The following is a 55,324-nucleotide window of genomic DNA, read 5'->3' as shown; positions in this document are numbered from 1 at the left end:
TGTGGAGTTGTGCAGAAATCAAACATAGCTAGGCCTCTTTAAAAGCCAGAGACAGGTATGGAATTGTATATCTTAATTCAACTACAAAAGGCAACAATGTAAGTAAAGTATTTTGGGTTTGGGTCCTACAGGTGAAGAAATGCCAACCAAACTTAAATAATAATGTATCTAAATGCTGAAGGCTTCTGTTGAAAGTGTTGGCCTATTACTCATTTATGTATCTAGATCTCAGAACAACACCTTCACAGCCTGTCAGTTGACAGAGGGTACAACAATGATTGGTACCTGACTGGACTCCTGATTGTGGGTAAAGACTGATAATTGTGTTGGCAACTAGAACATGTTATTTTTATGTAATCTTTCATTTTTAAGGTTTACCTATTGAGAGAAAAAAAAGGCCATATAGCTGCTATATATTAGATGAAAGTGTTGTATTGCTTTCCAACTACTACATTTTGTGTGAAAAGTGTGCTAGTTGATGCGTGTCTTTCTTCCCCAGAAGAATTGATTTGTGTGTAATCCTTTCCCAGAATAACATGGAGCCGACGACATTGTTTAATGAGAATGAATCAAAGCCGTTTATTTGATATTAATTGCAGAATATACAGCACTACCATTTGATGATAGTGGGAATAAAAATGAAATAAGAAAATAACAGAAAAACTTCAGCATGATGCAGACAAAACACTAATGCGTGCGCAATGTAGAGCATTATGTTTAACAGCAAATATAAAACAGTACACAAACACACAACTGAATATTTTGAAAAAGGACTGGGATGTTCTGCAAAGGTTTTAAAGTGCCCAATACATCAACAACTTTAACAATATTAAAAGCTCCAATGTATGCAGTAGTTGAAACATGTAACACTGATACAGCAAGTTGTAACTCCATTATTTTATTTCACGTTTTTTCTTTTTTTTTTCCTTTTTCCTTTTTTTTTTTTAACACAGCTAATAATATTGCACGGGTTAGAGGCGCAAATACTAATTGGAAATCCTACCTGGTTGTAGGGTTCATACACAGAGCTTTTGAAATAATGCAAACCCAATGTGCACTCTATATGCTCAAATTGAAAGGAAAGTGTTCTACTAAAACACATGCAAGCATATGTGTGTATATATATATATATATATATATATATATATATATATGCCGTTGTAAAGAATCATCAATCAGTTGTGTAAATATTTCAGTAGTAATTTAATTTTGTTTCACAGCTTAAGAGCTACACATTCATCCAAGTTATGCTAGTACACATGGCTGCACTGCTAATCTCCCCAGTTTCACTCCTTCAGGGAAAGCCCAGTGCTTACACATTTAACAAGCTAGCTTTGTTTTATGGCATGTGAAGTAAATTAACTGTTTTTGCCTCTGTTAACCTTTGTTTTTGTATAGGATGTGCTGTATACAGTGAAATTATTTTGGTAATTCATTAGGCATATTTAACTGAAGCTTTTGCCAATGAAGAGGCTATTTTTTCTGGCCTTTTGAAAAACTTGTAAAAAAACAAAAAACATAAATCTCTTACAACAGATCAGTGTTTCTGTTCACTCCTTAATAATTTAATCTTTTATCTGTTTTGTTTACACCTGAAAACATGTTTTTTATTTTTGTATTTTACATTTAACTTCTGAACCAGTTGTAGCAAGATGTGCATTTTAGAAAACAAAACGCCTGTCCATCATTAATTGAAAACGGGAAACAAATGTGGCTGGCCACGTACAGATAATATACACCGTAGGCAACAAAAAGCTTGCAGGCACAGTGCATTATATAGGTTACAAAGTAAATGTTTCCCCTGTGGAGTACTGAATGCTGTGTTAAAGGGTACTCCAAAACCACATTGCTTTTTACAGGTTTGAAACAGACATATCCATTTGATGAAACAGCCTTTTTGACGTTCACAAAATCTGCCTTGCCGCTTAGACAAGGTTTCAGGCTATGCTGGGAAAATACTTTTATGCTGCTAAGCCTTGTTAAACAATTGAATTTGTTGAGACAGGTTACTTAATTTTTCCACTTTGGATACACTATTTTCGGTGAACTTCATAGACTTACTGTAGCCCGGATTTCAATTAGGGGCACTTTTTAAAGACCCACAGGAATCAGCAAGACTTCATTAGGTTGGAATATGTCTGCAATACATTATGCATGTGGAGGCCTCAAATTTGCTTAGTCATGGTCTGATCTTTACAGTAACTCATCTCAACAATGTCCAATGCTTTGTTTTTCGTGGTTCCACATTTTCCCTGGACAACTGAATTTTGCTTTGGCTATGGAAACATGATATCAAAATATACCACTGCCATATGCATATCTGTAAATATAACCTTACACACCATGTCAAACTATCTCTGTTCAGATATATAAAAATAATCACTGGGGACATTCTAGGTGATTTTGCAACGGGCAAGTAAAGAAAAGAAAGGTTTATTATCTTTGGTTTGTTCTCTGCCAGAATACAGTTTATAATTTTAGCCTATTATTATGGTCAAGTAAATCCATATTTTTTCTTTCTTTTTTGGCTTCCTTTTTTCTGCACAACATAGACACAAAATAATTCAATGCACACCAGACAGCCAGTATTTTACATCTCCAGTCAGATTTGTTGTTCGCTTTTTGAACACAAAACAAATAGACTGTATAGACGGTATAGAACGCTTTGTTTTGTATCAGTTTAAATACCTATATGGTGGAAGAGCAAATAAGTGGAAGATTTTCCCGCTTGTATTAAGTGGCCAACAGTGTCCAACTTTTTTTAAATTAATATTTGGTATTTCTCCCCAGTTTCAAATATCCTGTCTTTGTCTTTGGCACATAATTAGAACACCAAAAAAACAAATAAACAAACGAAAAACAAAATGAACAAAACAGAAGCAAAACTTCGGGGCCACAATGTTGTCTTTAGGTATAGCTAGTTTGTTGGTCTTTTGCGTGTCAGAAACTGGACTGAAATGACTTGGGTTTCATAGGCTAAATCATGTAAGGGCAAATGGCTCAGGTCATGATGATTGGGATAAGAAAAGATGGGCATGTAAATACCATTCCTATGTGCTTAATAATAAAAGTAATCTTGCAGGCATGTAGAGTCAGTTAAGATGCTAGAATTGTTTATAAATACCCTGTGATTGACAGCTAAACGATGCCTGTTTCATACAGGAACTCAACCATTGTAAGCACGATTCTTTGGCTAAGAGGTATCTCAAAGTATTAATAGGAAAGAATAAAGCTTCTATATAACTGATATTTAAATGTTAATTAACAATTTTCAACTTGCATATTATGTAAAAAGTCTTCATAATTGTTATTAATAATAATAATAATAATAAACAAATATTTCAGATGGTTTTGTTGGATACAAGATCATGTTACTTTGGAGTAGATCTACAAAAATATGTTTTCCTGATCCTTAACTGTGCATTAGATTGGATTGGAGCTCGACATTGAATTGAAAAATAAGAGTCGCCAACCCTGGTCCTCAGGAGCTATATGTTTTTATTTGTTTGTTTGTTATGTTTTTCTTTTCATTCAGTCTTTGCTCCCAGTTACTTCACTGAACCAATGATTGGCTTAATTAGTCAAGGTTGCTGTAAATATTTGCCACTGATTGAAGATGGCTATAAAACCTGATTTACAAGCACTTTTTAGGGCCAGGTCTAAAGACTAATTTTCTAAAGGATCCAGACACATATCCATTTAACTACAGTAAAAGACAAATAATTGTATATTGATAGATATTTAAATATACAGTTGAGGCATTGTATATATATTTGTGAATCAATATATATATATATATATATATATATATATATATATATATAGTTATGATTGTATTTGAATTAATCATTTATGATTTAAGTTACATACTAATAATTAAATGGTGGTTGCTTTTTTACTTTAAGGATATTTGTTTTGCTTCAGGAAAGCTTATATGCTTTACACAAACTTTTCATATTGTATTTTTCAGGATTCTTGATGTTATAAGTATTAAACTGTAGAGATGTATGTGTAAATATTTACGTCGACAGAGTGTAATAATACATCTTTAAAGCCCTTGTCGCATAAATGGTCTGTATTGACTGTATATTGACTATCAGAAGATAATCTTAACACAAATGTGCATTTTGGAATTTTTATAGATTTTAAAAACACCTTTAAACTTTTTTTTGATTGTATTTCAAAGTACATATTAAATCCACGAAAATAGATACAAAAATAAGAATATGAACTCATGTAACACTAAATGTTCCTAAACTCATATTAAATGGGGTCAGTTTAATTAGTTTCCCTGTGACTGTACCTATTAGAAGATACATTAATAAAATAGCCATGTTTGAAATGAGTATGAGTTTAGTCCAAGAAACCCAAATGTTTCAGTCTAGTGAATTCCAGATCAACATAGAAACAATAAAGTACGGTATTTTGTATGGATTTGTGTTCCCAAATTCACGAAATCCAGTTAATTACTGTGAAGGGCTGGTAATGGTGCCCGATGTTTCCCAACACTGTTAATCAATGTGAAATGTTTATTTTTGCAACAGATTTTCCTGTGCAATGAATTCAACTGTGTTTGATCTTACGGTCCAATATATACACAACCGAGCCATGCTCCTTTAACAAATAACAGGCTCCCATGCATAAATTAAGTCCATAAAAAAGGAACATAATCTATTCTTAAATTAAATAATCTTAATAATCACAATGCATTACACTGCTAATTGTTAATAGCCTCATGCATAAAATTAGGCCTATAGCACTGTTTGGCAGTTGCTAATTATAATGCTACACCTTAACACAGAACAAGTAAGACCAAGTAGGACACGTGGAAATTAACATTGTCTAAAACACAACATAGGAACAGATCTTCATCAAAATATGAAAACTGTAAACTTTGGGCTCGTTCTGCAACCGCTCCCAATCCAAAACAAAACAACCAAAACCAAACGAAAAGGGAGAAAACAAAAACAGACAAATGAAAAAACATACGACACACACCACCACCCCCCCTTCCCAAAAAAGAAAGAAAAAAGAAAAAACATACAAACAATTGTTTCTGTAAGCGCACCTCTTCAACTATTACAAAAATCACAACTTAAAATGTATAAAGCTTTTTTTTTGTTTGTTTCATAAAGTCACAGTTACCAAAAAAACAAGTGAATAATTTATTACATACGCTATAATAACATTACCCTAAACACTAGAATCTATGAGGTATATCTGAGAAAATTCGGTAAGGAATGCACGGTCTGCACTGGTTACATGCCACAATTCTTTTATTTAAAGCTTTGCAACCATTAGGAGAAGGAGATAGAAGGAAAATTAAGTTTTAAAAAGCCTTTGGTATCGTAAGTTTCTCTTTGTTCTTTGCGTGATTGCATTGCAAAGCACCACAGTACTGGATCCACCACAGTCACACAACATGGTGGCCCATTTGACGCTGAGGTATTCACAGGAATAAAAAGCACAGAGAGGTCTAGACTTGAAAAAACGTCGCTTTGGTTCAAGCAAGGCACTCGTCCCGTGGTTATCTCATACTTTGCAACTAAAGCGTTTTCTAGTTCATGTGAAGCAGTAATTATTATTATTCGTAGGAGAATAATAATAATATGAATAATAATAATTCGTATTATTATTATTATCATTGTTGTTGTTATGCTTTTTTTCCAATGTCACCACTGAAAATATCCCTATGTGCTTCAGATGTTTGACTTCACCAGAATATTCTTTGGTTTTATTTTCCAACTATGCACTGAAACAAAATGCTTTTATTTTTTTTGGAGGGAGGTGAAGGGGTTCTTGGTTTTGTTTGCATTTTTATTTGAATCTACAAGAGAAAAGGGTTTATGTATGGTTCAGGTATCCATGGCCAGTTTTTGTTTTATTTCTACCTCAGTGACTATGGAAATTTGTGAAGTGTGATGATTGTTTTGGTTTTTGGACTTAAACTGACATAACTTTTTTGTATTTTGATCTTTATCAGGCACAAAAGTCCCAACAATTTATTATTTATGAATATACAAGTGATAACTCAAGAATTAACCAAGAGATTATATTGTTAAATTGGAAGAAAACATTTTTCAAACATTGCATTTATATGTAAGAAATTACAAATTAATTGTGGTTTTGGCATTGTTCCCTGCAAGACACTGAACACAAAGTAAAAAAAAATCCATTATGATGATAATGCACCTCCGAGCTTTGGTTAATCTAATTTAACTTCCTTTGGTGTACCGAACGGTTCCTGAGTAAATAATGTAAGCATTTGATCACAAACTATAGAAATGCAAATACTCACATACATAAGTAAATATAAAAGTAGTGTAGTGTTTGGAATAAATAATAATCATATATTAGCAGGGAATACACTATGCAGAAAAAAATGTTTGGAACCATTGCTAATTATTGATATATGTTTCAGTCTAAAAATAAAATGTGTATGCTTTTCACATTCACTTTGAGCTTAAAAATCTACACTTTAATTATCATGTAAAATATAATTGAGTTTTCTTTGAATAGTACAATATCAGGAATATTTTGAGAACTGAAAACGTATTGTCCTTGAGTGCTAAACATTAGATGACTGACATTTTCAGTAAGGGGTTGTTTCAGTGTCACAGTATTGGTTTTGCTGTTGCATGTTCTTAGGGATGGTTGGTATTAAAATACATCTGCTATTATTTTCCTGGTGATCAGTGATCTCGAGCACATAGGGTTGAGCATAGAAATAGAGCCCCCCCTCCCCTTTACACTTATTCTTTTCAGGGGAGGGAGCACTAATTTAGAGAAAGAATAGCGATAAATAGACAGAGAAACACAGACAGAGAAAGAGACAGAGAGAGATAGAGAAACAGAAAGAGAGATACAGGTACAGTATAAAAACAAAAGCATGGGCCAAGCGCAGACCGTACAGAGAAAAAAATCTTTGGTATCTTTGGTATCATCAACACGATTAAAATTACAAATGGAAAAAGTCAGTGAGGTAGCCTCTTTGGTTCTCACTAGAAATAGAAAGATTTTTTTACACACACAAGTCAGTCTTGGAAGCAGCTAGTTAAGGGAATTCTCTGTTTTCCTCCTACAAGTGAAGCCTTGGAGAGCCACTCAGTACTCCGGGTTATCTTTGGTGAATTGGCAACATTTCCAATAAACGTGTGTCTCCATTCAAATGAGTTGCAATATGAATCACAGATTCATTCCTTGTCCATTTGCTGAGCGGGATGCTGGGAGGGGTCTCTCAATACAATTTTAATCAATCATAGAAAACAGATGTAGTGCTCAATTCTTTTGTGATTTTTTTAAATAGATTGTTTTCATCAGAAAGAAACTTAGGATTTAAAGAATGAAAAAGAACTAGATTTCTTAAATTATATTTTTGGCAACATTTTAAATACTACAAACTACTAATCAATAAATTAAAAAAGATTACATCTTGATTTTCATTAAATACAATACTAAATAATTAAATACGTATTCTGTTGCTTTTTAAAGCAAAGTTACTAGTCATAAATTAAAGGAGAAAATGAGCACTGCATCTTTGATGCACTAACTAACATCCTTAAATACTCATAAATAATGATCAAAGCAATTACATCTAATTAAATAAGATTAAATAATTACGTATAAAAAAAACTATAATTCACGTGTTCTGACACCTTTGTCATAAATAATTAAGCTCAACAGTGTCATACAAATTAAGTTCAAAACAAAATTGTAAACCTTGGCAAACTGATTAGGGTACAGGGTTTTCAAAGGATTTTTGTTTGATTCAATTAAAGTTCAATTAGAAAAATAAAAATTACATAAATAAAATTATATATTGCAAACCCTAATAAACATAAAATAAATTTACGGAAGCATTAACACACATAAGTACTGAGAGAAGCAATGAAAACCTCGATTTCGATGTCACATCCTTGGTTGGCAGATTTTCCCAATGACCAGAGCGCTGTGAAACAGTTCATAGACAGAGGGCTCCAACCATTTCACACTAAGGCCAAATGGGAGACCCGCTGGTTTGGTCAATGAAGGATCTTTGGGTTATAAGCTTTTAAGAGAGAAAACTAAAAGATAAAGCTATTCGACCGAGTTATTTGAACAGTTTGCTCTCAACAGATGAAAAACAGGTTTTTTTTTGGTTGTTGTTATTATTGTTGTTGTGGTTGTTGTTGTAGTCATAGTTGTTGTTTTCTTGAAAGTTGAACTCATCTTGGGCGTGCCTAAAGAATCCCCCCACCCCCACCCTAATCTTTTCCCTTCGCAAGCATGAGAGTTTGGAATTGTGTACACACCTGCCATCCCTTAAAATACAGCAGGTGAGACAATCTTATCAGGTAATGTATGATCAGTCACACTGTACTACTGAAATATGACTCAGAATGAGCTCTCGTTTGATTGGGTAGGGGCCCACTTCTGAACTCCAAATGTATTAAAAAGGGGGAGAACAAGAAACACACACGCTTACACACACACACACACACACACACACACACACACACACACACACACACACACACACACACAAACCAGTATTGTCATGAATCAAGTGTCTACAGCTCTGTTAAAACACATGGGCAATATTCAGGCAATTGTCTATGCAGTGATCACACTTCAAACCCATTAAACATATATGTACACACAGATATACATACATATTTACAGATATGTAAGTGGCGGTATACTATATCACATGCATAGACAACAGCCTGTATGCTGAATATGGTAGACTGATAGAGAGGAATGTACAAAGTCTATTGTGAATAATGTTTTACAATAATCTTTCCCAGGTTATACTGAAACCCATCCTAGGACCCAGAAAATCATAATCTCAGCATTACTGCTGTATGGTTTGAGTTGTGTTTGACCCCCAGTTTTCATTCTTTCCTAGAAAAAACAAAAACAGCATAGAAAATATCAAGGGGTGAGAACTGATCTAATCCAACTGGACAAAATATCTGAAATAAACTTGTATACAAAATATTAAAGTACTTGAGATTTCTAAGCAAGGCATCTGTAGGTATTTTTCTCTCATTACACTCCAGCGCATGGCATCAAAGTATTGCAAAGTAGCTTATGTATCTTTGGTTTTAAAAGCTTGATTTTTTTTTTGGTTTGGGCTTTTATTTTTGGTTTAATGAAAAGTAGCAGAATACTTAAATAGCATTCATTTTCTAACCTACGGACCAGGTTAGACGTTACCTAACACTTTGGTTTTATTACACAATTTTAAATACAAACTTGGACTACATTTTAACCTTTTGAATGTAGACAACAGGATGGAGTTCGGACTCAGATTCTGGGGAGACACGCGTAGACTAGCTGATTGAAGATTGGTTAATATACTAATACTGACAGAATGATGCTATCAGAAATTCCTAACTAGTTATTTTATTAGATAAATATATTCATATTCCAATAATATGGGAACCTTTACATAAATGTGTAATTATTTTGATGTTACTACACATATAACTAAGAGTAAGTAAAATAAGGGAGTGCAGCACTGTAAATACACAGCATGCACAGTTATATTATTGTTAGATGACAATTTACAATTATTAATAATATTATTATTATCCAGTAATCCATTCATCAATCCATTTTTGTTAAGCGTGTCATTCAAATTCATGGTGAGCTGGTGCCACACCATTATTATTATTATTATTATTATTATTATTATTATTATTATTTATTGTTTTTCTTTTATTTAATTAGTAATCTTAATTCTGAGCTTTTCATCTGTGTGTAACTGCCTGGCATGTTCCCGTTTCTCTTTTGCCTAGGTATGGTCTCTGGAACTGTTAGTTGTGCTCAGGTTAAAACAGTAAATTGATTATTATAGATGATAAATTGTGAATATATACTTAAAAAACTATTAAGAAACTGGCCTCCCTTCAGTCTTCTAGGGTTTACTATTTGGTTACACTCGGTAGAATACATTCTTGTAACCAGTAATGTAACCCTATATTTTCTATCATGAATGTTCCATAGGAATTGACTCACAATTAAATGATCAAGGGCAAGATTCCTTCATCTCCAATATTGTTTGGGGGAATTGCCATTTGTATTTGGAGCATATATGGTAGGTAGGCCTTAAACCCTTTTATAAGCAAAAATGCTCAACTAAGGTTAAATTAGCTTTGAAGCGTCTCTGCCTCCCTGAACAAAAGGCTTGGAAAATTAGGTGTTTGATAGAATGCCTATAAAATCATTATGCAAATACACATGTAGTCACATGTAATTGAGGTGGTTTTCAAGAACATGTGTCAAGATACAACCTGTGCAACTCACTTCTGTTTCTTCACTTGTGGTATTTATGTGAGCCATGTTTTGCAGGTAGAATTTTGGATCTAGCTAATATTGCATTTTAGTAGCTACACACTATCTCTTTTGTATGCAATAACAATATAACTACAATTTGAATACTAATTGTAACATGACTAACAGAATATAATCGATTTATTATTGTCATGGATTCGAATTTGGCAAACAAAATATAATTAGAAAAAAGTAAGTTTTCAGCTTTGGGATGCTAAACATTTACTTTGTAGTTCACCTAAGAGTATTGCATTTAGTTTCTGTCTTTGGTATTGAGGGCGTTGCTACTCTCCTGCTGCATTCTGTTTAATCACGAAACAGTTAAACAAATTCAACATTCAAGCACATTCTTCTAGCGAGTCTGGGGAGAAGAGGGAAAATAAGGACAGTGTGAACAATACAGAGGTAGGAATTGCTTGGTGATGAGTGCAAAAAGGGAATGAACTAAGAATCAGCTTTCAGGAAAATCACATTTCCTGGCTTCTGATCAGGGCCTATGTGCACCAGTCATATGTCCACAGGTGTTCAACACTTGGAGGAAGCTTAAACCAAACTCTATGATGTCAGTCAGATGAGTGATCGACTTTCTAAATTCCAAAATCCCATGCTTGGAACACGAAAAGTAACCCTTTAAAAAATATATCTATAACTTAATTTGAATTGTATCCTTTTCACTGGAAAGGATAGTCAAAACAATGTACCTGTAAAAAGATCGGACCATGCATTAACAGAAACAGAAAACAAAAAATAAAACTGCTTTAGGAATATCCATGAATCTTTGGTTTTGTAGCTGATGAGGTTTTTGTTGTTCTTTTCCATATTCTTGAAAAACTGCATAGGCACACGTTAAAGACAATCTTCAACTTTAAGAGACGCATAATGCTCTGTCTTAGGAAGCAGCTGCCGCCGTGGCATAGCTTCCGTACGTGTTTTACCCTTTGTTGTAATCTGCTTCCTTTGAAAATGTCTGAGGCGTCCAGCGAAACAAAGCTCGTTTTCCGATCTCCTGACATCCGTCTTCATCTTTCATTTTCATCATCGTCGTCATTATTATTTTTTTCTTCTTCTTTATAACAGTTTGTTGCAGAACAATTAGGTGCAGAAAAAAGTTTCTTTGGTTTCGATTTGTCAATAAATAGAAAAAGTCTAAGTGTCCGTAAAGAGTCCTTAAAGCCTTTAGCTTGCTTCTGAACACGACAGACGCGTTCCTGGGATGGGCTGTTTACTGGCAATAATCGGTACCTCCTGTTTCCTTTGTCAACGCGTGACATTGTGTGGTCAGTTGTGAAAAGACTGTGTATGTTAAGAGGGGCATATTGAGCTGGTGGAGAGACTCCCATTCTGAGCTTTTAATTGTAGGGTTTTCATTTTCATTGGTGTTAAAATCAAGTCAATCAAGGCAATTATAGCTTCTTATAAGATAGAGTGGATGTTCAGTATTTCAGGAGAATGCAGTGTCTAGAGTGCATTCTATTCACTTGTCTCAGTCAGATGAAGCAGGACTGGCATGCAGGAAAATACTGAATATCCACTTGTATTATTATTACTATTATCATCCTACTAGGCTTTTAGAAAGATTAAACTGAAAGCAATCATCTTTTTCCTTTTTTTTTTTCCTTTTTTCATTATGAACAACCTAAAAGGCTCTGCCAACTCAAGAGTAACGTAATTTCATTTGTACAGGAGGCCAGCAACATCAACTTGGTTCATACATGCATGGCCGATTGTTCCTCTCTGGATGAGAAGTCAATAGTTCTATTCAGGCTTTTGTTTAATTTGAAAAATAAATAAATACATAAATAAATAAATAAATACAAGCAGGAGAAATCTTATTCTTGTCATTAAAAATTACATTAAATTAAATAAATAATTTCTGTGTCGTATAAATAACTAGGGCTCCTGGCCTTTGCTAGTTCTAAAAATGGCTTGCCAGTTACTCTTTGTGGAAGTGAATAGATAGAAATGTGTTTTGCGCTGCTCAGTGCTGGGAGCTCCAGATTACAGCTGGGGTGTTCTTCAACCGCTTCATAGAAATGACATCCTGAGTTTTCTAATATGTGAAGAACGTTATGCACTAAACAGTCCTAGTTCTATTGCAAAAGAAATGTGCTTCAAGATTGTGCTCACATACTTTGCCAACCACTAAAAATGTTTCGAAAGCGCACTTATAGTAGTCGCCGCATGCTATTAAAGTCAATGTACGTGTTCAGGTGTGTTCCTGAATACAGGCAATACTTAAATCTGTACGATTTGTGCTTGCATACCTGCCAGTACCTGACACTGGAAATATCAACCTCTTGGGGACCTTTGGTAGGCATGGTACTTGTTTAAGCCACTTGCTCCAATCATATTGCTACATTTGTACAACTCTTGCTGCAATTTACAGCTTCTGCTTTTTTGTGTTCCAGTTCTGCGTTTCTGGGAATTTACAAGAGAATACTAATGTTTAATAAGATATATGAAGCCAATCTAGATTATGTTTGGGAGTTATGAAGGTCAAGTTTTAGCTAAACGTATGTAGAACTGACTTGCACTAGTTACTAGTAGTTTAATTCAGGAAAAGTTTGCTTGATTCAAATGAGGCGTTTGAGATTGGAGTTGAAAGTAGAGTTTATGTGCAAACCAAACCCAATAGCTACCGAATAAAAAAATGCAGGCGGTCTGGAAACAAAACCAGAATTTGGAATAAATTATATGATTTTGCACTTTCGCAGCCAAAAAGCAATATGTAGGGATTTTAAGTTAATTTGAAAGGAACACAAAGAATGTAAGAAGCTAGTTTTCAAATGCTTTAGCATTCACCATAAAAAAATAGCAACAGAACTGTATATGATCTGTATTTTTCCCCCTGATTAATACTACAGCAGTTGAGTCTGTTTTTATCATGGGGGCAGAATCCATCTAAATGCTACCAACAGGCCCATTATGAATGCTGATCATAATCACAATGGGAGTTCTTTGGTAATTAACGAGTCAGTGGAATTTAAAGCATTCCACCCCACTGAAACAGACCCTGCTCTCTGAAACATTCAAGAAAAAGGACGATCATCAGTTCAATTGGGTTAGCAGGTCTTTGCATATATTTTTAATGGTGAATGCAGGAGAGAATTCTGGTCAGCTCAGTTGTTTGCAAGTGGCTTAAATCTAGTACTCAGTGATTGTGTGTGTGTGTGTATGTGTGTGTGAGTGCGTGCGTGAGTGCGTGCGTGCAGGTATGTGTTTGTTTTGTGTGTGTAGTGGAAGATTGGATATCTCTACCTCGTTGCCAGTAAACAGCTGCCCCCCCCCCATCAAAAAAGCAAAGTTAAAAAGGTTGTTGTCGAGCGATGTGCCCCTCCCTGGCGCACTGACCCCCACTCCCTCCCACACCCACCCCCCACCCCAGATCACGCTTTGGTACAAGTGCTGGAGGCGGACGAAGCTGCCCCCGGGCTCCCTTCATCCATCCATTTGTCCAGGCTGCGCCTCCGGGCGTTCATGAAGAAATTGCTGACCGTGGTCAGCTCCAAGCCCAGCTGCTGAGAGATGGTGATCTGCATCTCTTTGGAAGGGCGCTTGTTTTCCTTGAAGATGGCGAGAAGTGTGCGGCGCTGGAGGTCAGTAAAAACCAGACGGGATTTCTTTGGTGTATTGCTCCTGTCTTTGCCTGGATCTTGCTCTTTGCGTTTGCATGCTTTTTTTCAGGGAGACAGAGAAGGGAGTAGGGGAGAGAGACAAAGAGAGAGAAGTTGATTAGAAACTTGAAGCAGTTTTGATTCACATTTCTTTTAATGATGGCGGGGTTCTAAAGTGTGATTCAATGTTGGGAAAATAAGGAGGTTGGTTTCTAAAAGGGCATGAAGAACCATGAGTTTTTCTGTCCAAATAGTATCTGATTTTACATGCAGCTCCGAACCTTGTTTGTGTCAACTAATCATGCTTGTTCCAATGTCAGTACACCACTATGACACTTACAAGGAAAATGAACACGTGCAAATGTGGCCAAGCAAACAAACTCAACAGCTCTTCACATCACAAAAGCTTTTTGACTCAGCGTTGTCAACAGTCAGCCAATGCTGTCTGACACTCAAGAGCCCGCTCCTGTTTAATTGACTGCTGTATATGAGAGTAGACATCTTGGCAGTGAAATAGACCTTCAACTGTTCAACAAGATTGTTGGGATCTAAAGTATAGGAAAGAAAATACAGACAAGAAACTGAAGCAATAGAAAAGGCTGCAATTAGGTTATTAAGATGGAGACATTAAAATTATTTTGCTTACTGTAATGTTTGATCAAATAGATATTTTCTTTTCTTTGGTGGCCCAGAAATTATCCCTTAATATTACCTCACAGACATCGCCTGTAGTGTGTCTACATTTACCACTCCTTAGCTGAAATCACCTGAGATCACCTGGGCTTAGGTAAATAATGCCACTGGAAACTTTCTTAAGTAGACTTGCATGATGGATCTGAGAAGATTTGAAATATCCTTGAATAACCTAAACCTAGTGGAGAACAAATTAAATTCAAGGTTCTACTTACTGGAAGAGAGTGCAGTACTTCAATGGGAAATATTGCAGTCTTTTAATTACCTTTCATAATCAGGTATTTTATTAAAAGTTTAAAGAATTTCTGGTGACAGAACACTTTGTGTCACATGCGTTTTCCAATAATTCTCATACAAGTGTAATGTTATATGTTGATCTCTTATTGAGGCCCCTGCTATTCTATTATCTAATCTAACTGCCTGAGCTAGAGGTTCTAGAGATAAGTCACACAGGACTGGAGATAATTGCTGTCCTTGTCTAATTCCCCTTGATAAACAAAAAGTGAATGAGAACCTGCCATTAGAGATTACTTTACCTTTCCTGCTATACAAAGAGGAGAATGTTAATACTCAATAAAATAAAATATTATTTAGCTTGTTTAAATTCATCCTTCTGTACCAAATGTGTATGACTATGGAATTATTCATTTTATAAGAATGTATTATGACATCCTTGCCTGTAGTGTGTCTACATTTACCACTCCTTAGCTGAGATCACCTGAGATCAGCGGGGCTTAGGTAAGTATGCATTAGGTCCTGGAGATCAACCCTTTAGATGTTCTCTTTTCATTATTTCATTGCTGAATGACATTATACAACAAATTTTAAAAAATGTATAGATCTTTTTGTGCAATGGTTTGTTTAGGCAGTGTAAATTATTAGATATGGTGGAACATTATATGCAAGCAACAGTGATGCCTTAACAAAGAACACATCTAACCCCGGAAAGAAAAATATTTGTTCAAGCCTTATCGGTAAGTTCATGATTAACAGGAGTGTGTCTCTTAACAATCGCTTTGGAATTTAACCATCTGAGAGCAAGCTAACACATGACTGCAGCGCAAAGCCTCACACCACACTGTCTCTCCTGCACAAGGTAGTTATCTTTCCTACTGCTTGATCTCTTTTGCTTATGAAGCTTTCATCTATTCTCAGCTGGAACTATTTTGTTCCTGTCTAATACCATTTTAAAATGTGATGGCAAGGGGGTCATTTACAGTGGAATCAGGAGTTTGTGCATTCTATAATATTCCACTATGATCATAACCTCTGCCAGAGAGTCATGTATATTCTTATACTGCACATCTACAAACAGAGAGGAAATATGGGAGCCACTTGTCTCAGTCCATGTGTTATTCCCCTACATACAAAGCAATTATGTCTTTTAAGGTTTTGTTAACAATCCTAGCCTTAGTTTGGGACATAAAACTGGTTGCTATTTTCTGGTTGCCTCTTTGCTATGGAAACACTTGACTTCCCTGTAAACATAGACATCTATTACAAACAAGAATGAGAGTAACATACATCAATTCATAATTAACTCTAGTGTGATAATGTTTGCATTTCAGTTAGGAGTGTTTTTCCAATAATTAATACTGCGTAACAATTTAAGAAACAACCAACCAACCAAACACAAAAGACCATTGCAGTAAATGCAGTAAAGGCTAATTTTAATTAAATTGTAGAATATGGAGAAGTGTCTTTAAACTAACAAATTGACCAATTAATGTGATGTCACAATAGCCAAGATAGGCCCAAAATAATGTAAAACAACTACTTCATAGATGTAGCTGGAAATATCCTTCAGCAAAACAGAAGAATATCAGACACACACACACACATATATATTCAATATATATTTAATATATGCAATTGAATGGTTGATATTTTATTTTCTAATACACTATTGCAGATAATTAGAATTTACATTTTAGATTATTTTAGATTTTTAGATGGTTTTGAAATATAAAATGTGGTTAAATTGCTGATATAAAACAAAACAAAATTCTAGTATTTAAACAGAACTTGTTATATCCAAGATAATATGACAAAGACTAGATTAAATGTTCAAACAGCTTCTCATGCAAGACATAGCATGAGATAATCACCATTGAATCAGGCAGGAACTAGGGTTTGGGTTAATAAAATATCACAATGTGAGATCTATAGTGCTTTGAATATAGCCTCCATATTTGACCGACAAGCACTCCATCACATAAGCAGGGAGCCGTCACCAGCCTGGATACAGATGGATAACCCTTTCAATACCTAAGTGATGCTGTGCCAGAATAGATCTCAAACCTTAGCTGCTAGCCTCAGTGTTGACCCTGACAGGCCTACTGAAATGTGCGTGTGTCAATAATTGCAATGACAGTAGGCACCAAGTAAGCTGCAAAAAAAAAAGACTCTTGGATTCCCTCCAACCAATCCCAGGTGACACCCATCTACTACAGTCAATTAAGACAAGCCAAGATTTCAGCAGTTCTCCATGTATCACAGGTACTGTCCAGCCATTAGTAAGTGCATTCCCTATATGCCCAACCATTTGCTAGCTGCAAATTAGAATCCAGTTTTTCACAGAATCTTTTTTAAATGAAAAGAAGGTAGAAATCTCTCCCAAAAAATAAACAGTTTTAATTTAATTCCAGACCAAGATCTTGGAAATACTGTTCGGGGGATCTGGAGAAAACAATGATAGGATCAAAGAATATTTTGTTTAGAATTAAGATTTTCATTTATAATTCTCCCCCCAAATCTCCAAGTGCATTGCAGTATGGTCTCTACATTTTTTTTTAGATCAAATGGCTTAAGATAAATTGGGGAGGTCCCTTCTGGAATAATTAAGGAATTTGTTTCCTTGCTTTGGTCATACAGTGTCCCAAGTCTATAGCCTTTAATCAGTTCCATAGATGTGGAAAATGTTGATTTACTCTTTAGCCCTTTTACAATCAATATAGAGCCTGCATCGTTCCTCTTTTTCAGGGTGGACACTTATGACGCTGCTCAAGGTGAAATGGAGGCTCCCTCAATGTTCTCATTCATTGCGATTCATGATTCTTTTCCTCCGGTTACGCTTTGCTTTGTAACTTGGGATTCGAAACCCTTCACGCATAAAATGAATACTTTTCACCAGTCTGGGTGTTATGGAGACTTTAGCAGACGTGTAAGAGAGGAGGGAATTAAAGACTATAAAGTCAGTGTGCCAAACTGGAATGAATGATAGAGATATTATGTTTTGAGGGCACTGCCACTGTTGTCATCTAAACTCAAACTGTATAACTCAGACTTCAAGGCCAAAGCTTAAACTGCGTGGGACTTTCTCATTATATATCTATTTAGACAGTGAGCCATGTGTAGTTATTCAATGTGAATGGTATTTCACCTACCCTAAGCTTCCTAATTCACTATATTTGAATTGAATTTGAATGCAAGCTTCTGTCTACACACTATCCTGTAGTGATGTTATGCATTATTTATTATCTTTACCCAGGCCAGGCTGGTTATCCATTATGGTATTGTATAGGACCACAGAAGCTAAATGTAAAAAACGTATGCTGCCACACCTAATCAACATTCTGGGGTCTTTCAAAAATCAAACAATAGGTAATCATAATGGAATTTTGTATGAAAGTGATATGGAAGAAAATAAATAAATTGACACAGAAATGTATTTTTAAACCACTGCTTGGTAGCTCTAAAGCATAGCCAGCAATTTTAATCTAAAAACAAATACTTGTTATATTTACAGATAGATAGAAATTCCCCTTTATTCCATGTGGTAGTAGTAATAGACAGGGAATAAGTAGTAAAATGATTGGTAAGATTCATTTTAAGATGCATTTTAGTGTCCAACTGCTATATCAGATAGCAGAATCTGCATCTAGCTCAGATACACATTATACAATTAAACTCCAGTATTCAACACACACACACACACACACACACACACACACACATAATGCATGTATGTATATTGTGAATCTTTACAGTAACATCTTTCAGCAGTCTTTCTTGCAGATAGATGTTGTATGTCTGCTTTGATACACTCCAATGAAGGAAAGCCTCAGAAATCAATTTGATTACCTCTCTGAATTAAGTATGCACAACTGAGACCAATTGAGATCAATATAAATCAGGTTAAGTACTCCATTGTGTACAAAACTATTATGTAAGAAGAGACTATCCGAAAGCGGATGTAAATAAACACGTCGTCAAGCAGTGATGCATTTTTGTGGAGCTTTTACGTGCTTGTGCTGCGCCTGTCTTTCATTTTTCTTCATTTCCGTGTGGTAATTAGAGTCACAGACACTCGCCTCGACTGCGTTTTAATTCCCCAGTGGTTAGTTTAGTCACATTCTAAAGACATGCAAACTTACAGACATACACGTATTATATCAAATGTTCAAATTCTGCACATATTCCATGGAAACACGATATGTCTTCAATATAAAGACCATTCGAGTATACGTCATTGTTCTCGCCCACGGACGGACAGCTGCACTGAGCTGGGCAGGCGGCTCTCCATGGTGCTGAAACCCGCATCGACCACAGCATTATAACACCATCACGGCTCTACACGAGAAGGGCTTTTTCTTCAGTATGGCTAATGTGATATCTTAAATATCTGTGTTACATATGTAGAGTTTTTGTTCTTTTGTTCTTTTGTGATGAGGCCTAAATGACTTGACCAAAACGTTGATTTGTATTTTATCTTAAATCCCCGCGTCGTCCAGTACCAGCATGTTTTCAAAATATTACAAAAAACATATTTGATGGAATTTCAGAATCAGTAACATCAGTAACATAACATAAAGTGACCCCCCCCATACCACAATGAACACTAAAGGTATAAGCCAATATTAAAATAACGCTTCCCAATTTGTCCAGAAGGTGGCAGCGTCCCCTGACTTATTTATGAGAACTATTTGCATTCAATAACAACCCCCACCGCAAAGAGACCCACAATACAGATGTAATTGATTAATGTGAGAAAAAATAACATTGGTCGAAATATGTAAATGCATTGACTGGTGACTGGTTAGAACATGTTTCATCGTATTTTTAGCCCAGGTTTAATTCAGGATTCATGATAAATAAACACATGCATCAATTGGGAGTCAATTAATTTGTGTATTTTTTTCTGTTTGAAGTATCCAGCACGACAATAACACGCCTGCATTTAAGCTATATAGCCTAACTACATGTGTGTGTGTGTGTGTGTGTGTGTGTGTGTGTGTGTGGTGTTTATGTGCATACGACTTTAGCTTTAAATGCAAAAGAAAAATAGTTACCTATCTAACGGAATAGTGGAGCAAACATGATCTGCTTAAATCTGCTGTGTAAACTTTAAAGCATTGCCCCTTTGAACTCAGGGATTCACAATCAGGTTATGGGTTACTACTTTTGTGTTTGTTTTTGTATTACTACTGGTCATTTTTCCAGATTCTACCGTTTAAAGTTCTGCTAAAAAGAACGGGGAAATAAATAAATAATACAATTTTGCCAAACCCCAAAGCTTCCCACCCCTCTTCTGAAATCCATTTTTAAAGAAGTAATAATTCAGCTTGAATTAATCAGTGCAGTCATGCCTCGTATTGTAAATGCATTGAATTTGAAGAAGTATTATAATTGTGTGAAGCATCTTTACATTGCATTGTGTAAAATGTTACAAAACGTATCGAAGCATTTTGGAAGAATTAGTCCTAAACGTCTTCTTGATATGCTAGAAGATGTTAAATCGATATGTCCTACATAACTTGTATGTTGTTAACAACCCCCCAACAGTAATTCATATTTTCATTTACAATAACACAGCTAAGGGTTTCATATCAACACAAAAATAATTTATATACAATACTGTTAATAAATAAACACAATGTGAACGCTTTCCCAAAAGACCACACATAAACCCAGAAATAGTAACGAATTTGTATTTTTCTATATGTTTGGAACAACTGAAAGAATTAAGGTATCGCAAGTAAAAAGAAAGCTTTTTAAAATATGTGTAATTAAATATGATAATTAAAATATGTCGGCTGTAGCAAACTTCTACTGGCTGGACCGCTTTATTGATCATTACATAAGTGTGGAGAAAAAAAAGTTAAAAATGCATTAATAATTCTTCATTTGTCCACTGTTTCAAAATACTAAAAACATAACAATTACTCAGAACATCACCATCACCATTATCAATAATAATAATAATAATAATAATAATAATAATAATAATAATAATAATAATATGTGATTAGGAACATATTTAGGTGAATTCCCAGTAAAAACGTAGTCAAGCCATGATATTGAATCGATGGAATCTTCGTCTAGCATATCTATCTATCTATATTAAATTTACCATTATTCATAATTTTAAAACGTTAATAAGGAAATGCGTTTTTCACATATAGATGCAAAACACATGTATAATAAAGAATATGTGTTTGTTTGAATGTGTGTGTAAGTTGTAATTTTATTGATAGGTAATGTATACTTTACCTTGTAATTTCTATTAAATTAAAATTAATTCCTAAATAGGTACTATACTTACCCTATTCTATGGAGCATGAACATTTTCGTTGTGTACTCAACTTTTCAACATTCAGAGTATAATAATAATAATAATAATAATAATAATAATAATAATAATAATAATAATAAATTGTGTGTTTTTGTGTGTGTTTTTTTCTCTCTGGACAAAAGCGCCATTATTAACTATGTTCAGGTCATAACCTCAGTAGCGGGATGAATCTCTCTCTGTTCTGCTTACTGCGGCCATTTTGCAGCCAAAAAAAATGTGTGTTCCTATAGGCATGTGATCTGTGCTGTTTACGGACACTTCATCAAATTGTGCAAGAAGGAATCGAGCTCCATTCTTACCAGTAATCACTATTGTATGCTGTTGTATAGAAACAAAATACAATTAAAATATTTAAAGGAGTTTACTAGTTTCCGTATGGGAAGGGGGTTAACTATGTGGTTTTCTTAAAGGGTAAGGTTAAATCAATAGGATCGATACCGAAGGTTTCCCTGGCCTTACATCAAACGGATAACAGCTCCTCTCGCCTATGGTTTATCTTCCCTCTCTGACAAATGTAAATCAATGGCTTCTGAGTCTCTAACAGCACACAGGCGAGAAAGTGCACACACTGGCTTGTGGTGAAGTCGACTGAAACACCTCGCCGCAGTACGGTCCCTTGGTCGGATTATTAAAGGTATATTGTAGTGTAATACAGGGAGTGGCTTTCTTTTGATTATGCTGGGTAGTATTTCTATTACAATGTTAGATTCACAATTTAAAGATTAAACACCACTCAACACATCTATCTATCTATCTCTAACCAGACACCCGAAGCAATTACACAATGCAGCTGAAAAGTAATTTTCATATGTAGAGATTCAGAGGGTGGTATTTAACATATCACTGAATGTGATATTTTATATTCAGGTGCATAACTCCAGCTAATGTGCTTTAAGCATTAGGCTAAGCAAAACCTAAAGCAGAACTGCAGGGAAAGGGCTGCAAAAAGTGCTAGCTAATCAACTAGGGGATATGAAAGCATGTCTGTGTTTTCATCAGCCCCACCTGACAATGTAAATCCTCTGTCCTTAAATGTCATCAAAGAGAAAGAAAACCAGAATGTTCTAAGCGCAGGCAAAGGGTAGAATAGACGGTTTTATGAAACTGAAAATGTGCAGAAAACATGTATCAAAATGGGGGAAATGTCAATAAATAGAAAATGAGTGTTGCTGTATAGAAATCAATAGAATGTGCTGGTTACAAATATACCACTTGGAGATGCATACCCTTCAATAAAAGCACCCTATTTTTGCAAAAGACATTTGATTCTTTTTTTTAAGCAAAATGACTGATGTAACACATTTTGCAGGACAATTTAATAAAAAAGACAGCTCCTATTTTTATCTATTGCATCCAGAAGGCATGTTGATAGTTTAATTTTAATTTGGGCTTTTAAGACAATAAAAGTGCTGGTACATGTGTGAGTAGATTACATATCACAAAGATGGTAACACTTTCATGCAATCCAATATGCCTTTCAACATGCGCAATGATAATGCCCTACTGAAGGAATGAACATGTAGCTACAGAGTTAAAACAATCAAATACAGTGATCTTACTACTGCGCCATTTTATAAAACAAATTAAAGATTAATCAAAATAGGGATGAAAGTTGGCATTAATGTGCCATAAGAGGAATGAGTCTTTACAATTTGTGGATATAGTTATTTGCTATGTCAGAAAATAAATGGAATTGAAAACGAATGTTCTAATCATTAAATAATAATACAAATAAAATAATAATCAACTAATAATTTTTCTTAATCATTTCTTGAAATACTGTCAAATAGCAACACAACGAAAACAGCCAATCAACACACAAGTGTCATGACACTGACTGTGAGGTCACTCTGCTTCTCTACAATGTAACACTAACTGTATTGGCTCCAACTCACAAACAAATCAAAACACACACACACAAACCATGTAACTGAATGCCTTAACCACACCACAGCTATAAAGTGACCATCCAGCACACAGTCCAGCCTGTATATCGCAGTGCTGACCTTGGCTGTCACCCTATTCTGGGAGAGAGGAAGCTGCAATGGCTCTATGCCCATTCCAAATGTGAAGACTGAAGTTCTCTGTCCCCGTGTAATCTGTACTAATGAACACTAACAGCCTGATTTTCAAAATTATGTAGTTCTTGGCAAAGTAATATCTAATATCTCACTTAAAATTCTGATTCAAAACGTTTAAATAGATTTGTACCATGTATCCACCTTTAAAAATGACTTTGTGGCAAACTTCTTTTTTTGCCTCATTATAAAATAATGTGTTAGGATGCATTCTCTCTTCACCCTGCAGTCTTGCAACAGAAGCCGTGGAGCTGAGCTGTCATCCAGAGTACAGACAACTCCCAAAACATACCTCACCAATCTGCGGGCAGCGAATGAGATATTCACAGCATCATTTGTCTTCTTCATATTATTAAATTATTATTAAAAGTAGGTTTGCTGATTCAGTATCTCAGATCCACTCTTTGTGAATTAACTATAAAGTCCCAGCTGAAATAATGAGCAGATTCAATGAGGAGTGCCACCTCTCATTCCCGAGGGGTCGAATCATTACAGGTTTGATGAGGAGAATGAGGTCATAGGAAACTTCTTTGGGGCTCCCACAAGGCTTAATCTTTTAATTACAAATTAAGGTATAAGTTAGAATGAAGAGTAACAATTCTACAGATGTTTATACACATAGGTTTCTAAAGTAAAGCACAGCCAAGCAGTACATAACACTAAAAACAAACAAGAGATACAATGATTTACAGCAAAACTCTGCCTCTCTCTCGCTCTCTCTCATAATATGTATATAAATATATGTACATATTTACACATTTGCAGTAATACAAATAGTGTATGTATATATATATATATATATATATATATATATATATATATATATATACATATACATATAAAGAGATCAATAAATACCCCTGCCCCTTAATTAAAACATTACAAACAAGTTGAAAACAATATGGAAGTTCCACAATCAAGACAAAGAAATTGCTTATTCAGGTTGGACTTATGGACAGCCACGGACTGCGTATCTTTTACCAGTGTTTTTCATAGCTGGTGGGCATTACAACAGGAAGGTATAATAGGTTCACACTAGGTTCACTCAAAGACTGCAATTCAGTTTGTTTTTCTTTTGACCTTTCCTCTTCACATTGAACTCCAAATGAACCAAAAATTATTGAGTTTGGGGAGAGCTCTGCCGGCTGAACATGGAATTAAGTGTTAAAGCAGGTTAAGGCTCATCTTCGTAGTATTTTAATTAATACTGTTACCCCCTGAAATACAAGTGTTACTGCAAATGCGTACATATATGTGTGTACCGGTTATCACAATTGTTATCTGTAAATGTGAGATCTGAATGAGGAAAGAAATAAGTCAATGCCTTACGCAGAAGTTAATTATCTACTTCAAAATAAAAATGGACAATGCACACATTTTACTGGCAGCTACTCCCATTAAACTATTACTTGTTGAAATGGAAGACAACCCCTCTCAGTCAGGCAACTAACAGAGATTAAAGAGACATATGCTAATCCAAGACAGATTTGGGGGAGCAGTATACTGCTGCTTCTTTTAAACAGGTATCATGAAAGGGGGTAGAGGAGGAGGGTAGGGCTTATTGTTATAGTAGCATATATAGTCTTGTGTCCTTAATTACTTTTTTCACAAATTAAGGATATCCTGTGAAAGAACTGCAAGCAAAACAAAATCTTATGCATATTCCCATGTAGACCACTAGCAAACAGATTCTGGAAAACTGGTAGCTATGCCCACAAAAGTGACCTAGGCAGGACCCAGAAAGCAAAGCCATTGTTTGAAAATCTGAAAGTCATTTCTCTAGCAGACCTCGACTTGCTGCTGATTTGAATCTCACACCAAATGCCACCATCACTAAATGAAAGAGAAAATGGCATCTTTAAAAAGCTGGAATGGTGTGGAGACAAGGACACCATCACACATACCTACTATAGCCTTAACCATAAAGACTGATTACAACAGCGAGGCAGAGCAAATGGGCCAAAGTTTAGACTTTTCAATTCCAGAAGGAAAATATTGTATAATATAGGTAGTAACCATAAATTCTGGTTTTGCTGGAGCACAAATGGGAGATATTGGAAAGGTAAAGTATAATTTATTTCTTCGATATCATGCAATACCCTCAAAAAGGCAACCTGAGGGCAAATGGTTTGTTTTTCAAGAGCATAATGACCCTACACACGGTTAAAAATTGCAATCTGCAGAAATACTGCCTGGGAGACTAAATGGGCAGAAAAAAAAATGATGGCAATAGAATGAAGAAAATGAATGGGACAGAGTATGAGTGACATCGCTGACAAATGGGAGTGTCTGAAGGAGAAACGTTTGCATTACAATCCCAGCTAAACATCTTCTATGCAGCATTTTCTATTAAGGTTAATGTTAATTTCCTATCATTCAATCGATTATGTTTATTCTAATTAATATGTCAGGAAGATTCCGCAGTGGCCATAATCGTTACCATCAGTCTATACATAGAAACACACATTTATATTACAAAAATATGAACTGATGCAAAACCTAATGTTGTAAATACACCATTGACATATATATGTCATATATAATTTATATATATATATATATATATATATATATATATTACAAATACTACAACTACTACTACTATTACTACTACTATTTTACTGTTTAAAATCTGCTTTTTTTATAAGTTTATAGATATGTAGCTTATAACTAAAAAGAAGCACAACAATTATAGGGCAATAATCATATCTATAGTATTTTAAAACTAAAACAACTGTCTACTTGCAAATTGGGGACAGCAATTTGTGGGTGAATAATAATAATAATAATAATAATAATAATAATAATAATAATAATAATAATAATAATAATAATAAAAGAAAATAAGTGTTTACCAGAAAACATAAGTCGTTGAGCTGCCTCATCTTGATTACAGAAATCTCCTGGTGAAGACAGGCAAAATTAAAGATTAAAATACAGGCCATGTTTGTTATTTTAATGCTATCTAATTCAGAACTAGGAAACCAAAGGAAGTAGAGCCACCAGAGCAACACAATGATATGCTTGTTGAAACCTCTGAAAATACACCCTTTATAACAAAGAAGTATATAGGCAAACTGACTTTAAGGAAAATAACCCACTTTTTGGTTAGGACATACATAAATAAATACATACATACAGCACATAAATACATAAATAAATATGGCAAAAAACAGGGGTCATAAAACTACAGAGCAAAATAATTTTATCAAAGAGATAAGTGTTCTGGAGAAAAAAAAAAACTGAACCTACAATAATAAGATTTCACAGTTCTCTGACATCAGCTGTCCAAAGGTTAGCAGAACAAGATCTTGTTTACAACAGCTCCAGCAAAACCAATCAGAATATTAATTGACTGCGTGGTGTCATCTAGCTGATTTTACAGAGCAGTGCATGAGAAAAGGCCTTAGCCAAATTAAACATTTTGAATAATACAATGATATTAATTGAGCTGTAACACTTTAGTTTAATGAGGAAGCACTTTTTTTTTTCTTAAACATTGTATGTATTCTAAGGATGTTAAATGTGGGCCTGTTATATAATAAATAGAATTAAAAATTGTAGGTATCTTAATGTCATATATACATTATTTGAACCCTTACAGGGTGGCCCTGTTTATTTGTAAAGAATTCATGAGTCGATATGTCAAATCATTTACTTCATGGTAATATGAAAAGTACATTCTTACTTGGGATGCTGTAGGTAAAAGTAAATGTGTTACATGCCAAACACAAATATAGCTTTCTGAAGGTCAGGGGACAAGTGTTAAATGCAATTGTTTATTTGCTTATTGACATCATAGTTCCTTTACAATTCAAAGAACTGTAACTGGAGGGGAAATAAGTTTGATGTGTCAGCTATGAATTAAAAAGTCAGTACCAAGATCTCGGCTCACAGTGAATTATGCACTTGAGTTAAAAAACAGAACATTAAAGAAAGAAAGAAAGAAAGAAAAATAATAATAATGGAGAATATATGAGTCTCAGAATATACATGAAAAGTCACATTGAAATGGGACAACTTGGTTAGTTTCAAAAGTACATAGTAGCCTGACTGTTTAATAAGAAGGATATGATACCTGAATGTTCTTGCAGACAGAAGCAGCAGGGTCACTGGAAGTAATGACCAAATCGAAATATAAAAGGTATTTCTTTCAGTGTGATCTTTTATACTGTTAATTGAAGCTGCTGGGGTTGGGGAGAGATCATAGCATGATCTTTTATTAGATATCTTTGATGACTTGCTTTGATGATGACCACCAAGCTAGATTATATTCACTGCAGTGCTGTACGGCTTTTGCAAAATTGTGTTGTCATTGTTCTTGATGCTGATGCTGGTAACAACTAGTATTCATGGAAAAATCAATTTGAATGTCTTCACGTGCCTAATTCAGCAACGTTGAATCTATTTCTCTAGTCAGAATCCGAGACTGAATAATATTCATCTTGTATAAAAATGAACAGACACAACCATAATATATTAAATTTAGAGTTGTGTGAATCAGCAAATATTCTTCTGTTATTGGTACCAAACAGCGTGGGGATACACATATGCTAATTAAGCTTTATGACACTAAGGACCAATCAGCCAAAGTAATAGTAACTGCTGGAGGTGCTATGCTTCATTCCTATTGTTAACGTGAGAAGAGATTACATGCAGGTGTGGAAATTTGACATTTTGTGGTGAACTTTTCCCAACATTTTAATCCACATGTATGTACTCTTGAATATGTTTCAGCTGTATTCAAAATAAAGTAAACATGCACTGAGTAAGGCACATAATATTCTGATTCCCACAAAACATTGATGAAGAAAAACAACACTGCTTATACATATGAGACTGAGTTTTTCCAGTTATACAGTTCTGTATACAGCTTCCCCACCTTTTGGCTTCAAACTGAAATCTACAACCATATAATACCTCCTGTACCTTCTTGGACTGCTTTCCTAGTAAATGGAGAATATGCTGGGTTGCCAATATATTTCCAAGATGACTTTACCAATTACCTATTCAGGGATCACAGCATATTTAGTTACTCAGGGGTCTAAGTGAGAGGAAGAAAACATGCAACACAACACCACTGTCAGTCCTTCTGTACATCAGCTAGTGTCTGGATATGCCTAGCAGGGCAGTGTGTTTCAGTATATTAAATATAGGAGCACTGAAGCAGATTATAATTACATGATTTTGCTTTTTTAATCTAACTGTGCACGCTTGTTATTTTCTCACATTTGTAGCCATGCTGTCTGGGTTCCCAGTGAAGAATTACATAAGGCGAAACCAAATTGGATTTTGAAATTCTTAGAAAGCCAATTAAACCTTTGAGATATTTGGAGGCCTTGCATGATGAAGCACATAATTCTATTCCTTTTTTCTTTCTATTCTAATGAACTCTTTCCTAAGCTAACTGTAATTTTGTCAGGATATGCAGTAGGCAGTCTTTTGTGTTTCAGCTCTATTCCTTTACAGGAACTTATATCTCCCACTTGTTTAAACTGCTTTATTGGTCTTCATTAGGTCCAATTAACTAATTAGGCAGATGGTAGAATGCAAAGTCGGCAAAGGAATGAAGTGAGAGAGCCATTATTGCTTTCACCAGTCTGCTTTACCAATAACTGTCTGGTCGTCTCTGCAGCTTTAATTATATTTTTATGCACAGTGCTGGAGTTTTTCTTGGCATAGTTTACATACTGACCATAGTTAAAATGTGAACTAATAAGAGTATTTTCTGGAGTTAAATAGCAACATACTTTGCCCTTTACACAACTTCTGTTGACAGTAATCAATAACCCCATTGCAAAGTCTGTTTGGTCTTCAGCCAGGCCAAAGAGATCATTTCATTTCAGTGCTCCTGGTTTTAACACTGCATATTCATTATATTAAATACAGACCATGCAGTTTTTATTTTTTCTACAGAGTGGCATGTACTATTTATTTTCCACAAACACTCCATACAATACTGAGAGGATATGGAGATATTTTACAAGCAATATATATATATATATATATATATATATATATATATATATATATATATATATATATATATATATATATGTGTGTGTGTGTGTGTGTGTGTGTGTGTGTGTGCAATTTATTCAATAGATTTATATCCTGTAATGCTACATATAATCATGGCTGGGCTGAGCTTGGTTAGCACCTGATGGGTAAATATGAAAAGAATATCAGGTAAGGGTTGAAAGCTGGATTAGTGAACCAGTATCTGTCACTCATTGCTTTGGATTATAAAACCTGGGTTAACAGGAAACTTTGACCCCACAGCCAAATGTAAATTCAAACATTAAAAGTTGACTATGGCCTTCCATTGAGAAGGAAAACATATCCGTCATGAGGTTTGGAATTTGTGAGTTTGGGATTGGTGAATGTTTTGATATTATCCTATCCCACTGCCTCAGTGTAGAAGGCACAGTACTGTTGGAGATTACCTCTATCATTACATGAAGATCAAGATGGTTCTACACTGTTAGTATTAAAGGCTTAATTTGCTGTTTTTAAAAATGAGATGCAAATACTGGTGATGTAGTCATACCTATTGCATTATATTATCTCCGACCTATTCACTGCACTGTATGTAGTTATGTATGATAAACTGTGTAAATATATGGAGGATGATGATACATTCACTACAAATATTTAACTAAGATACTTTGTTTCAAACATCAGCAATAATTTGACAATTACATAATTACGAAAATAATTACGATTTTTGAAAAAAATCGACGTTGGGAATTTTGCAACACATTATCATTCAACCAAAAACACAAATCGACTTCTGACCAAGGTCAGACCACAATTAAGGTAGGATATTTAATGTATTGTGTAATCTGTTTTACATTCAGTGTTTACACTAATATACACTACATCCTGTTTCCTAATATTTCTTTTTTAAATGAAAACTGAAACAGGAAAATGAGTCACTGGAATTTAAATACGATAATTGTATTTCACCGCTAAATAAAATAAACATCAAAAACATGGTATAAGGTGAAAAACAAGAGCTATCCTATAAACACACACACACACAAACAACAACAAAAACTCTACTCTTATGAGCAACCAACTTGAATTAAAAAAAAGGTATAGTCCTGTTTCTAAAACAATCAAATGGAATAAATCCGATCGCAGGTGTTTGTTTGCTGGTCAGTCAGTGGGTTTAATTGCACTTTGCATCTCAGAGGTTCTCATGCATTTGTAACACGTGTGACACCAGCCTGACTGGACAGACCTCCACAGTCAATTACAGTCCTGCTAAAATAGCGTAATCATTAGCATAATCAATGGATTACTTATATAGTATTTAGGATGTATACACTGCTTCCATTCCTCCCAATAGTTTGTGGCAATAATTGAATGCACATATATTATAATGATCATCAAAGACATAAACTATTACTTATTATTATTATTGTCAGCATGGTCATAACAATGGTTTCACGGGTGATTGTAATTTCCGATTCCTCCAGCTGAAAGAATAGGGCTAAACTGGCTTTAATTGATATAAAACGAGCAAATATCGCCGGGCTTTCGCGAAGGAGTGTCTGTTACACCGAGCCCCCGGAGAAAGCGCCACCCGACGGGCCAACATGAGACCGACGTTGAGCCCAGTGCTGGGAAGAGATTGCCATCATCAGCTTTACTGGAAGCAGCCGGGATCAGGTTCCAGATCAATGCGAACTGGGTCCACACGTTTATGTTATTGTTGCCAGCATTAATGCCCTTTTAATCTTCAAGAGATTATCCGCATCGATCCACATCCATATACACACATTTGTTTTAGAAAGTGACATAACCACACGATTGAAAGATTGGAATAAAAATAAACGAGGGAGGCTTTTTTTCTTCTCTCCATTGGATCTGGTTCCAATGTTTTCGAGTGTCTTTTTCTCCCAGCCCTCAATGCTCTCTGGGATCCTACATGAATGCATATTTGGAAGGTGTTATTATTCCACCAGGGAATGCTGGAGGCCAGGACTAACAACAGAGCGCTCTTTAATTATTAATTTTACTTATTCAAGCAAACAGCCATAAGTGGTTGAAAATGGGCTGGAAGGGAAAAGATGTGCCTTGCTTAGAGAAGTCGGAGCCCACGAATGAAAAGGCGTACACTGGTTTCATATATAAAGAAAGGCAGCAGAGCGGCCTGTGAAGTAAAATGAGGACATATGAAAAAAGAAGACCCACACAGACACATACATAACACACACACGTTGTTATATTCTCGGTTGGACTTTGAGAAAGGATTGCTTGTTGATCAATTGGCTATCCGTGGTGCTGGAGGTATGGAGGTTTGGGCTGCAGAATGCAAGGTTTGCTTTGAGTATAGCCTTGCCTTAATGCTCAGGACACAATGGCTGGGTATATATATATATATATATATATATATATATATATATATATATATATATATATATATATTCGATGTATGTTCATGAATATGCTTCCTATGGCAGAATTGAAATGCACTCTGATGGGGTCAGCTGTGCAAAAACGAATCAGATTATAGTCTACTGATAATTTTTGTGTTAAAAAACAAAAAAACTAAACACACACACAGACACAACGTGTCCTATTTACAATTGCTTGCTCTCTTGTGTGTGTGAAAGTTGAATAATCAAAGTGTCACAGCTGATTAAACCAAATTATTGCAGGAGGGTTAGTAGGCCCATCTAGTCTCCATATATGGCCAATAACCGTTCACATAAACCCCCTACAAATTTAAATTTAATAAGATCGCTTTATCAATGCAAACTGAAGGCAATGCAGTAGGTCTGTCAATCAGTATGAGGTAGAATAATAATAATATATATATATATATATATATATATATATAATTATTATATATTATTATATATATTATTATTAACCTACAAACAGGCCCATACACATGTTTAATCGCGAAAAGGAGTACAGCTGAGATTTGATTATTATATACATATCTATAAGGGAATATAAATGATTGATGTTGCAGGAGGAAGAACAAAAGCCCGGCTCCCAGCTCCACATCGAGCCTGGTTAACCCAAGACAAGGTGACGTTTTGAGCCCCGGCTCTGGGTCATGCAGAGATTTCTATCAATAATTCATGGGGCCGCTGCAGCTCCTGCTCCTCTTCTCAATCCCCACAGCCCGGCCGAACACATAATACCTTCCCTCCAAACCCCGGCATCCCACCATCTGTGGGTTCAACATCCTGCGGGGAAAACGGCAATATAGGGCCCCGTTTAAAAGCCCCAATTACAGTGTCTTAAAACTGGTGCCTGCGACAACAATAGATAGTGGTCGTGCATCTCAAATTGATTACATCTTAAATCCTGATTGTCAAATGTTTAATTTACATTGTCATACTGTGCGGATTATTATGTGGTGCAGATGACAGTCTCTATAGTATCCAGACATTATTGTAACACTCGACGTGTATGGGAGCACACTGAACGAGGTTTAGATGAATGTTGTCCTGTCACCACACGGCTCAACAAAATTCATTTCAATATGTGTGATTTTAAATGTGGCTAATAATGAACAATAGACCTGCTTCATCCATAATTACTGCTGACCATAAATATTGCCCAAACGCATATATTCAAAAAAACATTCTGGCCTGATAAGCATTACCGTGTAAAGCCTTAATTATTTAGATTTCTCAAATTATATTATAATAATATTATATATTAGATTATATACATACATACACAAACACATATATACGTGTGCTGCATAAGAATAATAGATTTAATCTTCAAAGGCAAAACATTTATTCTACCCACTCCAAAACAGGTGTATTAGACCTGCAATGCTTTTAAACTGGGAAGCTTCCTTACCACATTAAACACTTTTCAGTGCATGTATTAGTAATGTTAGTGATTTGAGGTGGAAAGGGGCATTGTTTAAATTTGCATAGACTTCTTCAGGGATTTTTATATCAACCGGAGTGACGCCAACAATTGCAAAATTAAACTGTATAATTTCGTTTTGCTACTTCTGTATTATAATCTACATACATAATATTACACAAAGCTTTCAGTGAAAACAACAACAACATTACACGATTCGGAAAATTCAATTTAAAGTATATTTAATCAAGCCGCGATGTTTTTCCGTGATTAATATTAAAAAGTAACCAAACTGAATTGATTCTGTTTTTTTCTCCAAGTGGAACAATAGAAATCGGGATATGAAAAAGTGATATTTTCCATCGCTAGAGGGGGCACGAACCTCACAATGAATCCATTCTTTCCACATTTTCTACCCACTTTCCCGTTTTCTTTACATTACTGTCTAGTTGGATTGAATCGCATCGTTTGCACACAAAACCACATAAACTTTTATCTAAACAATTACAAAACATGTTTTAACAGTAAAGCATTCAACAACCTTCAGTCCTTTCTTCATGGATAACCCTACTGCTGCTGTAATAGAAAAAAGTGAAAACCCTTCAACAACCTTCATCAAAAAACATCTTCTACTTCCACAGTGTGTATATATATATATATATATATATATATATATATATATATATATATATATATATAACCACATTTCTTCTTCTTCTGACTACGTTATGCAATATTAAGATTATTTTAAAGACATTTTAAGTTTTATATTCGTATCCTATCCACATGAAACACTTTTCACATAATCAACGAGAAACAATAATTTCCTTTAAATGCCTGCATGCTACGCTTGCTGAAAAAACAATGAAGAATAAATAATTGAAAACGCTGTTCCTGTTTTTACATTTAAGTTAGCCTTCACTGCCACTTGTTCCTATATAAAAAGCCACATTTACAAATATTCCGTGAAATGCCGCAGAGATACTTATCCTCTAAATTCATACCAGACAAAGGGATAACCCAGTATATCAGACTTAAAAATGGGGGTTTGCAGCATTTGTAGAATACTTATCGCCACTGAGTTTACCCTAAACTCCTTTTAAGTGGGTGGTACGAATAATAATAATAATAATAATAATAATAATAATAATAATAATAATAATAATAAAACAATTCCACCTTGTCACTAAAATAGCGTTCCTTTACTATATGATAGTATATCGATTTCATAATGTATACACTGATTGCTTTGAAGAGGTTAGGATTAATCGTCATAAACTGTTGTCTTAGAGAATATATTATTAGTAGAATAAAGATTTAGGTGATTTGGTCGACTAGAAACTTTGATTCAACAGCATTAGGTACATGCTTTTAGTTAAAATGCTAGCATACATAATAATAATAATAATAATAATAATAATAATAATAATAATAATAATAATAATAATAACAACATGCATTTTTTTGTAGTCAACGAAATTTGAATAATCTAAGCATCATGGCTTTCTCTAAGGTAGTGTCAAGCTGAAACTTTTTTAAATGAAGTGGTTACAATATATGAAGAACACAGATACATAAGAGCTATAAGATCAATCCACGAACTCTGTTTTAGTGGAAGGTTTCAGAGTAGTATGAATCTGCAGGATGTGGTCAAGTCCATAAATAGAGCTTTTATTAGGATACCTTGTCTTACCTGCAAGCCGTAGGGCCGACATCCTCTGGAACTCGGGTTCTTGCAGCCATTTCCACATTCTCCTAAATGTCTCCCTTCCAGATTTAAGTTTACTCCAAGGTTTGGGGTTCCGCAAGAGGTCGGAAAGGGTACCCTGCGAGCGGCACAGTACCCGCTGGGCGAAGATGGCCTGGGGGATGCTGTACCGCTTCAGCTCCGCCGTGATCCTCTGTGCCACCTCTTTGGTGTTGATCTCTTCCAGCTGACCCGAGTTGTTACCTTGCGTTCCCGAGGAGGAGGGCGGTCTGTCCCGGCTGGAAGCCAACACAGGCCCGTGGGATTGAGGGTGGCCCGGATGCCCAGCGTGGTGCATACCGTTCAAATGGGGCATCATACCCGCTGAGGGGCCACCGAGGCCTCGAGAGAGGTGCTGATCCCCTCTGGCCAGCATGGCCGTGTGGGCATCGAAGTTGGAGCTCAGCATCTTTTCGTGCCCATGCGTGCCATAGTTGTGGAGGCTTTGCTGGGTGTTGTGGATGGAACCCAAGCCGTTGCCGAGGGGGCTGCTGGCCAGGGGGGATAAGCTCTGACCCATCCCTGTCATGTCCTTATGGTAGGGGCTGTAGAGATTGTTCATTGCTGGTAAACCCCTTTCATCCCGCATCAGCGTAAAACTCCCGCTTACGTTCCCAGAGAGACGCTGGTGGTGGTGGTGGTGATGGTGGTGATGAGGGTGGTGGAATTTGTCCGAAACTGTCGAAATGGGGGGCAGGGGTTGGAGTGGAGTTAACGTGGTGTAGGTGCCGCTCATGCCCATCCCAGGTGGGGATGTGTCGCACGGCATGCTCATGGCGTGATGGAGCGGCAGAGACAATTCCGGACGGTACTCTCCAGCCCCGTCCAGAATCGTAGCCATGCTTGACACCATAGCGGACCGGGAAGATGCCGTGGCCAAATCCTGATGTATCCGCAAGGAAGCCCCCGTGTTCCGGTCGTGGTGGGGACTGTGACTGCTCATCAAATCCTGCTCATGGCTTACTCCACCATGCAGATTGCCAATGCTGTCCATTGTCATCTCTGGGTTCATGGCGTAAGCATCCAAATCCTTGGCCAGGCATCTATAGGCGTTGTAGGCAGTCTTCATTCAGTCCATTGATTTGTTTGATGTTTTTGTGCCAGGGATGGGTTTTATTGTGTTTCTTTTTTTTTTTTCTTTTTTTTTCTAAGGCCTCTCGGGTTTTTGAAATAAAAAAATTACCGATCTCTATCAGACGGGCCAGTGCTGATTCTCGCCATGTCCGAGCCCTCTCCTCCTCCTACGTATTCTGTTTAGGCAGCTGGAGCTGTCCAGGATGGGTTTGCTATACGATCACCCTACCCCAGCGGAGAGGGTGGGGCTTACCCTCTGATTGACGTCGCCTTGGACCAATCGCCTCTCTCCGCACTCTCGCCTGGACGCGTCCCACCGGCCGTCTGGCCAATTGGATGCCGGCGGGGAAGGGCGCTCTGAGTTTTCATGCTCGGTTGAGATTTGTATGCAGCCCTTGCATCTGGAATCTAACGTCAGAAAGTCTGGATTTCTTTCCAACTATGTGTAACCCTTTCTCTCCCTCTTATCAGTCTTATTATTCCTGACTGAGTCACTCGGTTGGCATGACTTGGATTCAGCTGCTCCTTAATGTTTACCTCGGATTGAGATAGCCCCCCTATATCTCATCACAGCATGCGGGGTTATTGTTCCAGCGGAGATAGTGGCTATTTCTAAAGGGATTTGCATTGCATTAAAAATAAACGTTTTTGTTGTTGTTGTTGTTTGTTTTTTTAAGTTCCATTGTATATTATCTACCATACGTATATGAATGTTTACTTCTCTGAAACAGCAGTTGAAATGAATTGTTTTCTGAAATGAGAATGAGTTAGTCTAGTCATGTCAATACTAAAGTCATATTAATACAAGTTTTTTTCTTGCGAGAGCAGTAATATGAACACATGAACATCAGGAGAGTTATAATGTGTTACAGGCACAAAAATAAAATATTAAATACACATACCCATACCTTATTTAAATAATGTATACAATAGAATAGGTTCATTCAAAACAAAATGTTTGCAGATCACTTCTAAACGATAATCTAATTGTCAGAAAAAGTTTAAAAAATTAAGTAATTTGTGATTTGTATTCTATTTAAACTCGTGTCTATCTATCTGTGTGTCTGTCTGGCTGTAAGACAAATTGTGAAATAGCTAAAATATATTTCTTTATGTAATTATTTAATGGGACAGTATGAACGGTGGGGTACAATACCAGTTCTATTGACTGAAACCTGTGCTTCTTTTTGCACATACGATTAATGACAGCTCATGTATTGTTTCTTTATTCTACAGACCTTTTTATTCGCCTGTTCAACATGCAAACATGGTTTGATGGCTGTCACAAACTCAAATAGCAGAGTTTCCAAAACACCACCCTTACTGTCATTTATTTTACACTTTAGTCACAGGGGAACGTGTCTTTAAATGACAAAGGGGCATTAGCACACAAATAGCTGAGGTCCCATTCGGATTTAGCTCTTTAAAAGTAACAGATTCCTCGGAAGCAGGTTGTTCTGTGCTGCCCTGGGTGGCTATTTTGACTGAGGTTGCGCAGATGTTGCCATTGTTTAAAGAGACTGTAATTAAGGACAGGGGGACAGAAGTTTGAGAAGCGTGACCTATTTTCCTTTTGATCAGCTGTCAAAGGACGAGCAGGGGGTCTCTCCAAGAAAGAGCCTCCTCCAAGCACTTTCAGCTGTCAGGAAAACTTGCGCGCAAATTGGGAAGTTGGCTTTCGTACCTGCAAGGGATTTGCATTGTACGGTAAGCACGCAGTTTGGGCTTGTGTTAAAGTTTACAGTGCACTTTGCCAGTGAACAAAATACTTCGGACAACCTTATGAATCCTACAACAACAACTACTACTATCACTAATAACATATTTTAACAGTATTATACATTTTAAAATAATCTGGATGCTTTTTCAGAAAAATGAAAGAGGGATACTTATTTGCATGTATTATTATAAGACACGTTTTATTGGGTATCTTAGTTCCAACTATTTGGGTAGTAAAAATCTATTTATTGAAAAGGCCTATACTACACTGAAGCCCTATAAAGATTCGACATAGATAATTCGACTGTTTTTAAAGCATTTCTTTCCTGCAGCTCCCTTTTAAATATTATTGTATAGTATAGCAGGCGTATATAAAAGGTGTTATTGGTAATGTTCTTAATGTGTTTTGGATTAATCAATACAAGTAAATAAGTAAAACAAGTTAATGAGAAATCATAAACAAGAAGGGTTCTGGTGTTTCTCTGTTGTTGCTTTTTATTCCAATTCTTATTCTTACTCTTATTATTTTGGTTGAAAACACATTGCATCTTTACAGAATTTACATTTACGTAGGTAGATATCATATTTAATGTAAAAAGGCCTCAAGGCTATAACTGAGAAAGTAATACTAGGTATGCAATATTTCTGCTCTATATTTATCAGAAATATTCAGAGAACGTTTTCGTGCGCATGTGGTGATATTAAATCTGTACAGGTGAAAAGAAATGTGAGTGATAATAATACTAATAATACATACATACACCAGTGTGTTATACATTTATCTCGGGTGCTGTATAAGTAAATAAAACAGGTCTATTATACATTAATAATGTTATCGCTCCGGAGTTTATCCACTGCGGTTGTGTTCATTTAAAAGGATGGTATGTAAAGAGAAAGAGAGGCCTGAATGACTATGGGTCGATTGGAACAGTTCTTTTTTTCTTTTTCTTTTTTCTATTTTTTGTCCTTTCCCAAGCCATCTGGTATGTAAGTGCAGGGGTATTGATCAGAATCATTGTGCTGCAGACCCCATGCTAATCTATAGCGTTACTGGCAATCAGTTTGAGCTTTACATTGCATCTGTCCTTACGCCACGATCTTCATAACGTAACTCTTGACATATACAGTATGTTGCTACGTTGTGGTAAGTGCACGGCATTCCTTTGTAATTCTACCTCATGTCGCCTCATTTGAAGAAAGGGGGCAATACAGTATTCTGTGGAAAAGTCAAATGATAGCGTTTGCATGATTAAACCTAAGCGCTTCAGGACAGGCCTATATTTGTACTGGCAAGGGGACAGTGTTGTACTTTTAGTTATATTCAGATGTATTTATAGGCTACTCACACGCGTACACACACACACACACACACACACACACAGGCACACAGGCACACACGCACGAACACACAGAAACACCTAGGGCAGCAAAACTTTCCAATGAGCTTTTTAAAAGGAAAATACAGAAATATATTTTCATGTTCTAATACACACACACACACACACACATATAAAAATATAGATAGATAGATATGTGTGTGTGTGTGTGTGTGTGTGTGTGTGTGTGTGTGTGTGTGTGTGTGAATGTTTCATTGATGTAGTTGTTTGTCTTTGCTTTGGTAATCGAATGTTGATTTAAACTGAAATGATAACATTGTTGAAACGTTTTGAATTGGTGGAAAAAATACATAAATAAGCAAATTATTATTATTGTAAGTATTATTATTAATAAGACAAATACTAATACTAATCATGTGTTTTTTATAAGTATGTTATTTTATTAAAATGTTTTAATTTTGCGCATAAAATACTCCCACACAGAATGCACATGATCTACAAACACATCAATGTATTTCATGTGGGTGTGTCTAAGAGAGACATTAACATACAGTAAGCAAAACACATGTTAACAAACAAACCAACTTTGGACAGGTATTATTTTAATGCCATCTAAACTACGTGAACACATTAATTAGTCTGTGCTGCTGAGCTGAGAAAAACTTTTAAACTATGGTCTTTTCAATAATACTTTTCCCGTTTCTTCAAGTGTTGTCATCGCTCAAACACACTTTCAGCAAGCAAATACATTAAAAAGTATTACAAATTTGAAACGCATTTTAGAGCTAAATAAATATTTATTTTTGTTCAAAATAAACTTTAGTATGAAACTTTAAGTTAAGATATATTAAGGCCCATACCAAACTACAATCACTGACCAAGCACAAATAAAAGTATACTATAAGATTATGTGTTTGCTTTTGGAAGAAGGAAAAATGCCCTGCCAAGCCAAACCCCCCGTCAAGTATTGGTATTGTAATTTCCGATTGGTGGGGGGGTCAAATTTCGATTTTGTGCAGGCCTGGGAAATGTTTTTTGAAATCCTAAAACAAAAATAATGTAAAATTAAAGAAAAATAAAAGAAAAATATAATTGAAACTTATTATTATTATTTACCAGTTGAGTGGCGCTTTTCTACATTAAATAGTCATATGTTTACTTCTACATAATAATAATAATAATAATAATAATAATAATAATAATAATAATAATAATCATGTTTTGTAGGTTTTGCTTATCTAAATCCAGAAGATGGTTGACTAAAGTATAGTAAATTAACTTTTCTCTACAAAAATCCGCACATACTGACCAACAGCACTGTAAAATAGAAATGTTAATTTAAACACTTTACCTTTTAATTGAGTGATTTGTTCAGAAACCAACTCTGTGACCCCTTTTGAAACTCATGCCCTCTTTTTTTATCATTATTTCCTTGAACTGTGACCTAGAAGTACAGATCTTTCAATTCAACTTCATGAAAAGTGCTTAAGATATGAAATTAAAACACTTCATTTTACTTTAAAGACATTAAGACACTTAAACTGTTCTCGTTTTTTGTTTTTGATTTTACAGCGATCAAGCTGACGCTGCTCAACCTCAAATAACTGCTTCACACATTTTTTAAACTAAGAATAGAAAAACTATCATCGAAAAGACTGAATTAAAACCTTATTTTACACAAAAAAGCAGTGTTTTGTTTGATACAATGTATACATGGGATGTCTGCTAACACATTTTGCTAACACAGCGTGTTTTGGTTGTTTTTAATACTTAATTTAAGTCTTGACAGGGTTAGGTGTTTTCTTTTTTCTTTTTTTCCTTTTTAAACTTTGGCGTGAGGTCCATTGTTGAGGGTGAGCAATGCGTGAAATCCGTTTTATTAAGCACACAAAAGAAGGCAGAAGTTTTAGCTGATTATACAAAGAGTCGAATTTAACACACGAATGTATCGTCCACATTTGGGTGGTAAACTATAACCTCTGCTTGCAGGCAATTATTCCTCTAAAATGTCAGCATTTAAATGGATTTTAATTAGTTTGATATATCATATATATAAATATATTATATATATAAATATATATATATATATATATATATATATATATATATATATACACACACACACGCGTCATGAGTTCATATTTGTGTCAATCTATCCATCTGTCAATTTGCAGTTGTAGCGGAAAGTATCCACACCCTTCATTTGAAACTATTCTTCAGTGAATCATTCAGTTGCAATCAGTCAACAATCAGCACACACACACGCTTTTAACTCAGTTCAATGTCCTTGATTATTTTCAGTTTTCTCTAACTGATCCCGAATTCAAGACACTCAAATATCGTCTAATATAAATAGTTTAATCAACAATATTATACTAAATTAATCACGGAACAACATTTTTACAAAGAAGGGTCTGAATACATTTGGCTACAACTGTTTACAGGTATATATATTTATAGCAAAGAAACAGCAATATAATCCTTAGGTCATAATGTCATAATGTTAACGAGTTATGTATGCAAAGAAATTTGAGTAATTATTTTGCTGTTAAAAAAAGTGGTCCTCAAAATAAGATATTTAATTATATTCGTGTCTAACTACTTAATTACTTAACTACTTACGTAATTAAAACCAAGGCTATTTTCTTTCTGAAGATGATAGTATTTGTATTTATTTATTTATTTTAGCCCTAAGTGTTTTTCAAGGTAAAATATATAGCAAGATAAATAAAGCAAACAATATAAAACAAAATGTATACATTTAATTCGAATAAATACATATTAAATAAATAAAAACTATATTATATTTTCGTAAAACACGTGTTGATTTTTGTGAAATTATTTTGTACATTTATATGCTTAGTAATTACAATCAAAATAACACCTTTTATTAGATTTCGAAGATTTCTGACAAATTCTAATTAAGAATTTGGAAATGTGGCTTTTCTAAAGTAGTTTATAAACGCAACCGGTGTTTCTTTTAATAACTGAATTAATTTGATATACTTTAAAATAAAACTATATATATATATATATATATAACCGAATTGTTGGTTAGTTTCATTTATTAGCCGTATCTGGCACAAATGCTAACTCTCATTAAGATCCTTACAAAGATGTTTCACAAATATCTCACATTTTAGAATATCCATTCAGATTCACAGTAGTCATATAATGATAACAACAACAACAGCAACAAACAGATTGAACTATTTCAACATTTGTATCTGAAGCCTTGCTTTCAGGGTTCTTAGTAAGGATCTTAATGAGAGTTAGCACAGAAAACTCTGTCTTCTGAACTGGCAGAATAAAAATGGAGCCTTATCAATACGCTATCATTATTTAATGCCCTCGGGCGTGCGGTCTTTTAATCATAACATTTGATTTAATTATTGATTGATGTGTAAGACATAAGCAATTAAAAATCTCAGCAATAACATTTGGTTCTCTTACAAGTGCAGAATTTCAGATTTGAGGATTTATTACAATATTTGTATTTCTGGGGGAGAATGTTTCCTAAGCACTTTTAAGCGGGGACTGCACTTTGAGCGCGGCTCTGTAAGCAGTGCTCAGTGTTGTCATTTTGACAGGACACTGGGATTACTGCAACCATTAACCTGCCTTAGCTGGCGTGTTTAACTGCAGGTTTCTACCACGGGACAGCGATCTATAACCACTGGAGTCAAAGATGCTTTCTAACCTCTTGTAAAGACACCTTAAAGTTAGGTGTAAATCACTTACTAGAAATAGTTCAATGGGAAATAACACGGCTAACGGTAGAGACACGGAATTTAAATAAAGCTTAACACTGCTATGTATGTACAAAACATCATACAACTTTTTGCAGTAACAAAATACAACTTCAGAACTGACATTAAAGAGACACAAATTATCCCAGCAAACATTAGAACTCGTGAGTAAATAATTTAATTTGACATATATGCGTAGCTTACCCTACAGAATTGCTCAATATTGTTATGGACATCTTTTTGTATAATTTCCAAAAGTTTAAGCTTGTAATACGTCACCACATTCAAAGCATGCATGCTTTTGAATTAACGAAGTTCTCTGCACACTGCTAAAGATTTCTGTAGAGTTTTAAATAAACAAACATATATGAACTAATATATATATATATATATATATATATATATATATATATATATATAAACTGAACATTGCAATTTTTGTACCGACAACACAGCTTTAGAATTAGAAGTCTAAGCAAAACATTAATATAAGTGCACACGTTTCTCCAGTTTAAGGCAACTTGCAACGGCAGTATCTTAACAACAACAACAACAACAACAATAATAATAATAATAATAATAATAATTAAAATAATACTATATGTCTACATATTTCGAATTTTAAGTTTTAAAATCTCTCATGACTCATGCTCATCAAATACATGGAATATACATTTTTAAGATAATCCGATTTCAATGACATTCAGGTATTGTATATACACCACAAATTATGGCAAAGCCTTTAACGTAGTAATTGCCACAAACACATAAAATACTAAACACTACCAATTGCAGCAATTTAGCAGTTTGATACGCCTTTGCATAAATGGCCTCACCTTTATCCATTTGTGTGGCCTTGCCGAAATATCTCGTTTTTACTGTAAACGGTACCTATCTAGCTATGTGGCGTATACATTTTGGTATACATTAATTAGTACTAAATTAGCCTACAACAACAAAAACGGATTACAGAATGACTTGAGTTGCCATAATTGTGTTAAACTGTGAAAATGAAAAATAAAAACATTTACTTCTAAGCGCATGCTGTTGTTATGCCAGCGTGATATATTAACATTAGAGGTCGAGAATCAAGGGTCAGCTCAGGTCAGAGGTCATCACCGTCAGCCTCACGCCATCTGACCTTTTATATTAGCATACGATGTTTTGGGGCTGACTTTTTTCTTCAGTGTTTTTCACTCATTTGCTATACTAAATCACATAGTGTTGCCATCGTAACATGTGCCCATTTTAATAATACAGTTCAGTATACATTTCTAATATCGTTTACTTTCAATCCAAGGTGATTCTAATTTTGTTGTCAGTGGATCATCATCAAAACATATCAGATCTATATAAATGAATAACCACAGCACCCAGTAGCATATATTATTTCAAGAGAAAAACATGTGGTTTTGTTCCAGAAAGAAGCCAGTGAACGAGGTCCTGCACCATGATAACACACAATCTCTTCCATTGACTACTTCTGCTACTACTACTGCAGCTACTACTAGTATTAACCACAACACAAAGGTCTGCAAACAATCCTGCATACAACATCTTTAGACTTGTTTCTTTCAATATAATGCTTCTACACTTAAATGGAAAACAAAAAACAAATGCTTGAAATTTCTGCTTTGATTTCCTGTAACGAAACCTGTCCGTATCTTCACTGTGTAATAAATGTGTGTTTTCATATTTAAAATCATAATAGCCATCTGTTCTTCTAAACTTAGCCTTCATTAATTCTTTCTTAGAAAATAATTGACAATGGTTTAATGTTTAGCAGTTTTCTACTTGTAGTATACATATACTTGTGTTTAGTACCAGTTTCTACAACTATTGCTACTACTACTAAGATCCATTAATGTTGATCACATTCTTCATGAAAAAGGAAAATCAATTAATAGAATGAAAAGAGAACATAGGCTTACTATTGTGAGAATCCCCAACAGCAGGCTAAATGTACAGGTATTATGGGAGATTCAAGATATAGCCTATATTGCTAAATTTAAGTATGAAATGATTTAGCCAAGATAAAACAACACACAAAAGAAAAAAGACATGCAACACACTTTTTTAACATCTGAGTGCTGTATTACACTTATCTACAAAATGTAATTTAATCAGTCTTTTCCCATCTATTTAAAAAATCTAACTAATACACTAACTAGCCTACTGAACATGTTAATTTGTAACTCCTGTTGGATAAGAATCACTTGTTAAACACTCAGCCAGAATGTTAACATCACATTACCAAATATATCCCTGCTTTAGATATTTTTAAAGAACTTTGTACCATGACATATACTTTAGTACTTTCATGTGAGCTCGTATTTGTTGGTTCAGCACAACTTAAATATTACATCTTTCACTGCTTTCCATACTTTACACCTGTATCATATTCGCTGCTGGAGTTTATAAACCACGACAAATTCTTCCTGACTCTTGACCTCTGACCTAGCCCTTTTCCGCCCCCTATAAATCTTTGAATGGCCACCAAGCATGTTTATATTAAAGTGCTGTAACATCTTGGACTGTAGGTTTTCTTCTTCTTCTTCTTCTTCTTCTTCTTCTTCTTCTTCTTATTATTATTATTATTATTATTATTTTTACATATTTTTTGATATAGTGTAATGCCTAAGAAAAATAGATTGATAGATAGCTAGTCAGAATACATACTCATTTAATTTTTGCTATGTTGAACTGTATTTAACAAACTGGCAAATGCAATGCTATTTCCTTTAAAACAAAAAAAATAATTCAATATATACTTCATTAATTCCAAAATGTTTTCATGTATTTATTTTATGTATTTATTTTATTTAATTTTTTATGTACCTTTAATGATTTTTTAGGCTTTCACAAATATTTGAACACATTCATCCTCAATGATCGTCTCAGTTATTCTGGTATTCTGAAGTTATATTACTTATACAGTCAAGTCCTTCAGAATTACTTAAGTGTATATTTTGTATCAATATTTTGTATATAATGACAAATGTATCAGTATTATCGGATAGTAATAATTCACATATATTCTGTAACTATTTCTTCTTCTGGCTGTTGATTCGAGATAGAAGAGAAAATGAATCATCATGTAACACTGGAGGATACATTTTAAGCTCAGTATTGTCCTCACACCCGCAGCACAATGTGATCATTAACAAAATGATTAAAGCACTTAGGTCTGAACGGCTTTGCCTGTCCTATTGTGTTTGGTTTGTTTGATAGTCTTGCTTTGTTCTGTTATTGCTTAGCAACAGTGAATTGATAAGGTTTTAATGTAGAAACTATTTCATTTCAGTAAATCAAAATCATGTTTTTCTACTCACCAACAAATGTATGCAATTCAAGATTTCTGAATTAATTTCCTAAAAGCATTGGTATTATTATTAGTAGTAGTAGCATTGAAAGTTGCTTCTGCAAAAATCAACAGAAAATTATCGATTGCAATGCTGTAATCAGTTATTTTTCAGTTCATTTTTATAAAGTAGTTTTGTCACATAAAGCACTATAATAGGTCACTGTTAGACTTAAAAAAGCTGTCTGCTTGGTATGTATTCTTTTCCTCTTCACATCCACCTGATGCTAATCCAGATGTTTTCCTTAACAATCCACAAGGATATAAGAACCACAAATATTGCAGGCATTTGGGTATTGATTTTTTGGGAGCTCACAATTTGAATGATTATTAATCACTGAAAGAAATTACAAGAATCCTTACAGTAGCTCTTGATTGCATATATATATATATATATATATATATATATATATATATATATATATATATATATTGTAAGTTTTCTTATCTTTGTACATTTTCTTAATCAAGTTATTTAATATATAAAGTAGTGTTATGTTTTTTTTTTTCTTCCACAATATCCAGCATATATATCTAACAAATATCTGAAGGCCACTCTGGAATGAGGAATCCTGATGAAATGTGTCTTGTGATCTCCAAAATCAGTTGATAAATCGAAGCTACTGATGTAATCAACAAATTGCTTTGATGGTGATTTGCTTACTGGGGCTTTGTAGTAAATGTCTGCCAATTCTGAAGAAGGACATCATCTATTGTAACCCGACATCAACCAAGACTGCAAGTTTGGTGAAACCAAAATTCAACAGCTTCACCCAGTTTCAACACACGACATACTTGAAGGAAACAAGGAACCACCAGATAAACAGTGCACATTCCTTTTCATTATTACAATGGATAGATCAAAGCATTTCCTATATTTGTCCTCAGCTGCTGACCGCATATATGCTATAATATTGAATTTGTTACTTTTAGGTGCAGGATAAAATAATTGAATTTGTGTTGTGGGACATCCAAGTCCTTGAAATAGTTAGATGAATCAAACAAACTGGTTTATATGATACCTGCAATTAAACTGAACTTTAATTGAGTGCAGGCAAAATTGTGAATAATGTATTAAAAACACAAGACTGAATAGAACACCATCATTTATAGAAACATTGAGGATTTTTTTAATATGTATTTTTTTATTAGCAATTTGATAGGCATGATATTTAAATTGAAGGGTTTTGTATTAAAGATATTAGAAATCATTGTGATGGAAATAAAATTATAATGGTAAACTGACCTTAATTGCACAAGTCTTCTGTGAATTTACTAACCAATACATTTGTGGAAAAATAAAGTGATACTTGAAACAAAAATATTTAATAAATGTAGATAACAGCTGAATTAAGTTAAAATGTTTAATGTGTTAATTAAATGCTTATACTTGTGAAATTCTAATATACATTTAGCAAATCTTGATTTAAGAAATATAACAACATTTACAATACTGTCTAATTTTTGGCATACTTCATAATATTTAGGTAAGGAATTATTGAATTCTAGGATTGAGTTTAATTTTATTTAATGATATTAGTTTTATTCTGGAATATTTTTGCACAATATCCAATTACAGATTTTGGATTTATAAGAATAAAGAATTAAATGAAAGAAAATATTAGGTTTGAGAGTCTTCATTTCTATTTTAACTACTGATTTGGAAACTGAGACAAATTGAAATACAATTTCACTGTGACAGCAGCATTGCTGTAGGTAGGACATTCAACTTATTTTTTATCAGAGAGTTTAGATCTGAAAGTAGTGAAAGTGCTGTGAGTGAGAGAATTAGCTTAGGCAATGGAAACAGATTACACCAGTAGCCTAAACTCAATCAGCGAGGGCTGTAAAGTTGTCGTAAAACGATGCTCTGGCTGTTCTGCACCATTTAATGGCCTGTTTACGACACTATTATGATCGGTTTTCCTTCCTGGAGTAAATTCTGCCACTTTCTAACATTTATGTGAAGGACTTGAGTGTCACAAGGGCATTCCCTCTCAATAGCTTTTCAATCAATCTGCAAATCACTAACCAAATATGCATATACAAATATATATATATTTGTTTGTTTCTCTGTGTTTTTATTATTTTTAAACAGGAACTGGAAATGAAACAAATGCGTAGTGGAACATGTGTAATTTTTTATACTGAATATATATATATGTGTTTAGGTTAAAGTGATTGGTATTGGTTGAAGAAGCTGATTATATATATATATAACCCTGTGAATATATACTATATATTTCTGTGATTATAGCCTAACTTCAAACACATTGCAAACCATTTGATAATTACATAAACAATTCCCAAATATTGCAAATTATTCCAAAAATATAGTCAGTTTTAATATAAGTAATCATCTATATTAAAACCATAATCTATAGTTCAATGGGAGGATGAAGTAAGTGATAACTGTGTTAACACCAAAATATTTTACACAATTTATCCACCCTGAAGAGATACAAATCTGTTTTGCAACTTTGGGGTTCAGTAAATGATTTTTGCAAATCTGAAAATGCTAAATCCACAAAAAAAGGGTCGATTTGTAATGGTTTTAAGTATAAGCAACTCATACACAGCCAAATAGGGTACTAGGTTAGTATAATTAATGGATGAAGGGTTGATAAATAACTACCTTCACTGAAAAAAGAAATCTTTGAGGAAAGATACATAAGCAGACTCCTGAGTTGTGCGCTGTGGGTGTCGTTCTGAGGCACATGGGCTGGCTTTTCTCTTCAAAGGACAGGCATGTTGGTGTCACTCAGTTCCCCCACCTCCAGGGAAGCAAAAGTCAGGGGTTATGTCATCAGGAGAGTCCAGTGCTCTATTTGGGGCCATTCTGCATTCTGGACACCATGGGATTAAAAATTCTTAAAGATTAATAATAATTTTAAAAATCGAATTCATTAAACAATCTGAGAGTAAGTGCCATTTCCTTTATTAGAGCTTTTTTGTTTCACTGGTAAAATTGTTGGCCTGTTCTTAAAACAGTATTTTTCTTCTTTAGAAATATTTAAATCATATATAAATCACCTCAAAATGTGATGTGGCCCCTCGAAGGAAATTCTGAAACAAAAAAGGAAGCAAAAAAAAAAAAAAGAGAGAGCGAGCGAGAAACCAAAACAAAACATATATTTTTGGGACTTAATATATAACATATTTCAGTCTAATGAGTACTTAAACATCATGGGGTGAACTTTGACTTATTAAAGAATTTGTTCTTTTCAATCTGGTCACTAACCTGTTATTTCAATAGCAGTACATCCAGAGATGAGTGGTTGACTTATTCAATATTATTGACTTTGTTCAAAACAATATCCCATGGCCAGAGATCAGACCATTTTGCTCCAATAATTGAGCACCATCCATTTGCGCATGAACATTCCCCTTTGAACAAAATGTCACAAAAATACATAAAGATTTAACAAAATAAGAGGAATCCTGTCTTGGAGCATCGCATCAGAAAAAAATAGAAAGAGATTGTTTCTGTTAAATAGGGAAAGCAAACCTTTGGAACAAACCATTCATTTTTGAAATTCTGCACTATGATGTTAAATGTATTATTTTAAGAATTGTATTGAGATATATATATTGATATAAATACTTGTTTATTTTATTGGAGTATAGTGACATTTCAGTTTTCTAATACATTTATACATTGGAAAAGTGTATAATATATTTAAAAACAGGTTTAAGAAAAAAAAGGTTGCACCTGTATACTATTTACAATGTAATTATTTATTTACTGTAGTAGAAATATTTTTAGTTTTAAATACAGTTTGTAAATCCCCATGAAAGAAATTGTAGTACAGTGCTTACAGTTAGCATTGTAACTGGTTAATGGCAATGTATTGACTTGCCTTAAGTACCTCTTAGTGAATTTTGCGTAGAGTTTCATTTTAGTGCTTTCTCAACCCCGTGATTCATGGAGACCAAAACAGCAAACGTTGTCAAAATAGGTCTCAACCAAAATACATTATTTGACGGTCATTTTCATCTATCATGTTGTACTGTCCAGTGGACTGGCTTAAGCAAAGAATAAATAATTCAGTGAAAGATTCCTACAAGGAAATGTTTAAAAACCAAAGGCACTCATTTGTTGTGATGTTATTTTACTTAAAAGCAGTTATTGATAACCATACACACTAAATAACTAAAAGTAGTGGGTCAGAGGCTGATGTCCACAATCCATTTAATAGGAGCTAGACCCACCTTGGGCCTTAACTACTGAAATCCTTTTGATAGATAAATGGATGACTTCTCTTCCATTTCTCCCACAGCACAATTTATAGTGCAGCAGAGTGCTTGGTTTCTTCCTGGTCACACTTCATCCTAGAGTTGCTTTATAGGATTTATGTTTTAAAGACTATTCTTCTTGAACCACCATGCTACACTCCCAGTTTTGTTACATAGCGTATTATTTTGTAAGCTGATGCTTGCACATAACCATAAAATGAGGTTGACACGGACACTGCACTATTGTTCAAAATATCATCACACCTCAAATAAGATTTAATAAAGTCCAATAAAACACAATTCATTGCATTTTTGGTCCATTCTTCAATAATAACCACTTCTTCCATGGTCACAGACAGCCAGAGCCTAACCAGGTGGGCAAAGGGTGCCAGGCAGGGTATAACCTCGACAAACATCACAGGGCAGGACACACTACATAGCAATTTAGAGTAGCCAGTAAACTTAAGCAGCATGTCTTTGGGATGTGGGAGAAAACACCTGGAGAAGGTCCAGATGGACATGGGGAGGAAATACAATCTCCACACAGGCAGACACCCAAGACCGGACTCGAATGTGGACACCAGGACTAAGCACTGAACCACTGTGCTGCACCTAATAATGGAAATATCTCCATGAACCCTGGTCATATAGCTCTACCTTAGCAGAAAAAGGTGTATTGAAAAGTAAGTGAACAGAAAAAATAAGCTGCATTGTAATAGTAGCATTTAAAATAAAACAGATGATTAGAAACCAAAGCAAAATGGCACTGTTGGAATGCTATAGTGCAATCAACAAGAGAGAGAGAGAGAGAGAGATATGAAAAATTGAAAATTGCTTGAATGATCTTGGCACATAGTAACTTCCATTGCAGTGACAACTGATACTAGCTGATGTTATTCCATATTACATCAAAGCTTTCTTTGCAATCATCAGATCTGATTCATCTGTCTAATGCGTGGACATATTTTTTTGTTTTGCTTGAATGCAGGTTACTCATCAGAATAAATAACGCATGTGTGGGAGAAACAAAAAAACAGGCAAAGCTGTGCAAAATGATTAGACCTTTATTAAATCACAGACAGCAAATTGCCCTGTTTTACATTCTTAGAATTTGTGCCTCCCTCGTTGAGGTGACCCTACCTGAGATGAACTAATCAACATGCAGGTGTTTCATCCAACAGCATGTACTAAATAGCTGCCGATCTCTCCGTGAGGCAATGTCAGTAGAGGCTGGGGACAGAGAGGTGAATTTAACACTTTATAGGAGCCTATTAGTTTGAGGCACCTGACAAATAATTTCCTTGCCTTCCATTGTAAGTGATTGTTTAGCAACTATCAAATATCTTGGTAAGGTTCATGCTGTGAGGGAGACTGAAGTGAAATGAGCCAAGTGAGTGTGCTTTGAATTACGGAGTCTCTTGAATCATATGAAAAGGACTCAAAATGATTTCCCTGCCTGAACCATTACTTTGCTTAACAGTTACTGGATTATTCTTTTTTTTTTTTCAGAAATCAACTTCTATTATTTCATTCTTCACTAATTAACAAGGAGGTTGACATCTTTACTCTGTGTTGAGATTTAAAGTGGTCAGACAGTAAATAAGAGACCGTAGAGCCTGGTAAATTTCATATGCCAGAAAATGATTTTATTTGAAACAATGGTCCTAAACAGGAACATTGTTGGCACATTTAGCAAGAATGCAGGCACATTACATTCAACAGTGTTTTATAGTTTCAAAAAACATTTGCTGTTACCCATTCACATTCATTACATAAACATTAAAATTTTACAAACGGCAAATCTGCAATTGATTGCAAACGGCAAGTTTAAAAGAATCTTGTATCTAAGTTCTTGTCGACAATTCTCTTATCAATTGAAAAAAACCTACCAATCAAACATAAATCAAAATAACCTGTACATTTCATTTCTCAATTTTCACACAGGAAAAAGAAACATTCAAGTGAAAGTAGTATAGTCCCTTACAGTTTGACAAAATGTAGGACAAGAACTAGATATTTCCTCACCAATGGGAAATATTATGTCCTTCGCCAAAAGAATAGCCGGAAAACATTAGAATCATACACATAAAAAAGAGTACAAATATAATCCTAGAGGAGACGTCAATGGCCCTTTAACATACAGAAAGACAGAAAAAGTGATTGTGTCAAACGGATACATAAATGTATTCTCAAACTGAAGGGACAAGGAAGTAAAACTGTGGATCTTGAAAGTGCACAGTGAACACTGAATCATGATTTACTCTAAATCCTAGGCATAGTGGTTGGTATCGATACCGATTTGTGTCTTGGAAAACATCAGTGAGTTTTCCCCCAAATTAATTTGACCTCAGCAAGTGGGTAGAATGAAGGGCAGGAAAACAAGGAATGGAAGAAACCAAACCAGTAACAACAAGAACAAACATTCATACATGACAAGCATCAATCCCATAATATCTATTACCGACGGACTGAAGCACAACACTGGGAAGAGATAGTGCTTTTATAGTTCCTGTCTCATGCAGATGTGTTTTCCAATGAAACGTCTTCTACACTTGCCTATGTGAATCAGCGCTTTGGATCATACATTAACTGCACTTAATGGACTTTCTTTGTGAACTTGACACACTTACTGAACAGTTACTTATTCATAGCTTTTTTCTATATTTTTTTTGGAGTTAAACATACATGCTTCCTTATGTCTGAAGCAGGAAAAAATTGAACTGAATATATTTATACATTCCCCATATCATCACATAGGCACCCCTCCTCTTGTTTAGGCTCAGTTAATAATGTTCAGGTCAAATATTTAAAACAAAACAAAAAATGTTGAACCCATAAAAGCAGAGAGCTGGTATTGCATTTGGCTTTTTGAATATGATCCTCACTTGATTTGAACAAATGGCATCCAATTTGACTGGTATTTAATCAGTTGCCTATTACAAAAAACAGAACTATTCAAATGAGATGCAGTCTCAAGAATACACAGATAGTTTAAATAAATAATAGTAAAACAAACACCTAGCAGCTTTTCTATAAATAAATACATAAATAAATACTGGTTGTTGTTTTTCCAATGAACACAAATCTTAACACTGTACATAAAGATATGTAGCATCCTGACTTCATGAGCTGAACCCCTTAGTTACAGAAGTGCACGAATGTACTATTCATGATTCCCGCTATGCCCCCGCAGATACTGTACTTTCAATCTTATAGCACTATTCTCAACTTCCACCTTAACTCTCCCCTTTTTCCTCCCGTCCTCATCTCTAATACAGATCTATCTTCACTCATCTTTCTGCCCACTTTGTGTGCTTCAATTTCAAACACGTCCAAATAAAAGGAGCTCTGCAATCTCGGCACTTCACTGTACTCTTAACACTCTTTTTGGTCGCTATTCCTCTCTGATTACACAGACACTACATTTATAGATTAAACCTGTGCAGTTTAAGTTTGTGTTAAGGTGTTTGGATTTCTATTGCTGTCTTGGCATTCACTTATTTGCTTATAAAACTGACACAATGACAATCGCATCTGAGACTCCCGAACATTGACGTTTTCTTGAAATGTGTACCTAGAACCTTGTTTTCTCTGTTTAAATTTCCAATAAATGCTGTACTTTTGTAGTAATGCATTCCAAGACTTTAAAAGAGAAAGATGTTCAGACCACATTACTGCTCATGTCAGTGTCCATTGTAAAATAAAGGAGCCCTTGTAAAAGTTTACCACAGTAAATATGCCATTTTCCCATGGTGTGACCATACATGCACTTTGCTTGGTGATTGTTTTCCATGGCTTTCATCATGGTGTACTATAGGTCTCCATGCTTTACCTAATTATATTTTGCTTTCCTACTGTTTTCCCATGGTATACTACAGTCAACTTTTAAAGGGAATTAATTGTGCAGAGGGGTATTGTACACTGTATGTCCAGTAAACAAAAATATCATCACAAGGAGAAATTAAGCTTGGCATTTGCACTTTTTTCTCATTCAGCTGGTTGTGGCAGACAACATTCTTATTTAATTAATTTTTAGAGTTTTAAGACCTGAATTGGTAAGTCAGTAATACAAGACTGAAACTTTTTCTTACAAATAATCATACTGTTAAAATTCTGTAACTCTGTCTTGGTAAATACAGTTGAACATATTTTGTAGAATTTCCTGTGTACAGAACTGGGAACAAGGTTCTCGTGATTTTGTTCTTGGCAAAGTCAAAATAAATACATAAATAAATAAATATATATAATTATTATTAATGATTATAATTATAAATAAACTTCAATATGGCTTCCAAAAGGACTCTCTGTGCATGTTAAAAGAGGCAAGAAAAAATAAAATACAAATCTTTATATGAATTTATCGTATATATATTGTTGTGAAAACAAACAAACAAAATGTGAGCAGTGTCTCTGGGACACCATCAGTAGCACAGATTCAACACTTTTGTACAGAACCTGTCTAAACATGTCTATGGTACTCTTGCTATGTGACATACCATTGACATCCACATGTTGCAATTATAAATCGGAATTTAATCTGGCAGTAAAAGGGACTTGACAGGGTTGTCTTTCAATATTTTTCAACAATTCAGCACTAGGTTATTAATAATTTTCCCAGAAAATATTTTTTATATCCTTCCCAGATGCACTTAAAACTGATATATGCCTGGATTAAAGCTCAGCTGAAGGTGCAGTTCTCAAATTTAAAATCTAATTCAACAACAACAACAACTTAAAAGTGAAGAATTCAGGATGGAGGTGGATGTAGGCGTCCTTAAAAAAACACAAATCAATCCTGTTGAATTTAAGTTGTTAGGTAGTCATTTAGTTTGTGTAGCACTTGCATAAATGGAAGAAGGAGTGTGATGAATAGAAGACAGAAACAGCTGATACACTGACAACAGAGTGTTTCTGCAATGTAGGACTCTAATGGAGATAAGTGGTGCTGATGGCTAAACAGGAAGGAACAGGAGCAC

At 34.7% G+C, this 55,324-nt stretch overlaps 2 protein-coding genes across 4 annotated transcripts in view; both read right to left on the bottom strand.

Annotated features, from left to right (window-relative positions):
* Positions 1-555: 555 nt before the first annotated feature.
* On the bottom strand, positions 556-36,244 carry onecut2 (one cut homeobox 2). Of its 3 annotated transcripts, XM_066710927.1 has the most exons (3): positions 34,819-36,244; positions 26,132-26,179; positions 556-13,990 (listed from the first exon to the last, which is right to left on the bottom strand). In XM_066710927.1, exons 1-3 carry the CDS (start codon positions 35,939-35,941, stop codon positions 13,704-13,706), a joined length of 1,458 nt encoding a protein of 485 aa, XP_066567024.1. In that variant the 5' UTR covers positions 35,942-36,244; the 3' UTR covers positions 556-13,703. The 3 variants fall into 3 exon arrangements, with proteins under 3 accessions (XP_066567024.1, XP_066567025.1, XP_066567026.1); XM_066710928.1 differs by lacking the exon at positions 26,132-26,179 and having other exon boundaries at positions 34,819-36,241; XM_066710929.1 differs by lacking the exon at positions 26,132-26,179 and having other exon boundaries at positions 13,841-13,990; positions 34,809-36,243.
* A 15,724-nt stretch (positions 36,245-51,968) lies between these two features.
* Positions 51,969-55,324, bottom strand: part of st8sia3 (ST8 alpha-N-acetyl-neuraminide alpha-2,8-sialyltransferase 3) — a 14,543-nt gene continuing 11,187 nt past the window's right edge. The window contains exon 4 of the mRNA XM_066710926.1: positions 51,969-55,324. This exon is cut by the window's right edge and continues 2,366 nt beyond it. The gene's annotated coding sequence lies outside the window, so the exon portion shown is untranslated.

Source organism: Amia ocellicauda, chromosome 8 (genome assembly GCF_036373705.1).
Source record: "Amia ocellicauda isolate fAmiCal2 chromosome 8, fAmiCal2.hap1, whole genome shotgun sequence".
Lineage (NCBI taxonomy): Eukaryota > Metazoa > Chordata > Actinopteri > Amiiformes > Amiidae > Amia > Amia ocellicauda.
The sequence above is the reverse complement of the archived record's forward strand: the minus strand, read 5'-3'. Positions and strand labels throughout refer to the sequence as shown.

Coding starts and splice junctions, on each gene's coding strand:
- onecut2 (XM_066710927.1), bottom strand. CDS start 35,941: ATGAAGACTGCCTACAACGCCTATAGATGCCTGGCCAAGGATTTGGAT. Junction 26,180..34,818: donor GTCGGCCCTACGGCTTGCAG/GTAAGACAAGGT, acceptor TGTCTTCACCAG/GAGATTTCTGTAATCAAGAT. Junction 13,991..26,131: donor TCAACGACTTATGTTTTCTG/GTAAACACTTAT, acceptor CCTGAAAAAAAG/CATGCAAACGCAAAGAGCAA.